The 72089-nt window shown below is 39.3% G+C and overlaps 2 protein-coding genes across 3 annotated transcripts in view; both read left to right on the plus strand.

The window, feature by feature from the left end:
• The first annotated feature begins 5110 nt into the window (after positions 1-5110).
• LOC120537346 (cytokine receptor common subunit gamma-like) lies at positions 5111-48297 on the plus strand. Its single transcript, XM_039766232.1, has 8 exons — positions 5111-5279; positions 13653-13743; positions 26062-26237; positions 27583-27728; positions 30778-30940; positions 36084-36207; positions 42044-42128; positions 47054-48297. The coding sequence occupies exons 1-8, from the start codon at positions 5198-5200 to the stop codon at positions 47321-47323; spliced, it is 1137 nt and encodes a 378-aa protein (XP_039622166.1). The 5' UTR covers positions 5111-5197; the 3' UTR covers positions 47324-48297.
• A 12497-nt stretch (positions 48298-60794) lies between these two features.
• Positions 60795-72089, plus strand: part of c10hxorf65 (chromosome 10 CXorf65 homolog) — a 19000-nt gene continuing 7705 nt past the window's right edge. The window contains exons 1-4 of one of the 2 annotated variants that reach the window (XM_039764571.1): positions 60795-60858; positions 61247-61333; positions 64649-64771; positions 66105-66188. In XM_039764571.1, the coding sequence (XP_039620505.1) occupies positions 60825-60858; positions 61247-61333; positions 64649-64771; positions 66105-66181 (321 nt within the window). In that variant the 5' untranslated portion in view covers positions 60795-60824 and the 3' untranslated portion in view covers positions 66182-66188. Of the gene's footprint in view, positions 60859-61246; positions 61334-64648; positions 64772-66104; positions 66189-72089 lie in introns of those variants that run through there. The other variant, XM_039764572.1, reaches the window with a different exon arrangement.

The raw sequence follows: 72089 nt of genomic DNA on the forward strand, positions 1-72089 counted from the left end.
GCATGTTTAAGAAAACAAAATACTCGTTTTGTCACATATTCCTTGTTCCATTTTTCTTGCAGTAAGGGTACGGTTGTCACGTAAATACAAAAGTAAATCAAAACAAAACCAAGCACGTGACACGTGACAAAAGTTTACTGTGAATTGGTCTGTCGGGAGGAAATCGGGGGGTGAAAGGTTGGTGTGCAGGAATACTATCACACACAGCTGGGGTCTCCTGTATAAACGGTGCATACATCTGTTTCCACGCTCACGCCAAAATGTATAAAAATGAAAGTTGGAGTAACATTTTCATTGCAGCCTCAGACTGTTGACCACGGACATTTCACATCAAAGCAGTACTACTGTTTCTATGTGGTTTCCCTTCTTTTTCACATTCGTGTCCATGACGTGAGCTTTATTAAATACGACGAAATTAATTGCATATCTTTTACAAATTTATTGAGTTTGATTGTAATCAATCTGTGACAATAAAATGATGCACGGAATCTGCCAACTATTCCAACTACCATGGCTGCTTTACTGTTGTTAGAAGACATCGGGTATTTAGTGATCATGCCAATTTCTTGCCATATGATGATGTCTGGCTCCAAACTCAATTTAGCTTTCCAAGTGCTATCCTCTTGCAGATGTGTGCTGAACTGGTGCCGGCTTTACAAAGGCAGACCTTGAGAATTGTGTTATACCTGCTCTTTTGCGAGTTTTGTCCACCTTCAGTTTTTAACCACAGGAGCTTTTCAGTGTGAACTGGCTGACCGATCAGGTATTTCTCAGTCATCACTGAGTCACGCCATGCCAACTGTATAGGATGGTATTATCCTCTTGTCATCCAGATATATAAGATTTCCTTACACTGTGGTTGAACGGGCAAACATCAAAGTGCAATTAGCAGACATGTCCAGTTTTCCAAATGTGATCGGTGTGGTCGACTGCACGAACATTGCTATGAAGGAGCTTTCAGAGAATAGATTTGCTTATGTAAATAGAAAGCATTTCCATGTTATGTGCACTCACGTGCAAATTATCTGTGATGCAAAAAAGCAACTCATTAATGTGGCAAGATGGCCTGGCTCATCTCATGATTCATTTATTTTAAGAAATAGTAGTGTTGAGAACAAACATGAAAATGGTGTTGTACAGTTTGATGGTTAGCGTCTCAGTAAGATAAGACATTTAATATTTTCCCTTGGGTCAAAATTGTAAGATGCCTGTATGATGTAACAATATAACATGATTACTTAGGTGACAGGGGTACTCACTGAAGATGCGGCTTCCCACCTCACTTGCCAACCCACTGACTGAACAAGAGTACCGTTATAATGATGATAGTAGAACGCACTATAGGGCAGCTTAAGGGCCGTTGGCACTGCCTGGTGTAGTGCTGCTCTATAGTCCACAGAAAGTGTGTCGCATTGTGCAAGCATGTACCATGCTGTATAATGTGGCACACAATCATGGCTTGCCCATACCTGAAGAGATGTGCTATGATGAACTTGACCCTGAACCACTAAATGATCAGTCAAATCGGACAGTGTTACAACTTCATCTACTCTCTCTGTATAAAATCCTAAGCATAAAAGTGCAACGATTTTGTGCAATGATTTAATGTGACATTTTTATCTCACATTTTTTGTCACACTTTAGATCAAGCTTATTTTAAAACCTACATATATGTTTGGTATCATTCTTTTCAGAGTTTATTGAACTTTAATGTGATGTTGTTAGATTTTCAGATTTTTATTCCATTTTTAAATTATAAACTAAAAAATATCAAGAACTCACATCCTGCGAGATGAGACTTAACCAAGCGTGCCAAGAGATTTAATCACGCCTGGGGCCAGAAATAAAAGACAAAGAATAGGACAGCTGCTGTACAGGTTTTTAAGCGATCGACGCGCCATGCAAGATGCAGATCACGCAGCACGGCAGCAGCAGCAATCCAGCAGCTGATCAAGTAAAGAGGAGATAAAGAAAACTGTATTTGTTTCCCATTGTATCACCATTTAAGAGGGGGTTTCGGAGGAGTGACCACGTCTCCTTGGGGTGCGTTCAGCCCCCCTCGTCACAACGCTAATGGCAGACTGGCCGCAACTAGGGGTTGGGCACCAAAGGCGCCGGGGGCTTGCCCCCTAGTCTATATATACTTAGCAGAATGTAAAAACAGGTAATCAGATGCAGCATTTATTTTTTAACCGAAACATTTATTTGTGGTCAATATCATATAGTACAGCATTTATATTCATTGGCCACATCTCTTATAGCATCCACTATTGCATTTTGTCCTCCTATGTCACCACTCTCATGTAACTGGCATGGCAACGTAAGCAACTGGATGCAGAGACATCTGTATAATATTGCTGACCATCCAAACAAAATACATAATGACATTGACAGAGTAGCAAATTTTATAACCAAACTGAAATATGCCTGCGGTGGACTGGCACCCTGCCCGGGGTTTGTTCCTGCCTTGCACCCTGTGTTGGCTGGGATTGGCTCCAGCAGACCCCCATAACCCTGTGTTAGGGTATAGCGGGTTGGACAATGACTGACTGACTAACTGAACAAAAATTAAAATGAATTGCACTATTCATCAGAGTTAGCAGAAATAGACAAGACTTCTCTTTTAAACCAATGTCACAATACACGACTTCTAGTTCTGGAGTATATCAGATTTGCCTAACGCAATCGCTGATTTCATCACTGTACAATTTAAATTTAAAACAACTGAAATCGCCAGCTATGTGACATTAGCGTGCCGACCATCCGTTTTTGTGACAGCCAATAGCATGCTGCCTGACAGAGCTGGCATTGTATGAAAGGTTAACAGCTATGGCAAGTTCTGCAGCTATCTCGATCTTTTATCTTTTTTTCCATTTTTGTCATGGCACATAGAACATCAGACAAGGTTTTTTTTTTGTTGGTTTTCATGTCTTCTTAGGGAGTCAAGGGTGTTGGGTTGTCAAGAAATTGAGTCTGTTAAAGCCCATTGAGGCATTCCTTGTGTGATTTTGGGCTCTGAAAGAAATAAATTATTTTTAGTTATTTACAGGGGCAAAAGAGACCAATAAATGCTGTCAGTTGTAAAAAACCGGGGTGTTTATTGTGGAAAAGTGCATTAAATGCATGAATACATAATCTCATTAAGGAAATCACACTCTTCCATATATAAATGAATAAGTGGTTAAAAACAATAGATCCAGGTCCACCAGTCAAGGAAAAACACTCTCTCTTTTGGACCCATTGTCAAAGCTGACATAAACAAATTTGGAAGAACTTAATGGCCGATGATCAATCACTCTTTTCCAGTAAATCACGGGTGAAGGCCATTGATAAGAGAGAGGGGACCAAGAACTTTATGCTCACTCTGGCTGAGCCACAGAAAACCTGTGTGAGGATTGAAGAACCCACACTGCAAACACTCCACCAATCTGGGCTTTATGGGAAGTTGCCAGACTGAAGTCTCTCTTCAGTGAAAGACACACAGACGTTTGCAAAAAGACACCTAAAAGAACTCTTAGACATTGAGAAACAAGACACTCTGGACTGATGAAACCAGGATTAGCATCATATCTGGAGGAAACCAGGCACCGCTCATCACCTGTGCAATACCACTCTGACGCTGAAACATGGCTGTGTCAGCATCAAGCTGTGGGGCTGTTTTACATGAACAGCAGGCTGGAAAGGGCTGAGGGAAAGCAAGCTAAATAGAGCAAAGTACATCCTTAGTGAAAACCTGCACTAGAGCACTCTGATCCTCAGACTGGAGAATAGTCCAGGAGCGGCTTAGGAACAACTCTAGTTGCCAAGACACAATTTGATCAGACATCCCTGGGGCCAACAGGCTGACAACCTGACAGAACTTGAGAGGTTCTGCAAAGGAGAATGGCAGAAAATCGTCAAATCCAGGTGTGCAAAGTTTGTCACGTTATGCCCAAAAAGACTCTAATTACTGCCAAAGGGGCTTCAACTAAGCACTGAGTAAAATTCTAAAATCCTGTGTTTACTTTGTCATTCCAGGGTATTGAAGGTTGCTTAGTGTGGTCAGAAATGAATTTAAATAATTTTAGCAAAATGCTGCAACAACAACAATGTGATAAAAGTGAAGGGGTCTTAATAGTTTCTAAATCCACTGCATGCCTGGGAGAAGCACGGGCAGTGACGGCCTCTGCTTTAACTAGATGTTCTGTGGCATAACGAATAATAACGAATTTTAAGCTTGATTTTCGTTTATTCTGATGTTGTCTTATAGCACGTTTAATGGCTTTCCTTACATCATACTCTCTTTTTTTTACTTACAGCTCCATATTGATAGATTTTAAAAATCTGGCTTGGTTTCTCAGAATGGAAAAGGCCTTACAGTTCCTACAGGGAAGGGAAACTTATTCTCATAAGTGCACAGACATCCCTTTTTTCCCCAGTAAAGCTTTTGATGACTGCTGTGTGCTCTTTCATCCATCACTGTGAATTTTACTTGATGATTAAAGTGGTAAGAGACGTTTTCCAAAATTAAATCAGTGATTAACTTCAGCACATCCACTCCTGAACTTCTGGACCAAGGGAGGGTGGAACGTATCCTGACAGCAGAGGGTGCAATTTGGGAAGTAACCCTGTATGGGATGCCAGTCCATATGGCACTCTCAAACTCACACAGGTCAGCGTAGAGTGTCTTTGGAATGTGTGAGGAAAACTTACATATCAATCAATCAATTAATCAATAAACTACACAGGCATGGGATAGACGTGCAAACTCCACACACACACAATAACCAGATCTAGAGCAGCGTGGCAGGGCACTAACCGCTGTGCCACTCTTTACATTTTTAGATATTTAAATTGATTATTCATTGACTGTACAACTTTGTTCAGAAGAAGCCGTGTCGTTGCATTTCATGTCAGAACTGTGTGTTCACCTTCTATTAAACAAGGACTCCTGTTTGTTATATCCATATAATAACACAAGATTAGAGAAGCAGGTGGCATGTGGGTCAATCTCAATTGCCTTCCTGAAGATAAAGTGTGCTTTATGGTTATCGTTTCTAACTTGTGGTTTCACTTTGACAAGAAAACCAACCAATAGGGCGGAAGATCTCAAGATCAGGAACTGCAACTGATGCGGGGGTTATGATTAAGACACCAACCGTCCAGAAGGCAGACTCTTGTGCTCCGTGCTGATAAAGATATTGATTCAACAGCGTAAATGGTGATGGCACTGGGTGTAATACTGGTCATTGTGGCAGAACTTTTACAAGTGGTACATACGGAAGGCCTTGCTAAACCCAGTAAGTATTTCTCTTTATCAGGAAACGATTTTCACCTGCACAATACATTTTCAAGGCTGATTTCAGGAAGCATCTGAGCTTTTGGCCGTAAGTCACTTGCCGTGGTTTGCTGAGGGCAAGCCAAGTGACAAGCCGGGGAGGATGTGTCTGACTGATAGGGTATGGTGCCTAGTCCGAAGTCGTGTGAACGCGCTTGCTGTGGAAGGAGCTCTTTGAAATGAAAAGCTATTTGATGGTTGATTCAAGAAAGAGACAGAATTAGCAGGTTACTCCAGACCAGAGAACTGTCAAATTTCTGTTCACAATTTATTAAACAGCTGAGCATGGTTGTTTTTTTTTGATAGTATAATTCAGTAAATTTCTTTAAAATTGTACAATAGTTCAAGATGAGTTATGCATATGTTTATTTGTCCCTCTTTATCACACTGTTGTACAAGTGTATGGTTAGCTCTAGTTACTGTTTCCATTGACATGGTTCAGCTTTATTCTTCAGAAAGTCTGGTTTCTTAAAAGAAAAAACAAATTATCATCAGAGCTGTCATCAACTGATAAGAGTGCGTCATGGAATAGCGGCAGACACAGTTTACCTTCTGCTTCATCAGTCAAGTTTTGAGATACCGGATGTAAGAGAGCAGAGAACAGAGAGCCTCATACCAAGGCCTTCCCCGCTACTTTTGTGTTCTCCAAGGTGCTTGGCGACAGCTGGAGTTACCCCTGGACATTAGACTGTTTGTAGTCTATGTCTGTGAAAATAATAATAATAAGCCACTGTATGGTATAATAGATTTATTTATTAATTTATAGTACAGTCTGCAGACACTTTAAACTGCAGACAGCTTAGTGGTTTGAAGATCTCTGACTGCAAAGTGCCAATGGTGGCACGGCAATCAAGGCCGCAGTCTCCTAGGTCTGGAGTTCGACCCTGTCTTTGTGGATATTGTGTGTTCTTCCCATGTCTTTCTCCATGTTGTGTACTCTTTCATTTTTTTTAACATATTACAAACAAATGCAGAGTAGTTTGATCGGCAAATCTAAATTGTCCACATGCGAGTGTGCTTGTTCTCTGCAATGGACTGGTGCCACATGCAGGATTAGCTCCTGTCTTCACCCAAATGATGTTGGGTTAGGCTCCAGCTTTCTGAATTGAATAAGTTGATATGTTGATATAGCCTGCTTCCACATAGGTGAACAAATACCAAATGAGTGGAAGCTCAAATAACAGAAGGGTTCATCCTAATACAGATGTTGAATATTGTTCATCTTATAAATGAGTGAACCCAAGGTGAATTTACTTTTCCTACCCCACATGCGACAGTTTGGAGGTCACTGCTACTTCCTACAAGCTGCAGCAGACAGGGTCAAGTCACTATCTGTATGCACTTTCGCTCTGTGTCAGGGTGTTTGTCTCACAACACTCTGAATGCCCTCTTAAATACCTAAGTGCTCCAAGTGGTCTAAAGGAACATCAATTATAAATACAAGATGGTAGACACTGTCCTACAGGAAGCCATTATTTGAAAAGGATTTAGGGGTTTGAGTTATATTTTCTTAATCTAAGCTATGTGAAGATGTGACTGAAAAAGCAAAAAAAAATGTTAAGACTATATTGTAAAAAATGTTTAATATAATTAAAGAGACTTTATGCTCAGACCATATAATGCACTAGTAAGTCCACAGCTGGGGTACTGTATGCAGTTCTGGTCACCACATTACAAAAAAGACACAGCAACAGTTAAAGCTGTACAGAGGGGAGCAACCAAGTATATCATGGAACTTAAGGACATGTCGTACTCTGGCAGACTCAGAGAACTAAATTTGTTTAGTCTCAAGCAGAGGAGACTGCATGGGACCATAATCCACGTCTTCAAAATCCTGAAAGGCACCAGCAAAGTAGATCCATCAGAATTCTTTCAACTAAATAGTGAATGACGTACTCGAGGACATCGGTGGAAATTAAGGGGAAAGATATTTAGGATTTAATATAAGAAGCACTTCTACATTCAAAGAGTTGTAGCTCTTTGGAATAAACTGCCAGGTCATGGAGTTGAAGCAGAAAACCTTGACAACTTTTAGGTAGGATCTGGATGAGCTATTATGACATCTTTACCTTTAACTAAACGAACAAACAGAATGGTCTCCTCTCATTTCTCAAATAAAATAAAATACGCAGTCATGGGACGGGATGTGCAAAATTTAATGGCCGGGTTTAGAGCTGTGTGGCACTGAGCCACTCATTAGAACTTGTGTAATTTTAAATGAGTTATTCATCGAATGCATAGCTTTATTCAGAAGAATCTTTGTCTTACAAGCTTCTCACTGCAGACTGAGGGCTGTCCAATTTCTTAGGTTAGGTTAGTTTGCAATTCTAAATTAGGCCCGTATGTCAGGGAGTGTTGGCGAGACCTGCAATGACATCCAGGATTGGTTCCTGAATGTGCCCAGTGCTGTCAGAATAGGCTCCTAAGACCACGGAGAGTAAACTATGAGATATGATTGAAAGAGATTAACCTTTTCAGTTTTAGCAAACGGAAAATAACAGGTGACACAATTGAGGCGTTTAAGGTTTTGAACTGTATTAGCACAGTAGCTCTCAAATGTTATTTTAAAATTAGTAATTCAACAGGAACACAGGAAGAACAACAGGACACAGATAGAAACTTATTAAAGGTAAAGAATAGGGCATTAGGGACCTTCAAATCTCAGCTCAATGTCATTCTAGTTTTATTGAGTCACTAATATTGGTGAGCTTATTGGGCTAAATGGCTTGTTCACATCATTATTATTCTAATGTTCTAAAAAGAAGATTCAGAGAATGAATACACACATGAATACCCAGCATGCATTGCATCACATCGGGCAAACATAGCTGCTTCTGAATTATCTGGGACCAGACAGTAATGTCACATACATACCACTAACACCAAAGCACATAAGCCTGGCTTATACTTGACACGTTCGTGCAGCAAAAATTACGTCAGATGCAGAGGTGTGCCCCCTCTCATGGCATGGGTACTGCACAGAATTTTTCCCAACTATCAAAAATTGCAAATATAAAGAAGAGGCGGGTGGCAGAAATGAGGCGATATTGACACTTGTATGATTCCTCTCTCTGAGACCACAAAGATACTCAGATGACAACAAATTCAAGGAAGGAAACTGCAGATACCACTAGACAAAACAAAGCATTATGTAAGAAAACATGGAAAACATGAACACGCCACCTTCTCCTTTTTTTCCCTCTTAATGCCAGTAATAGCAGGCACAACTCTTCTCCCATCCGCAGACTCTCATCGTGTGTAGCCATCTTTTGCTAAACAATTCACTTTCTCCGCTATGAAATTGTTAGGTACGCAGCATTGACCAAACACTGCCACTTGCTGACCTGGCGACTATTGACACGGCGATTGAACAGGCCGCCACAAGTATACATGTCTTTTGGTCGTTGACACTGCACATGCTGTAGGACATTGCTGTCCACGGCAGAGAGTGACCACTACAGTTAGGCCTTCCTTCTCCTTTGTGATTTGTTCAAACTGAATAGCTTGAAAGGAGAAGGGAGTTGAGATTAGGACACAAACATTCTATGGAGAACTGCTGTATTGCTTGGGAAACCAATTTAGATAATGGATGGATGTGGAGTTTCTAATTTTGTGTAGCTGTCCATCCATTTAGTTTGAGTGGGACCTTTTCATGTTAAAGCTCAAATGTGGATGGGAGGCCATTCCACCAAGGAGCCCATTCATACACATACCCATCCTGGTTCAGTTTAGAGTCAACTGTTAACTTTAATGTCCCTTTTTCACCTGTGGGAGGAAATTCAAACAGATATTGATAATTAACAGAATAAAATGGTATGTGATTTAAGTAATTTGTCAATGTATAATGTTGGTGGAGAGTGGTGACATATCATCAAGTAAGTATTTCACTGTGTTCAGTACATGTGCCAATAGTTACTCCTTTATAAATTGGACGAGCACGAAAACTCCACACAGATGGCGACCAGGCATGGACTTGAAGTCCTGTCCCTGTGCCACTCAGGGTCACAGTCCAAGTTTAACTAATCAGTTTATTAACTCGTGCCTTTAGTCTGGAAACAAAGACTTCTTTTGAAGAAAATCATCTCCAGTCTTTATATCTTCTCAGGGGCCTTGCAAAATACTACGTATGTTTCATTTTAAGATTAATGTACTTTCCACAAATTTTGTCTTTCTGCTAATTTTTTGCCAGAGTGAGATTTTTTTCTAATTTTAAGATTTGACTCATTTAGTTCCAAGTTATCGTAAAATGTCATGAGCTGGCATTTCTGTCCGTTCTTTCAACAAAGGACAGCTCAGAATCACTCAGCCTTTCTCAGAATTCATTTAAATGGAATCCAACCCACAGTGATTTTGCAAACTGCTGATTGACTGTGCAAGACAGCAAGAAAGCCAGGGAGGGCTAACATTCAAGCAGCTGCTAGAGCGAGGACCACTGGTACAAGCAAATAGTAACAGAAGTCCAGCAATGGTCAACCACCACCAAGAGTTCTCTTGCCCTTGTTTAAGACAACACCATACAGGCCCCTTCCTGCCGAGTTCAACTGACTTTCAGGACATTTTCACTGGTTGTTACCAGAGTGTAGCTCACCACTTTCAGAATCTCACGGGTAATTTCCTCTGTGCATAATGAAAAAATCCCCAAGTTAAATTGTTTCTGCAGAGAGGCGGAAGTTTCTGAAGTGACAGAAAGGCAAAGAGTCGCCAGAAATCTTTTATTTTATAGCACTGTTCACAGCGTGTCCCATCACATGGGAACTTAGAAGGGGCAATAAGAGGGCAATACAGTATCAAACGAAAGTCAAAACGAAAAGGAGCAAATATAAATGGATGACAGTATGAAGAGGTGGGCAGGGGAGTTCAATTTGTTTTCTGTTCTGAGCTTTTTCGGACATGAGCTTTTCCTAATCTACCAGTCTGAGTCACCTTTCTATTTTATTATGGAGAGATATTTTTGTGTATAGCACAGTATAGTTATTAAAAGGAAGTGTGCTAAATATAAGAGTACATTGAACAGAAATAAATTGAAACCAGACACTTGAAAATAAAGACACATGTGACACATCCTACCATAGCCTTTTCTAAGTCCCTTGAGCTGGTTCAGGAGGGGTGCTGGAGCCTATCCCAGCAAGCATTGGGCTTAAAGCTGGTTCAGTCCTTGAACAGGATGTCAGTCTATCATACACACACACACACGCACACACACATTTGGGCCAATTTTGCAATGCCAGTCCATGTACCCTGCATGTCTCATGACATATTAGATAGACTTGGCGACTCCTCTACCAGACACAGTGTTAGAATTAATAGCATTGTGTATTTACAAGAAGCCTTTATCCAAGGCAACTTACAGAGCAACAATTTTCCATACAGTATTGTGAAAAAGTAAGTACACCTCATGAAATGTTTTCATCTTTTTAATCATATGTGGACTATTAATTATAAATACATGATGGGAGATACTGTCCTACAGCAAGCAACCCCTGAAAAGGATTTAGGGGTGGATGTTGACACAATATTTTCATTGACTAAGCAATGTATAGAAGCATTTAAAAAGGCAAATAAAATGTTAGGTCATTTAAAAAAAATGTTGAATATAACTTAAAGGATGTTACACTCAAATTCAATAATGCACCAGTAAGCACTAGTTCTGTTCACCACAGTACAAGAAAGACATAGCAGCACTTGAAGCTGTGCAAAGGGGATCAACCAAGTGCATCCCACAAGTTAAGGTCCTACACTGACAGACTCCGAGAATTAAACCTGTTTTGTCTTCAGAAGAGGAGAATGTGTGAGGACCTCAGGCAGGTATTTAAAATCCTCAAAGGCACTGATAAAGTAGATCCAGCAACATTCTTTCAGCTTAAGGGTGAATCACATACTCGGGGACTTCAGTGGAAATTAAGGAGGAGTGCATTTAACTCTGAAGCCATGAAGTACTTCTTTATGCAAAGAGTTGTGGGACTCTGGACCAAACTACCAAATACATGTAGTCAAAGCAGAAACCTTGACAACATTCAAGAAGAATCTGGATGAGATATTGAGGCAGCTTAGCTATTAGCTAAAGAAATGGGCTTGGTGGACTGAATGGCCTCCTCTTGTTTGTCAAATTTCTTATGTTCTAGTTTTTATATTCAACACTATCTTTAGATACAGGTGATGCAACTGAAGAAAAAGCAATAAATATTTGACTTTGCAATAATTTTTTCAATAAAGTTTAATAGATGTCATTTCTGTTTCTGGAAAAAAAAATAAATCCACCCTTGGCTCTAACAGCTTGTATTGACCCCTCAAGTAGGCCTTTCCTGGATAATGTTTAGTAGTCTCTGACATCGGCTGGGAGAAAGTTTTTCCCACTGCAGAATTCTTTCAGCTCTGTGATGTTTGAGGGGTGTCTTGTGTGTGCAGCTCATTTCAAAGTCTCCCACATTATCTCGATGGGATTCAGATCCGGATTTTCACTTGGCCATTCCAGAATCCTCAATTTCTTTCTTTTCTGCAATTCCTTGGTAGATTTAATGACATGTTTAGGGACATTGTCATGTTTCCAGGTCAACTATCAGTTGAGGTACAATCATCTGTATCCTCAAGCACTCTCTGTTACAATGAAGAATTCATAGTGGATTTTGTGGTGGTGAGCTACCCAGGCTGTGATGCAGCAAAGCAGCCCCATACTACAACTTTTCCATCAACATGTTTTACAGTTGGTATCAGATTCTTCTGGACAAATGGTGTCTTTGTTTTTTACCAAACAAGACTTCTGGTAGTATGGCCAACTAACTCCATCTTTGCCTAATCTGTCCAGAGCACATTGTTTCAGAAATCCCGGTCTCTGTCTAGGTGTTCATGGACAAACTTTACTCTTGTCCTGATGTTCTTTCTGGACAGCAGAGATTTCTTCCCGGCACAACACCCATGTAGATCTAATTTGTGCAGCCTCTTTCTAATGGTAGACTTAGGCACTTTGACCTTAGCAGTGGCAAGAGCTACCTGTAGGTACTGTGATGAAGTCCTGGGGTTCTCTGAGACTTCTTGTGTTCTGCTCTTTGTGCGGTAACCAGGCCTGGATAAGTTGGCAGCTGTTTGAAATCTTCTCCACTTGTAGATGACATTCCAGATAGTGAAATATTTGACTGTTTTATTGTCTGAAGAAAATTTTAAATCTCCTCTAAGACTCATAGACATCTACAACCCTTCTGAAAGCTTCAAAGAGTTCTTTCGATGTAGACATGGTGATAACACGAACTTCAGCGACCCAGAGCAAACCAAACTTAATGTCTGAGGTTTCAATAAGGCTGGTTCAGACAAGATCTTCTCTAATGACGTTCTACTCATTGGCACCTGATCTGGTGCACCTGATTCTACGTTTAGTAATTTGAGGTAGCCATACATGAATGGTTGTGCTAAATTTTCCCATATGTAAAATTTGCATTAATGTTTCTTTAAATAATAGAGTTATTGGAAATGTGCCAGGATGTTTGTTATATTACATAGATGTGACTGTATAATGCCACACCGTGACTGTAAAGTTAGAAGTTTTATTTTGTTTTAAATTCTCTTCCTTTTGTAGTAGTTCTGGCCATATTCAGACCATATTGGTTGTGTATATATACACTGATTTATCTATCTATTTATGCATTTATTTATTTAAAGAGCTTCTGTTAAGGCCAAATTTCCCCTGGGGACAAATACAGGTCTGTCTAATCTAATCCTGTTTAAATGAAGATCAACTATTGAGATATCCACATACTGTATGTTAATAAGGAAAAACCATCTCATGGGGTGTACTTCCTTTTCCACATGACCGCACAATATAAATGATTAGAATTATGTTTTCTTGGCCAGAAGACATCACTGTCTGCATCTTTCTCTATTGACTTGTTTAAAAAATTAAATAAACTTGTTGCTCATTTTATAGTCAATACTAGACTAACATGGAAGCCTAAATCGATCCTGTGGGTGTGTGCCTGACTGGGCCTTGCGATGGACTGGTGCCTCGTCCAGAGTTGGTTTCTGCCTTGTGCCTGATGCTCCAGGACAGACGTCATCTCTCTGAGAGTGTGAATTGAATGAAGCAGGTTTGAATATGTTGTCTTATGGTTATGAAGACAGGCTCATTTCTGTTTAAGCCTCTCCTTATCATAGAGCTGCTTGGTTCCACCAATGAATTGGGCCTTTGAGGTCCAATGCCATACTGTGCTGTTAGGTGACCCTGAAAGTACAAGAGTTGTCAGGCCACAGTGGCAGTGCCTTTCTTGAATTGCTGTTGTTGATGGTTAATCTTTACTAGATCATTATGTTTTTATTTCTCATTTTTATTGTACATTTTATTCTACAGATATCAGCTGTATTATCTACAACCAGGAGTACACTAAGTGTATGTGGAGTGAAGATGAGGTGCCTCAAATCAACTACACGTTCTTCAGCAAGTAAGCAGATCACCCCATTTTCATTTTTTTTTTTAATTTGAATGTTTTATTTTATTTATTTATTTTTGCTTCTGGTCTTCCTTCCTCTGGCCACCTAAAGCCCTGATCTTGAATTAAGTAAATCTGATAGCACTTTTTGTTTTTTCTCTTGGTTGCTTGCTTGAGGTTCAGCTGAATCAGGTGGCTGCTCTTGGTGGTCAGACACTAGTGGTGCTTTTAAAAATAAAGTAACATTTCTTTGCTAATAATGTCAATGTGAGAAAACAATACAAAAATGAAAATGACCACAATAAGGAAGCCAGTCTCAATAGGGTCATCGCCATTGCCTTAAATGATTATAACACAGCATCTTCACTTGCAGCAGGAGCCATGGGTAGTGCCAGAGCTGTGAAATCGCTAGCACAAATTGTGACAAACAAAGCAGCTCTGGTCAGGTGTTCAAACTGTAATGTGTGGAGTTTAATGTGTTATGACCCATAAATGTGAGATGATCTTAGCCATTGACATGCACTGACACCCATCCCAATCATTTACTACTATTGAAGACGCAGACCAGCATTCCATCATTTCTCCTGGCGTTTTTTTATCCAACAATCATCAGTATGCATTTTCAAGAGCAACAATAAGGAATGTACTGTTGAGCCAGGAGGTGTCATTTTAGTCTCAAGTAGATGCAGTTGCTCCTTGTCATTCTCAGGTTTTGGGTTGTGTAATGAAGACACTGCCAGATTCCAAGGGTGCGGTGAGAGGCCAAGCGTATGGACCTAAAGCAGGACAATGGCGATTGAGATTCATGAATCCCCTTTGCCTGCTACAAGAAAAATTGTAAAATCTGTTAGATTTTGTAATGTGAGTTCCCTGTTCTCTTTTCATTTCTGGATACCCTGTGTGTGTATTTGGTGAAGGTCACTACAAGAGTACCATGATGCTGGTACACCAAAGAATGCAAAACCTGAGCAGTGTGGGAATCACGACATGCTTTGTCCATCTGAAATGTGCGGCTAGTGATCTTGTATTTTTAGTTCTAGACGTATTACCTGCTCTTCTATGCACTATTTTTGTGTCATCGATAATTACACCACAGTCCTCCTGTGTTAGATGGCAAGAGGCCGACTGCCCATTAACTACTGTAGTCAGGCATGCTGTGCTCAGCGGATTTCAGAATTGCTGCCTCGATATTGTTTAGTAGTTCATGAATATTCCCTCTGACAAGTTCATGGAACCTGTTCTGCAACTGGGAGCAGAGAGGGGGATTTTACTTTCAGATATTGGTTTATCCACACAAGCTGAGCATTCACACACACCCATGGTACCAAGGAGGGTTTCAATATAAGTGGGCTTGACTTTATAAATGGATGTTTCTTTCTCTGCGAGTTAAGTTTAATGACTACTGCCAAAGAAACAAGAAATTGATGCAATTGATTTGAGATTTTGTAGAGAATAAGTTTATCTTCTTGCTAATTCATAATAGACGGGTTGTAAATCTGTGAAATCTTTGTAGTTTAAAAGTTGTCAGCAAACGTGAGTCAAAGCTGACAAATGTGTTTTCCTGAAGGAGTTGGGTATGCTGAATTCATTTTTTTATATTTGTTAAGTTCAATATTGTGTTCCTGATGAGAAATGATTAATAATTCAACATCTGTGCCACGGGCAAACAAAATGCAACAATTCCAACAAAAAACAGCTCTTTAACACAATTCTTCTTTCTTTACATAACTTAAGCAGTATGTTTTATATCACATTGATTTTGATGAAGCTTAAGGTGTCTGAGGAGTGTTTTTATTCATAACACAATATTTTCTTATTTGCCCTACAATCACTTTTATCTTTCTACTTCGGACTTCTGCATGTCTCTCCAGTTGTCCTGCATTTTACACATGGCAGCTTCTTTTGCACTGTGTGCTACAACTGTGCGTGATCATGTCGACTTAGGCACTACAGGCAGAGAGCTCAGGATAAGAACAAGAGGGCCTCTCTCGATTTGCCAATCCCATAGTGTCTGGTGAAGGTAGTATAGGATGACGCTTGTGTGCCTGCAGCCATACTGATGCATGGCAGTGTGCCCTCTTGATGTGGAATGACAGGGCATCACGTCTTGGAGAGCTTGAGTGAAGAGGGTTGACCTGTATACTGTCATTTTCTTTTCTTTTCTTTTCCGAGGACATCATCCACATTATTTGTAACTGGACATGGGTAAGTAACTCTCAATCCTGCACTTTTTTCTCTGTAGATTCATTACAAATATTTACTTTTACCATACAAGTGAAATGGAGAACTGCTGGTTTGTCATTTACTTCTTATTGCTAATAAGAAGCCATTAAAAAACTGTTAATGCAGCTGTTTAAGGCTAAAATACGCAACTAAAGGTGGGGAATTTTAACAAGCAAGACAGCTAAGCTGAAGCATAAAAAAGTTGCTTGAGCAAAAAGTGCTTCAACAGCAAGAATTGAGTTTTCTTAAAGAGTTGGGTTGAAATAAAAACACTCAGCCACTTTGGCTCACCAGGACTGACTTTGGAGACCTGTGCTAGTGTCTTGAATTCCTAAGTTGTGGTCACGCTGATTATAAGCTCATAGAACTGAGGTCCTGGCAGTACCAGTTATGATTGGAAGGGAAGCCTTGATAAAAAAATACTCTTAAACTTGAAAAGCGTACTTAACTCTTTGAGGGCTGAATATTTTTTCCAAAAAACAGTTTTCTGAAAGGCAATGGCTTCACATAGAAATCAACAGAAAACATCTGTTGCTACATGCTGTGGCTGCCAGTTTGCCAAGAATGTGCAGCAGGTTTGATGCCAGGCTGTCTTTGTGTGGCTGGGGCAGCAGCAGCGGTCACTTTCGCAGTACATTGCATCTTATCAATGTTAGGTGGCAGTCCTCCCAGGTGAACAGTGCCATAGGCGTGTCAGCTACTTGAACCTGTTCAGTAGCACGAATAGCTGGGGACCAGTCAGCTGAAGCTGGAACCTCACATTCATCTTCGATTGCTTGTATCAAAATCGGAGTCCAACAAGTCATAGTCCAGTTCAGAGAGAATGGGCGAAACGTCATCCCTGGAGTATTCTGCTTTACACATCCGCTTTGATCTCTCGCCAGGTGTCGTTGCCATTTTTACTGTTGTTTGTGCCTCGCTACTCATGGGAGTGCAGGAAATCTCGGTCAAAACCAAAGGAGTTAACTTTCCTTCTAGCAGCGAGACTCCAACTAAACTGTTGGTTTTGTCGCAGTTTACAGTTGATTACAATCGTCAACTACTTCTTTTGACAAAAGTCGACATCAGCCCTGAAAGAAGTAAATAATGAGAGCAAATGTATTAATTAAAAAGCTGAGAATAATTAAGTAATAAACCACAGCAATGCCTTGTAAATATAATTCAAAAGCTCACAAAAAATCAGAAAAATAACCAAAAGCACTGAACAAGAACAAATAATCTCAATATACTAAACTCTTCCTTAATGTGATGAAAAGGCCTAATCTAAGAAATTGAACGAATGCCTGAAATCTTAGCAAACAAGCTTAAGGAGAGCAGCGAACACAGGCTGAATCCTGAAAGTTACATTTAATACTTCGGCAAAACTCCCCAGTACTAAGCAGGGAAGACTAAAGATGCTGAACATCGCCAAAGCCCTGGATGGAGGGAGCCTCAACTTTTAAAGGGAGCCTTTTCAACGTTTACCATTTTGACCTTCATGTTGAACAGTGGGTTTGTTTTGAACAGACTCTGGAGAAATAATCACCAACATTTAAACTTTAGATTTTTTTTCTTTGCCCCTGTGCCAAATCCAAACATTCTGTGAAGAGTGTCTTGTGAAGGCCTCTACTGTACTGCCTCATTTGACAAAACTGCAGCAGAGTGATTAGTGGGTAACAATTTTTCCGAGCTTTGGTTATAAGAACCATCTTGCCACTTTGGGGACTTCCACGGGAATGGTCTGGACTCAAATGACCAATGACTTTTTTGCAGATTCCTACATCAGTGCCTCACACCTCCATCACCCTTTAGTGAGTATCTGAAACACTCATCCATATAAAACATATATAGAAACTTTCATAAATATTAAAAGAATATCTTATTTTGTTATGTGTTTACCAAAGAAGCCTATGCAGCCCTGGGTGAAAGGTAAGAATCATCCTGGACCAGACGGCTGCCCATCAAAGCGCGTACTAAAACACATGCACTCACTCTACACCCATTTGGACAGTGGGAAACACCAACACACGAACTGGGAAACTCCGTACAGGTCAGCATTTGATCCCACGCCTCTGGAGCAGTTAGTTGCCATGCTATTCAGATCAGAACCAGTACTACACAAAGCTGTAAATAAATTTAAAGAAGAATACAGATGGTGACATGGAAACCTAAGAAACGTGTTCCAGAGAATGGATGTAGTTGAGCTTGCCAAAAGGTTTTATGACAAGGCTGTGGAATTGCAAGAAAACTGGCATTGGAAAAGCTCATTTGCTGTAGGGTGGCACAATGATTAGAGCTAAATCTCAGCTGCAGCACTTGGGTTCAAGTTCTGGTTGTGTTGCTGTCTGCGTCGATGTCCCCAACACATCAAAAACACAAGCAGATTGGTTAACTGACACCTGTAAATTGGTCAGGTGCGGCCAGGCAAGTCCAGCTCTTCTCAGGACATTTTAATTTGGAAACTGAATGTAATAAAGTTGCCCTGAATATACAGTAGCTTTGCAATGTTGGTGCCCCTTAATATATTTGCAAGATGAACGCACCTTGTCATCTTACTTGGAGTATCTTCTGATAGTAGCAGCCTCAGTCTACAGAGGCCTGGGATCAAATTCTGACCTGTGTGGAGTTCCCCAGTTCCTGTGTTGGTTTATCTCCCTGTCCAGAATGATATTTGAATTTTTTAACATTTTTAATACTTATAAAACATATTTAGAAACATTCATATGTATGAGTGTTTCAGTTACTCAGTAAAAGGTGATGAAGGAGTGAGCCACTAGTGCAGGGATCTGCAGAATCAGTCCTAGACAGTCCTGGGTTTTGTTCCAGTTTCATTTCTTAATTAGAAACCAGTCATTGCCCATAACAGATCTTGCTTAATTTTATAGCTTGTTAGTGTTTTCATTCTGTAGTATCTGGTCATTCTTAGTATATCTTAATTGTTTCATCTTTTTTTGTTCACTCTTTCAGGCTAACGTATTGCTTTCAGGCTAACTTATTGCTTTCTATTATCTCCTTTACATACTGTTCTTTTCCTTTACCCCATTTTATTGAATATTGCTGCCCCCAGTTACCCAAGTGTGTGATTGTTTAGGACATTCACCTTCGGTTGTATTATTTAAAAGCTTCCCCGGCCCCCGTCAGGTCGCTGAACAGCCAAGTTGGTTTTCCCATCTTGCTTTTGGCCCTCTTTCTTTCAATTGGATTTCCTTGTGCCTCTAGTAAGTATCGTTCTGCTATCAATACGTTCTATCAGATTTCTCTTCTCATAGTCTCTGAGTTACCTTTTCATTTGAACAGTTTCTTGCAATATCAGCTTGCCTCTCTAACCAAGTTTGTAAGGTTTTTCTTGACAAAAAAATATAACTTTCTGGGCCCACAGGCCCATCTCTTTTTAGTGAGCACATGGGATCCATCACATAAACTGCAGTGACGGCGTACACTTCAAATATCTGCAATACACACCAAAACACAGTTTCACAAACTCTGTCAATTGATATACTTCCTCAAAAAAACGCAAAACACAGTGTCATTTAAGACATGTATTGACAAATATCCTACTATGACAAAATCAAACCTATTCTTGGCTGCTTTTTATCATGTTCTTTTTTAGGCTGCTGTAGGCAACATAGACAACACAGAGCTTGACAACTTGGCTAAATAAATTCAGCATAGCCCAGCCGTACAAGAATATCCATTTGTCAACTTTAACTCTCAAATGCTTATGGGTGTCACAATCTGAGATTTTAGTACTAGTCTATAATGTCCACTGGCCAATTTGAAAGGCATTCCAGGATTTTTAAATTTCAACCATTGAAATGAAACCAGCTGGAATACAGATTGGATCATTATGGGTGGGAGAGGACTACTCTTTGCTATTTCTGCAAACCAGTTTACAACGGAGGCCCAGAAGCGCAATACACAAAAACACATTAAAATCAAGCAAAATCCAAATCAGAAAAAACAAATTTCATGTGCAAAAGCAAATCAGAATATGCAAATGAGAAAACACAAAAACAAATTGAAAATGCAAAAACTAATTGAAAACACAAAAACAATTCATTAACAACAAATGCAAATGGAGCAAACAAAAGCAAACAAACATGAAACTGGAAGCATGAAAACAAAAAGAGCAGCGCAAAACCAAAATCAAAGCAGAAAAAAACAGTGAAGGCTAAATGTATATCAAGATTCAATCCCAGCTTATCACTGAGTGGTGTGGTGGATGCGAGGACACTGAAAGGTATCTTATTTTTTCTAGGTATTTATACTATATATATATATATATATATATATATATACACACTCACCTAAAGAATTATTAGGAGCACCTGTTCAATTTCTCATTAATGCAATTATCTAATCAACCAATCACATGGCAGTTGCTTCAATGCATTTAGGGGTGTGGTCCTGGTCAAGACAATCTCCTGAACTCCAAACTGAATGTCAGAATGGGAAAGAAAGATGATTTAAGCAATTTTGAGCGTGGCATGGTTGTTGGTGCCAGACGGGCCGGTCTGAGTATTTCACAATCTGCTCAGTTACTGGGATTTTAACGCACAACCATTTCTAGGGTTTACAAAGAATGGTGTGAAAAGGGAAAAATATCCAGTATGCGGCAGTCCTGTGGGCGAAAATGCCTTGTTGATGCTAGAGGTCAGAGGGGAACGGGCCGACTGATTCAAGCTGATAGAAGAGCAACTTTGACTGAAATAACCACTCATTACAACCGAGGTATGCAGCAAAGCATTTGTGAAGCCACAACACGCAGAACCTTGAGGCAGATGGGCTACAACAGCAGAAGACCCCACCGGGTACCACTTATCTCCACTACAAATAGGAAAAAGAGGCTACAATTTGCACGAGCTCATCAAAATTGGATAGTTGAAGACTGGAAAAATGTTGCCTGGTCTGATGAGTCTCGATTTCTGTTGAGACATTCAAATGGTAGAGTCAGAATTTGGCGTAAACAGAATGAGAACATGGATCCATCATGCCTTGTTACCACTGTGCAGGCTGGTGGTGGTGGTGGTGTAATGGTGTGGGGGATGTTTTCTTGGCACACTTTAGGCCCCTTAGTGCCAATTGGGCATCGTTTAAATGCCACAGGCTACCTGAGCATTGTTTCTGACCATGTCCATCCCTCCATGACCACCATGTACCCATCCTCTGATGGCTACTTCCAGCAGTATAATGCACCATGTCACAAAGCTCGAATCATTTCAAATTGGTTTCTTGAACATGACAATGAGTTCACTGTACTAAAATGGCCCCCACAGTCACCAGATCTCAACCCAATAGAGCATCTTTGGGATGTGGTGGAACGGGAGCTTCGTGCCCTGTATGTGCATCCCACAAATCTCCATCAACTGCAAGATGCTATCCTATCAATATGGGCCAACATTTCTAAAGAATGCTTTCAGCACTTTGTTGAATCAATGCCATGTAGAATTAAGGCAGTTCTGAAGGCGAAAGGGGGTCAAACACCATATTAGTATGGTGTTCCTAATAATCCTTTAGGCGAGTGTATATATATACAACCGGATGGAGGTGGTACTCAGCCGGGACGCCCGAGAAGACAGGAGGAGGGCTGGTGCCTCCTTCAGACCTCGAGGGGGCGACCGCCCTGGAGGCCTCGGGTAAAGAGCTGGGAACCACCAGGGGGACCCCAATACCTGGAAGACCCTAGACCTCAGCACTTCCGCCACACCCGGAAGTGCTTAGGGGAAGAGAAAACGGGGACACCCGGAGTGCTTTTAAGGAGAGAGCCGGCACTTCCACCACACTGGGGCGTGTCGGTGGGAGATTGCCAGGAACACACCTGGAGCACATCCGGGTGCTTATTTAAAGGGGCCGCCTCCCTGCAGAAGGGACAAGAATCGGGTGGAAGAGTGACAAGGTCTGGAGAAGGCAGGAGGCGGTCTGAAGAAGAGAGAGAGAGAGACAGAGAGAGAGAGAGAGAGAGAGAGAGAGAGAGAAGGCATTGGATTGGCCTGGACTGAAGGGTATTGGGGCTGGTGAGCATGGACTTTGGTAAAGGAATAAAAAATAAACGTATCTTGGGTGACCTGAGCGTGTCTGCCTGTCTGTGTCCAGGGCAATGTTCACAATATATATATATACTAGCAAAATACCCGCATTTCGCAGCGGCGAAGTACTGCCTTAAAATTTTCATTAAGAAGAAAAGTAAACCTTTTTAAATGAGGGAAAATACATCAATAATTATTTGTTAAGGATCTCTTTGTATACCACATTGTCAGTTCGGCCCTCTGGTTGTAATATGAGCAAGCTGTGCGCTGAGCTTACTCTTGAGCATGCAACTTACAGTTGGCCATGTGAACAGTAATCTTGTCTGAAATCGCACAGCTTGGATTGCTGCTGTCATAATCGGTTTGAGTTTCATGGTTTGTTTCAATTACGACAGTATTTGCAGGACTTGTGTTGAAGTGACATTCGGCATCTCTCAAGCGTTATAAGCATACAACCGGTTTCATCAATAACTTCACATTCAGCTTTTGAGAGTTTAAACATTCATAAACATCAAAGTGTCCACTACTGAAATCGTCACCTGTGAATCTAAGATGTTTAAGAGGCATTGGCGGTTGTCGAAAGGTGTAAAATATTTGGCCATTTCGGTACACTTGAAAGCGACAACCGAACAATTCAGCAGCAGCCATCAACTCACATGCAGAACCATAGGTGAAGGGCTTAAGCATTTCACTCTTCTAGTAAGTAAGTAAGCTGTAAGGAATAAGCCTGCCAAATTTCAGCCTTCTACCTACGCAGGAAGTTGGAGTATTAGTGATGAGTATGTGAGTGAGTCAGTCAGGGCTTTGCCTTTTATTAATATATATATATATATATATATATATATATATACACAGTGGGTATAGAAAAGAATCATCCCCTTCAAAATATTCCCATTTTTTTTTTGTTTAACAGCCTTAAATGAAAACACACGCAAAAAATATTTCTTCCCAGCTTTACTTACTCAATGCAACCTCTAACATCCAAGTGAAAGGTATCACAGCTACAGTTCAAAAAAATTATAAAAAATCAAAAACAAGGCCTACTGAGATTAATAAAGGATCACACCCCAATGTCAATATCAATATTTTCTTGAACCACCTTTTGCTTTAATGACAGCCTTTAGTCTGTTGGGATACTTCTCTATCAGCTTGGCACATCTAGATTGAGTAATATTTGCCCACTCTTCTTTACAGAACTGTTCTAGTTCGGTCAAATTGGATGGTGAGCGTTGGTGGTTTGCTATTTTCAAATCTTTCCACAGATTTAGGTCTGGGCTCTGACTGGGCCACATGAGGACTTTCACTTTTTTCTCCTTCAGCCACTGTGTGGTCAATTTTGCTGTGTGTGCTCGGGTTGTTGTCGCGTTGAAAGGTGAACATTCTACCCACCTTAAACTTTCTGGCAGAGGGTAGCAGGTTTTCCTCAATAATTTGACAGTACTTTGCCCCATCCATTTTTCCTTCTACCCTAACGAGAGCCCCAGGCCCTGCAGCAGAGAAACACCTCCACAACAGGATGCTGCCACCTCCATGCTTTACTGTAGGTATGGTGTGTTGTGAATGGTGAGCTGCATTGGATTTCCACCAGGTGTACCATTTGATTTTTGTTTCATCTGACCATAAGACCTTTTTCCACTTGGCATCAGAATCTTTAAGGTGCATTCTGCCAAAGCTCAAATGAGCCTTAATGTGGCCTTTCTTGAGAAGTGGCTTTATCCTTGCGACCCAACCGAACAAGCCACAATTGTGGAGTGCTTGTGAAATTGTTGTCCCATGCACACAATGACCACTCTTTACCATAAAATCCTGTAACTCTTTCAAAGTGGCCACTGACCTCTTGGTAGCCTCTCTCACCAGTTTCCTCCTTGCTCTTCCATCCAGTTTGGAGGGACGGCCAGATTCAGGGAGGGTCCTAGTAGTACCAAACACTTGCCACTTCTTTATTATGGACTTTACTGTGCTCCTTGGGACTGATAAAGCCTTTGAGATTTTTTTTTTTGCATCCATCTCCTGCCTTATATCTGTCCACAACTCTATCCCTGAGATCTTTTGAAAGCGGCTTGCTCAGTTGTTTGCTGTCAGTTGCACCACCAAGCAAGGGAATGAATGGACCAGGAACAGCTGTTTTTATTTTTATAACTGATCACAGGTGGAAAGAAGCCAGTAACCATGGTCTGCAGTGGAAATGGTGGTTACTTACACCTGATTGAGTTTATAAATATTGTTTAGGAGGGGGGTGATCCTTTATTAATCTCAGAAGAGTGGGCAAATATTACTCAATCTAGATGTGCCAAGCTGATAGAGAAGTATCCCAAAAGACTCAAGGCTGTCATTAAAGCAAAAGGTGGTTCAAGAAAATATTGATATTGACATTGGGGGGTGATCCTTTATTAATCTCAGTATTTCTTGTTTTTGATTTTTTAAAATTCTTCTAAACTGTAGCTGTGATATCTTTCACTTGGATGTTATTGATTGCATTGAGTAAGTAAAGCTGGAAAAAATATTGGCTTGTGTGTTTTCATTTAAGGCTGTAAAGCAAAAGAAAAATGGGAATATATCTAAGGGGGTGATTCTTTTCTATGTCCACTATATAAATGAGTTTATATACGAGTTGATACTTCATGAGTTGGTGTCATCCTTTTTCAAGGATTTCTTGACACTGGAAAAACTGTGCTTTCTTCTCAAGAGCACTCACTTGTACTGAACAAACTTTGGAACTAGTTCAAAGATTTTTATGGTGGGAAAAAATGTTTTTGGACATAAAGATCTGAATCCTTGCATGTGAAATTTGTAGTAGAGCATAGATAGTCAAGAGAGGCCTTCAGGTCTTTTACAAACAATTCCATGTCCCTCTTCTTCCTTGGGAGGAGATCTTCATGAACTTCATAATGGATTTGCCCTCCTTGCAAGGTTATACCAATGTTTTAGTTGTAGTTCATAGATTTTTAAAGAATATTAACTCTGTTAAGAAAATTACTCACCACTGAGCAGTTGGTGTATATTTATAAAAATGTAATTTGTCTTCCAATTTCTTCAATATCTGCATATATGTTTTTGGGGCCACAAAACTCAATGTTGGCATTAGTTTTTAGATTAGACATTATTTTTCAGTGTATTTTCTTTGTATTTGTGGAGTGTGCCATTTTGTGCATTACATTTTGTGATGTTGCCATGCAAAGTAACTTTCTCATCCTGGTCACCCTCTATTATTTCTAGTTTGCCCTCCTTTCATTTGGTAAAACAAAATCTTCACGGTCACAAACATTGTTTCTGAAAATTCTTCAGTGCCTAGTGTAATGGAGTTTCTTGCTGGGTTGAGGAATATTTAAAGCTTTGTATTAAATAACCTGTTAATGGTGAGGTTTGGTAAACAGTTTGTAGACTGCACGAAAAAATCAGCACTAGAGCATTGGTTTCTATCCCGCCCTCATTCCATGTTTCTAGGCTCAAGCAGGCTCCCTCCAGTTCTTTTATGAGGCCTTCTGCTTCTCCTTCCCCATTGTGGTAAAAGTGAACTGAAGCCTGAGATTGAGGATATTCTGGACTCAAATTCTACTAATGTTAAAACAGCCAAATACCAAAAAACAGCATGAAGATACACATTTCTCCTCCCACTTTTTTCTCTCTCTGTTTTTCTATATAAATAACATATATTAGACACATATAAATGAAAGATCTGTTTGTGATGCACTGGGAGATGCTGCTACGTTGACTGGCCATGGATTCGGCACTGTGTGTGTGCGTGTGTGCGTGTGTGCACGTAGCTGTCTGGGTGTGCTTCCCCAGTTATGGACAGACAGGACCCTTCCCCTGCAAATCTATAGCAAAACAACAAGGTATAGAAAATGGTATAGAAAATGGATGGTACATAATCAGTCTAAGAGACTCCCTTAAAATTATACTGTTGCTTCACCTCCCTCATATACTGTAAAGTATTTAATTTTGTCATACTTTGTGAATTTTTCTTGTATGTTATTTTCCGCTGTCATGTATTAACTTTGTTTAACTAACTAACAGATTACTCAGTGTGAGCAGTATTCATTTGTCAAGGTAATATACTGAATTTTTGTAAAATGCACATTTTTTTTTATTTAATATTCAGATATATGAGACTTTTGCCGTATTCTGAGTGTTCACAATACATCCAGAAGGAGGGACACAACACCGGCTGTATACTGGAATATAACGAAAACCTGAAGTTCAACAAATTCCGAGTAAATCTGTCCTCTTCAGAAACCTTTGTCCAGTGGGAAGAAACATTGGAACTGAAACAAAAAGGTACTACTAACTCTGTTCACTCTTGTAATGAGCTTTGTGGATGAGAATGGAGGTAGCAACAATTTAGTCCAGAGTATATAAGAGTCTGCACTCAACAGATGACAAATAAGAAGCAGTTAAAATATCACCATTTGGGGGGATGATCCTAGGGCTAATCACTCCAGTCTCCCAACTCCAGTCCTGGAGCGCTACTGTGGCTGCAGATTTTCATTCTAACCCTTTTCTTAATTAGTGACCAGATTTTCCTGCTAATTAACTCTAGCAAACAAACAATATTAAGACACAAAATAAACCAGCACATACAAAACAACCTGCGTCCATCACACAATTACTGAAAATAAAGAAAGGTGAAGGCCTCAGTAATGTTGATCTGCTCAGGTCCACAAAACATTTTGACAGTGCTCTTAAAAAAGAAAATCAACAGTTGTGGAAATGTCTGCCATGGAATTAAATAACGGGTTTAGTTAGCAACGAGAATTGGCTTCAAATTAAGAAACTGAATGAGATGAAGTTGGTTGAAGTTTGAGGCCCCAAATTAGTTGGTCATCTGTTGGCTCACTTCACATGAAATTTATGTTTAGGTGCTGTTTAAGGAAAAAAAGAATTAATTCAGTGGTCAGAGACCCAAGAAAAGTCAATTAAAATAAAGGGAAATAGTTAATTAGCAGCAAAAACTGGTCACTAATTAAGAAAAGAATTAGAATGGAAACTTGCAACCACAGTAGCTCTCCAGGACTGGAGTTGGGGACCCCTGCACTAAACTGAACTACACGAGGTTGCATACAACTATAGTGAAATACTTTAGGATGTAGTTGTGGCTTAACATCACCAAATAGATTTGCAGATTCAATCCATCAATTTTTTAATACCCTTAAATGAACTCAAGTTCAATGAGTCAGAAACTTATCCTAGTAGTACTGGAGACAAGGTAGGAAGCGACCAAGGACAGGGTACAGATCCATTGCAGAGCACACATTTGTGCAGATACACACACTCGCTCATATCAAGCTAATTTAGGTTGAAAAGTCAGTGAACTTTTTAGACTGGAGAAAGACATTGAAATTCTTACAAGCTATAGACCTAAAAGGAAGTGTCTACTGTTTACCGAGCTTCTGATTTTCAAGTTGAAGTGAAAGTCACACTTTTGTGAAGTTCCTGAGATTTCAGACAGAGAACTGGGCCACACCAAGATCTTCAGCTAACAGCAGGGACAGACATCAAATTAATAAAGCTATGTAGCCTTTGTATCCCACCAGAACCAGAACTGGACTGCATTCACCCACAACTTGACCCACCACATTGTGCTTACACTGAGCTAACTGGCATGTGTCCTTCTGTTCACCAGTGCTAATGAATCCTCCTGTGAATATCAGCGTGACTACCGGCAGTGACAATGACATCAATCTTACCTGGAACATCCCTGTAACATTAAAAAAAGGATGTTTGCTATCACAAGTGAAATATAAAAACAACAAGGACGTGCAATGGCAGGTAAGAGATTGTTCAGTTACTTCACTATACTATTTGTAATTTATCAAACAGAAGGCACTACATGCCTAAACATGGAATGACCTAGAGCCAGGTGTCAATGTGCACTGTGGCTTAAAGTTCAGAGGCCTCATGCATAACACCATGAAAAGAATTCACACTATAACATGGCGTACAGACAAAAGCAGAAATGTGCATACGCAGAAAAAAATCCAGATGCATAAATCTGTGCATTCGCCAACTTCCATGTTCTTCCGCTCCATAAATCCCGGTCAGTGTGAAAAGTAACGCACATGCATGCGCCTGCTGCCACTCCCCAAACTCTTCCCAGAATTATGCCTCTCTGAATATGCAAATCAATATAAATAGCCCTACAGCTCAGCGTTCTGTGAAAAGGCAATGGCAAAAGCACGGGGGGAAATAGAAGAATTTCAGCGAATATCAAGTGAAGGCAAAGAAAAACGTACTATTTGGTTTAAACAGTGGTATAAACAACAAAAGGAAGTTCATTGAGTGACATTGTGTGTCGGAGAGACTTGAAAGCTCAAGTTCACAAAGTTGCACAGTGCCTGAAATAAAAAAGAAGTTGTCAGATATCAAAGTAGCTGTGAATAGGCGAGTTGTAGTCCACCGTCTGAGTGTCATATGAAAGCTCGTTAGGATACAGAGAAAAGAAAAAGAAAATATTAAGGACTCAGTGGGGAAAAAAGCTCGAAATATCAACTGTAATCTCGAAATTTCCATTTTAATCATGTCGTTTATTTTGTCATTAAAGTAGCCCATCATAAACTTCATCTTAAAATCATTTAATTTACTAGTTTCTCAAATCCCATCGGAACTAAAGTAGCATGTTAAATGCTTTGTTTTGTATGTGTTCTTCTATGTGCTCTGTGTATGTGAATCACTACATCCTTCTTAAACCGGCTTTCTCTTACTCCGACTAGACACAGAATCCATTACATTCATGATATTACAGCTCTCTGAATAATTTAAATACTGAGATGTATACTTGATATCATTTTTATTATGATAGGAATTAAAGCATGTTATTAAACACAGGAACACGGTGGTGCAGTGATTGTGCGTGACCTTCGATGAAATAATTTATTACTGTCTCTTTCAAACGTACTAACCTCCAATTCCTGTCCTTCCTTTTCTTTCTCCAAGTTCTCAATCGCCAGACAATCAGCTCTGTAATAGACATTAAGCCATCTGTAAGCTGAGAACGGCAATTCTTCAAAACTTTTAAGGAGCATTGAAATATCTTCATAGTACATGTTGTGAGACTTTCCCGGATACCACCAGTCGGAAACCACATATTTATAAAGTTAACACGTTTATTATTCATAAATAAACACAGTCCCAGAACACCACACAATGCACACAGCAATAATCACGCCAATTCAGTCCTTTCTCAGTCCTTAGCCGCCTTTACTCTCCTCCTGGGAGCTTTGTCTAACTCCCTCTCCCAACTCTGGCTTTTAGATTGCTGGAAGGTGGCGCCTTTTATTCCTGCGCGAATGTGCTCCAGGTGTCTAATGATGTCCATCCGGCAGCACCTCCTGGTGTGGCGGAAGTGCTACCCTTTGCCCCAGAAGCACTCCGGGCGTCCCTGGCAGGTTCCTCCGCCATCTTGCTAAGTGTGGCAGAAGTAACTATTTCCGAGTCCAACGAGGCTTGAGGGTGCCCCCTGGCGGTGGCCACGGGTCCCAACAGGCCAGAAGCTCTTTGTTCTTCTCCTGTGGTCCTCTCCTGCTCCAGGGCGGTAGCCCCCTCATGGCCCGGAAGCTATTCTTGCAACCTTCCGGTCCTTTTAGGTGTCCCTGCCGGGTCAGAACCCGAGTCATCTATGACAATGTTTAATTATTCTATCTATCTATCTATCTATCTATCTATCTATCTATCTATCTATCTATCTATCTATCTATCTATCTATCTATCTATCCAGTGTCGCGCCAGCACCAGCAAGAATACAGCATGAGGCAGGAACAACCCGTGCGGCTTCACATGTTCAATTTAATTATTAACAATATAGATTATTTAAATGAAGTTAAAGTTTTATCTGTATAATATAATAAACATATTTTGCTACATTTCATCTTAAAAATGATAACGTCATCATATGTAAATATATGTTTTATAAAGTGGTGCAGGTTGTGCAATATTATAACTGTATTTGAAGTTTACATTGAGGTAAAAGTACAAAGCGTTCTACAAGGAGTACTTGTTGGACTGATTGAGTGTATTTATAGTTCTTGGGATGAAACTATTTTTGAACGGCGAGGAAAGTCTCTGAAGCGTTTGCTGTATGAGAGCAGTTCAATAGACAGCATGGCTGAGGCAGCGTGTGCTTGATGCTGTATACCGATAATTCTCTTTCTGATCAGCTGCTGTACAGCTGTGATTCACACTCAGATATAGTGATATAAATACTCCGAGTAGTACAGTGAGAGTAATATGGAAAAAGATGATCGGCTGTGGGAACCCCTAACAGGAGCAGTTGAAAGAAGAAGAAGAAGGTGCAGTGAGAGTAATAACGCTAAAGCACCTATGGTATTTGGAATAGTTTGGCTATTCCGTGCTCCATTATATTTTTACAGGTTAATTACAATTAGATGCCTTAAACTAATAAACAATATGCGGTTAATTTCAGTGTATATGATGAAGCCGTGTCAGGGATGCGGATCTAAAAAAGAAAGGAAAACCACACTTGAACAAAAGCACTGCTTTGACGCTGGGTGCCCGCAGTTTGCAAAACCGAGTGGAGAACTTGCATACGCCAGGGTTTTAGCTACCGTGAAAATATGTGTGGCTTTACACCAAGTTTAGTTTTTATACATCGCGATTTGAGCATAGAGTACGCAATATTTTTGTGCTTATGCACCGTTTATACATGAGGCCCCAGGTCAGGATAACAAGGAATCCTTTAGAATGGACATGGATCTGATTTTTGGAAGGCTGCCTTGTCTAGCATTTTTTGCATAAACTAACCCTGCTCTGAGTTTCTTCTTAAATGTGGTGAACTCACATGTCACTAATTTTGTTACTACAGTTTTCTCCTGAAATAATGAAACAAACTCAGTTTAACTTGCCATTTGCTGATGAATCTCTCCTGTATGAGTTTTACGTGAAGATTACAGTGAATACCAATTGTGGAGGTTCTAACTACTGGAGTGACTGGAGTAAGCCAGTCTACTGGGGCAGCAACAAATCAGGTAAGTGTGTTTAATTACGCAGGTCATGATTTAGATGTATGACTTCAGTAAAGCAGATGACAGCCCACCTATGTGCACTTAGTGCCGCCAATCACCACACAATTGTAAGTTTATGGGTAAGACTGGTAAACCAGAAAGGAACTGTTGTTAACAGCCCTTTATGTGAAGAAATTCCTCAGTCATTATCTGAAATCAGCCTGCCTTCCCTTACCTTCTTACTCTGTGGTGTGTAAACCAGTTTCCAGAAAGAAAACCCAGAATGGCTTATCCTATTTTCATATAGACTGATGGCATAAAGAAATTAAACACTTATCCAACCGCTGTTTCCTGGCACTGATGTAAGCACTGTGTTTACTGGCAATTTCTACAGCAGTACAGGTAGCAGGTGTAAAAGCAGGAAAGAATATTAAGTCAAGTTAATTATTAAAAAGTATTGCCTTCAGCAATGGCAGTGATTAATTCAAATATTAGGTAAGGTTCCTGCTTTATTTTCCTTACCTTTCTGTGTTGAAGGGGGTTTCTGATCTTTAGTCTTATATCAAGGTAACTCAAGCACACATTTTTAGGAAAGAGAATAATGCAATTCATGGACCAACATAAGTATGATAGAAATATGAAAACTGTATATATGTCAACATAGAAGACAAGGGTGCATCACAAACAAGTAACATAGAAGACACTGTCTGTTTACTTGCTATTTAGAGTTCTACTTTACCTTGGCACAGATAAACAGTTTTACCAAAGCAACGCTTTATGGGTGATGCCTAATGTTGTGTGGTTGCTTTGTTGCTGCTCCAATTTCAAGTGGTGGATTCTTCATACATTGGAGTGGACTCTCTCTTTGCAGCGTGGCCCTTCATTTGTGGTGTGCTGTGCTCTTCTCAGGTAGGCTCTTTGCTCTGTCCTTCTTAACTTCAAAAGGAAAAGCATTTTCTCAGGAAAGCAGGTGGGGAACAATGTTCCCTCTAAGCTGAGCGCGTGAGCGATCGCTCACATGAATTCAGAGTGTCGCTCATACTTCCCGCACAATCGCTCATTCCGACGGCGTCGCTCGTACTTATTGGGAAAATTGGTGCTCATAAATTTTTGGCTTAAACAAAATGTCACTCATAAACAATGTTTTTTACTCACTATATGCTACTCCTTAGAGGGAACATTGGTGGGGAAGAAGCTGAATTTCTGAATCCCTGTTAGATCTGCCATCTTAGCAGGCCTTGTGTGCCACTAGAAGACATAGCAAAATGGGCAATGGCCACTTCGTCTTACACAAGTCTGAAATGATCTTTCGGATGATCCTGCTCTGGGGTCACATTTTGAAACATTTGCATGGATTTGAGCATCAAAGTAAGTGTACATGAAAAAATAATCCAATTTATAATAGTTGGTGTATGCACACAAACATTTTTCACATCATTTGCCATTAAAACAGTACTGGTTCCAGTTGTCTACTTTTATGTCATAAACTTCATTCTCTCCATTCTGAATAAGGTATAACATTTTCCTCAACCTCCACTACAAAGTACATGTACAACTAACATAAAAAAATGTCTAAGTTTTTGGTGGGTTATTTTTATGTGTATAACTTTGATTGAAATAACCATGCTAGTGCATTATATACTTTTATCAAACTTTTCATGACAATCTTTATCATGACATAGGTGGTTATGGCTGCTGTTGGAGATACTAAGGAGGACTACAATGTAACCGGTCCCGGTGGAGTGTCAGGTGCCATACCAAGCCTTCTCCAAGTGTCACCAGTGGCAGCAGTACTGCAGACGCAATGAGACACAATGACAGCCATCCACAAAGTGAGCCAGGAGCTCTGGGAAGTCAAGGGGGTACTAAAAGAAATGCCCGGGTCATTAAAATATCTTATTAGAAAATATACCTGTGCACTTGCTTGTTCATTACACAAATGAAGCATTATATCCTCACTCTGCCTCACAGTGGGAAAGGTAGCCACCTCAGTAGGTGGGCAGGGTGTAAAGTCACCTGGCTTCATATCAACAAGGTCTGGGGGTGGAAGATTATCATGCTGTGCAATGTTATGTAGTGCAGTGCACAATGCTTCAGACCTTCGTTGGCTAAAGAGCAGCTTTCCACCTGACAGATCCAGCCACTGCCACCTTCATTTGGAAAGTCCTATGGTATGCATCACAACTGAGCATGCAAGAGCATACATGGTATGTAGTGCCTCTACTCTGCACTTTGGGGGTTGGAGAAAGGCACAAGGAGCCATTATCACCTGGCACATGCAATGGCATGATAGATAGATAGATAGATAGATAGATAGATAGATAGATAGATAGATAGATAGATAGATAGATAGATAGATAGATAGATAGATAGATAGATAGATACTTTATTAATCCCAAGGGAAATTCACATAATCCAGCAGCAGTATACTGATAGAAAAAAAAAAAATAAAGAGTAATAAAAATGCATGTAAAAACAGACAATTGAAGAGTCGCATAGTGTGAGGGAAGAACGATCTCCTCAGTCTGTCAGTGGAGCAAGACAGTGACAAAAGTCTGTCACTGAAGCTACTCCTCTGCCTGGAAATGACACTGTTAAGTGGATGCAGTGGATTCTTCATGATTGACAGGAGTTGGCTTAGTGCCCGTCGCTCAGCTACAGATGTTAAACTGTCCAACTTTATTCCTACAATAAAGCCTGCCTTCCTAACAAGTTTGTCCAGGCATGAGACATCCTTCTTCTTTATGCTGCCTCCCCAGCACACCACCACGTAGAAGAGGGTGCTCGCCACAACCGTCTGGTAGAACATCTGCAGCATCTTATTGCAGATGTTGAAGGACGCCAACCTTCTAAGGAAGTATAGTCGACTCTTACCTTTCTTATACAGAGCATCAGTATTGGCAGTCCAGTCCAATTTATCATCCAGTTGCACTCCCAGGTATTTATAGGTCTGTACCCTATGCACACAGTCTTCTCTGATGATCATGGTGTCCATGAGGGGCCTGGACCTCCTAAAATCCAGCTCCAGTTCCTTGGTCTTGTTGGTGTGCAGGTGTAAGTGGTTTGAGTCGCACCATTTAACAAAGTCTTTGATTAGCTTCCTATACTCCTCCTCCTGCCCACTCCTGATGCAGCCCACGATAGATTGCTGCTACAATGAACAGTGTAGGCCAAGTGAAATGCTGACGGGTCAGCCGGTTTTCTTACCAACAAGCCAGGCATCATGTACATCAGCATCAGTAAGTCCTCTGCTAACACTACTTTGCCTCAAAGTAAATGAACCACAGGTTTAATCATAAACTGACCCAGGCAACCAAGCCACAACATGTGTCAGTCTCATATTGACATCGTAGATGACCTCTGTGTTAATGGAGATATCACTGCTTACTTGGTGCCCTTATTTCAATATGAGTACAGTCAATTCCCCAACTTTCACTAGGAAAACTGGAAACTGCTACAGATTCCTTTTATATGTTAGCCTGCACACCCACAACATATGGAAGTTGAGTATAGCGACTCATCATTCAGTTAATGGCTTCCAGCATTGCAGGCATGACAGAGCGGAAGCTTAGCTGAGATGTTCCTGACCTGTCGGGCAGCTCTCTCTGGTAGGTGCCTGTTGCCAGAAAGCCAAATCTTGTTGAAGCCTGAATATGAACAGAAAGAGTCCCATTTCAGACCGTCTGTCTTTCTAAATGTGAGCGCCTAATTTCAGAACGATGGCTCTTGGAAGGCTAAATCGGCTCAGTCATCATCATGGGCAAAAAAAAATCTTGCTGGTCCCAAAACGTTTGTTCCCTTCAAATATGACAAATTGCAATAGTTTTCAACTAGTGCCAGAGAAGCCAGTTGTGTCAAACCATTAGGCGATGGATAGGCTGTCAGGCATTAGAGTTAGAGCTTTCTGGACACAGGGAGTGAATCACACTGGAGATGGTACTTCATTCAGTTATTGACAACTAATGATAACACTGAAAAGTGACAACAGGAAAGTCAATATAAATTGACAAAAACCCAAATACGTTCTTCAGTGCCCTCCTTAAAGGCAACAAAGAAAGAGTCTACACATCATATTCATCACTTTTGAGTCTTACTATTTTTGTTATATGAAGAAGGCATGTTTTAATAATGGCTTGAAGATATGAAATATGCCCGTGAGTCGTCTTCTATTATTATTATTTCTAATTTTTTTCTGAAATCTTCTCATACAGCAGGGTCAGAGTCGCTGTAAACATACACAAGTTTTCTCTTTATAAATAACAACTTTTATGTGTCATATTTGTATATTTTGGGACTCTTTTTGTGTCTCGGTGTCCTTGTTGTGGTCATTTGATGCAAATCAAATTTTCTATGGTCATTTGTCCTGTCAATTTGCTGCACTCAGGACGCAGTAGAGTGGTTTTACCCATAGTATCTGGCAATGCTGACACAAAACATTCACGCCTGCAGCATGTCTTGCTGTGACCTTTGTCTTGTAATTAAGACCTCTTCAAAGTGTGCCTCAGAAACTCTGTGGGTCAAAGTTCACCTATTGAGCTGCTGCGTGTTTGGAAAGCAATTCCTTCAGCACACAAATTGCACTGCATTTTCAGTGCACTAAAAACAAACTGATAACTTGCTGTTAAAGTACACAACCTATAACAATAATTTGGTCATTAAGATCTTGTAGATGTGTCAGGGATTCAAGAGTTTAGCTTCATGATATATTTGAAAATAAACATCCTGAAGAAAGCATTATTCTCAATTTTTTCTGAAAAACTGATGTTGCAGTGCATTAACTTTGGTAAACACAAATGGATTGTAGACCAGTAACAATAGGACATTTTTTCAAAATGCTTCAAACATTTGTACAGCTTTCTTATATGAATATTTGTTTTGAAATAGAATCTGTTAGGATCTCCTCTGTAAAAATAATAGTGCCCATTAATTAACTGTATTTAAAAGTGCCTTATGTGGCCACAATCAAAGAAAATAACTATTTAAAAGTTGGAAACATATAAATGATCAGTTCCTCACAACCGCTAGCTGTCGTCTGCTTTACTGGAGTTCCGTGTTTTTATTATTAACGGACCAGCGATATGCTTCTGTATTGGGCCAGTGAATGTATAAATTAGCTGTTTATGTTTGACGCAGTATAACGCTACCTCTTCTTCTTCATTTCCCACAGAATCACTCCATCCCACAGAGGTTACTTCATTTTTCCATGGATATGTTTTCAGAGCCATAATTTGTCCAGTCATGGGCTCTGCAATCCTTTTGTTCCTTGTGTGTATGCTTGCACAGAATGAACGGTATGTCTCTCTCTAGCTTCACTAGCCGACGAGAAAAAGAGTGTGGCAACAGAGTGAACATATCTGCATAGGTCAATAATTGCACAGAGTCTAGGGTAATTCAACAGAAACCATTAATGGATAAGTGTGTGTTATTTCTTCACAATCATGGCGTTCAGTACTTTAATTTGCCACATAAAATTGTGTTCTGAAGGGAAGCATTTCTACAAATTTTAAAACTACCTTGTCTGTTCTCAAAGTTTACAGTGAGGCTGAAGGGTACAAACCTGAAAAAAGCTTTGACTTTTTAAATATGTCCATTTTTCAAGGAATGAATGTTATTGGTTATTAATCTGTTTGTTGAAATTGCACAAATATTATAAAACAGTATGCTCACATCACTTTAGGAAGGAATAAAGCAGAGAAACAATTTGTGAGATTCAGCCATTTTAAAAGAAAACTGCATCTCATGTCACCAATTGTCACTCCCTTCACGGCATTGTGTGAAAGGCAAGCAATGGGTGGCAGCCCAGCATTGGACCAACTTGCAGACACGCACCAATGCACAATTCCATTCTTGCTAACCTGGAATCATAATTTCAGATTATCTTTGTGGCTTTATATATTATGTTAGAAGGAACATAACATTAAGCATGGGAGAACATGCAAACTGCCCACAGATAACAAATCCTTAATGATGGATCTGTGAAGCAGCACCAGTAGATTGTTCTGCCGTGCTGTCCTCCATAAGTGCTACTCATCTATGCATTATTCACTTTGCTAGTAAACAACATTGCCATTAATAACTACTATACTGTGGCTCTACATTCCAGCCTTCTTCACTTGCATCTGCAGTGGAAAGACTCACCTTAAACATGTTTGGAAATGCTGTTGGCTTCAATTATGGGTGATGTGGCTGCAAATACTTGTTCATGGAAAAATGAGCGCTAAAAACTCACAGGTTCGTTCTCAGTTGGTCTTCCATTCAAGTTTTCATATACTACTGAAGTATCACAAGCCACAACATTAAGGTATAGTAGGTACCATAAGGTGCTCAATGAAAACTGTAAACACTCTGTTTTGTAAGTTTTTGTTTGCATCTGGAATTCTGTACATTTTCACTCCTTTTTCTGAAAAGACTAAATTTCCCTAAACAGCTTCAGATTTGTGTTTATTTGTGTGATTTGAGCCGATCAGTTTCCTTATTTAAGTCTGCACTCCACACGTGATGGCAGCTGTAAGCAGACAACTGAACAGCAAATTCTCACCTCAAGGAACATATTTCCAAAAGTCTGTGATAAAATAATTATTTCCTTTTGGAAGTCAGGTTTCCTTAAATCAAATCCTCTACAGCTTCAAGGTGGACATATTTGGTAAGTTGTAAGGCTTTTTCATTCACCTACAGACCAAGGTACCCTTCAGCCCCATTGTAAACTGCAGGAACAGATAAGGTATTTTTAAAAGTGATAAAACTTCTTCTCTTTAGAACATAATTACATGTAGCAAATTAATATATATCATGATTGTGAAGAAATAGTAAAATTTACTCTTTAGTTAGTGGACCCTCAAACTTCACTCAAAAGTCATCCCATCTGGGATCTGAATCTTTGATGATGTGGCCATTGTTTCTTCTCTGGCTCAAATTTCTTTTCTTTTTATTTATTTATTTTATTGTCTTAGATGTACTCTTCTGTAATTTATGTTATTGAACGTGTTTATATTTACTTTATATTTGTATTTTGTTATTGAGTATTGTTTTGTTTATGTATTATTTTGAGTGTTAATTGACCTTGCTTATTGTATAATGAGCCCAAACCTCCAGTTGTGTTTAAGAGCCTAGCAAGCCATAAGCTTGTTAATGTTAGTTTGTCTCATCTCTGTATCCCACTTTTTAATATGTTTTTACTTTGATATTCTTGTTGTTGACTTTCTTTAAGATTTTCCTTCATGGTTTATGGACTTGGCCTTGTTGTTTAAAGGATGCCTTTTTATCATACTGTTTTGCTTCTCGTTTGCCCTTGTTCTGTTAAAGGAATTTCTTGCTTTGATTAACTCTTTAATTACTAGGTCTATTTGCTTCGCTCACCAACCGCATGGCCAGCCACTTCGCGTCTCAGCTGCTCGCGTTGTGAAGAGGGGGGCTGAACGCACCCCAAGGAGACGCGGTCGCTCCTCCGAAACTCCCTCTTAAATGGTGATACAATGGGAAACAAATACAGTTTTTTTACCTCCTCTTTGCTCGATCAGCTGCTGGCTTGCTGATCTGCATCTCGCTTGGCACACTTCTGTCATATCACCTATGTCCATATATTCAATCTCTTTTTGCTTTTACCTTTTCATCAATATCGCATTGGATTTTGATTCTGTGTTTGGAATTACATCGTGACAACACAACATATAACTGCCCGTGAGTGAATATCATTTCTTTCTCTCTTCAAGAAATGTGTCTGACAATAGCATTCACACAAATGAGAAATGATTTCTCTTGCGGGATTTCACTTTCACCAAACAACAAATCTTTTAATTCTCGCAGATACGCCTCTACATTGGGAAGAAACAATACTTTTTTTTCCCTAGTGGCAACACAAATTAGACGATTTACAAGTGTCCGACTTAAAGTTTAGATCTGAACAATAAATTTGATCTCTTTTCACTTTTCGTTATTTCTCCGAGTAATAATTTCTGTTTGTTTCCGGTAATGCAATCTTTACTATCATTTTTTGAGACTTTTGAATTTTAGTACTTTCGTTATCCCTAACCTGCTCTGCATGTGTACCACGCCAACGTTTTTGAATTCTTTACGATGTTCTACTTTGTCATCTACTGTTTGTTTTATTTCCGGCCCCAGGCGTGGTGAAAACCTTTGGCAAAAGACTCAACTTGCGGGACGAGAAAAATCACGTCTTGTCTTCTAGATAGATAGATAGATACTTTATTAATCCCAAGGGGAAATTCACACCTTCCCACCTTCCAAGATTTTTTTTATAATAGAGAGATAAGTAACTCTGTTTCATTATTCTGAGTCAGGGTTTTTTATGGTTCTCCTCTCCCTTTGACATTTCAGCTTTGCTCCAGTTTGGCCAGTGCAGACTTTCAAGGTCGAGCCAGGCTGATTTGTTTGGTAAACCTTGAAGGAGCACTAGTTTTTGAATTGAAGCCTCTTCTTCCAGTTTTGAGGGATGGTAAATTTTAAGAGAATCTGAGTCAATGCAGCAGGGAGTAAAAATAGTAATATATGTATGCCAGTCAAATAGTACTAAAAAGAGCGAGTAGTTTTTAGTCGGACAAACATAATAGAACAAGAACTGAAATATGCCAAGCCATAAGCCCAAACAGCCTGAAGAAGTTCTGAGGGACTGCCTGCAGGACACAGACAGGGATTTTGTTACAACTGTCTTGATTTTTTGTCAGTTTAATTTTATGTAAATCTTGCCACTTTCCTCCTCTCTTTGTTCTTTGTCCATATATTTATTTGTCATTTTACCTTGGCCCTTTTCCCTTTAATTATGTGTTTAGGACTCAAGCATAACCTAAAAGTTCTAAATATTCCACCTGATAGCCTCAGCTCTCTTCTGAAGCACTAGCTAACATTGCCTTGCTGTTGTTGTTTAGCTTCCCTTTAGTGCTTCCCTATGTTTGTGAGCGCATATCGTTTTGTAGTAAAGATCATGTCTGAGTCCAGTGCCATGCCTCTAGGAGGAAACAAATTTCAAAATCCATTACCCTGGGCATGTGGCTCATGATGAGTCTCCAGGCAGATTCTTGGCTTGGTGCTACCGCAGACCCCAAGTGTGTAGTGTGAGGTGGAGTCGGAGTCATGTGAATGTGCTAGCAGGGAAATAAGATAAGGAAGTGCAAGGAAGGAGCTGCGGTAGGTCAGGCAACAGCAGAAGCAATGAGGCAGACATTTTCAGCAGGAGAATAACTCTAAAGAAGCTATCCTCCTTGCTTCCTACCCTAAAAAAAACTTTAAAACTCACAAAAAATGCATTTTAGTGAGTATTACATTTTGCAATTGTGAAATCATATGGAAAATAAATTGTATGATCACTTTTGTGGAATTGTATATGTTTTGTTGGGTTTTGCAATGCACTTTCACCCTGGTCAATAGCCCATTACCTTCAATCAGTGGTTTCTTCAGGCTTCACCCAGGCATGGCCGTCATTGTAGCCCAATCAAAGATGTCTCCATTCCACCTCTGACTGACCTAACTGTGAAAGGAACACAGTTCCCAGTCTATGGCAGTAGTCTAAAGCCATCTTTGTGTTTATTGGCTTTGCTTCTGGTTTGTTGACTTGATTTTCACGATTTTTGGATTCCTGTGTTTTTCCTTTTTGCTATTTTCCATAATACAGAAATGTTGTTTTTTCTTTGTTTATTTGGTATTTAATTTTTATTTGCTGCTTTGCTATTTCGGAATTTGGTTTTAAATTGTTTGCCTTTCTTTTGAACTTTGAGTTTTGTTGGAATGAATTAATTTAATTTAATCAATTCAATTGAATATATATAGTAAGTCTTGTTATTCGGACTAGGGGTTTGATGGTTCCCATGTCGTTTTTGTGCATTTTGTAAGCCTCAGGTGTTTTTGAATGTGTAGCCCCCTGACATTTTGCATTGTACTCAGACCTTTCTTTTGAGTTTTTGAGGTCTAATTTGGCAGCAGTACTTCCTGACTCCCTGACTTCCTCTTTTGCTTGTATGATGAAGCGCAACGTGTGATCACCACATGTCTGCATCAATGCAGTGCTATTTAAATTGCCATTTTGCTAATCCCGGTATCCAAGATTTCAATTCAAACAAAACAAACAAACAACAAAAACATGTGCCTGTTATTAGTGGTTTTATTGTCTTCATGGCATATAACATTGCATGTTAAAGATGAAGGGTTTTGGATACCATTTAGGCTTCTGAATTCCTTGGCATGTGTCAGAATGTAGTAAAAGATGAAGAGATTTTGTAAATGTTTTGGGTTTTGGTATTTTGTCAGCCTCCTGGTTTTGACCTTTGTCCATTTTTAACTATGGCCTTTTTGTCTTTTTTGCTCAGGTCATGTGTTAATTTAAATTCTTTTCTCAATTTTTCCTAGTATGAGAGAATACTTGGTTTTGATAGTTGGTATTCATACCCCAGCCCCCATGTTGATTAACTACAATGGTCGCATTATGTTTACAGTCCATTATGTGAATGTATGAGACAAAGTACTCTAAAGTTAGCAATATTGCATTTTATGAATAATATTTTCAAAGAAAATACCGTGCTATCAGAATTTTAACAAAAGTTGTTGGGCCCATAATTCTTATTATGAAATGTAACACTTAAAATAAATGTTATTCTTCATATATCAAACTACAAGTAGGATAAGGAAATATATGCAATGACGTATCCTCACAACAAGAGACATTTGCATTAGTGAAACTAGCGTCTTGCGACTCTTAGCCCATCACCAGGTGTACTATAAGTTGAAAAAGCCTCTTAAAATATCTGGATATTTTCTTCTGAGCGCTCGGATCCCTCATCAGTTTTTCACTCTGTGGAGTCTCCACGTTGGTTGAGTGGGTCTTCTCCTGGGGTTCCATTATTTTGCTGCATGCCTGATGTGTTGAGTGCATGAGTGGGGATTGTGATGGACTGGTGTAGAAATTTACAACATCATACTGCTCGAGAAAATGGATGTGTGGATATGTCACTACCATGTTTGTATTTCTTTATTTAATAGTGTCTCCTCCAGCATACGTTTTTGTCAGATGAAGCTGGTGCTGTCACACTCTGTTTCTGTTTCATCACTGGGAAAAATCATACTTGTATACAATAGAACGTACATTGATTTGCTACATATGTCACCCTCTATATCTTCCAGATTAAGAATCATTCTGGTACCAGTCATTCCGAATCCAGGAAAGAACTTTGAGGACCTGTTTGGTCCATACAATGGCAATTTTCAGGTAAGTCAAGTGGGTTATTAAGTTCTTTAGCTTCATTTCTCTACTTTAAGTTCAGTGTTTATTTCACCATGTGCATGTAACAAGGATATGTTAATTATTTTTTGCCATCTCTTTCTATCTGTAAAAGTTATAGACATACTATTCACCCAAAATAGCATATAATACAAGCACACAAGACCATCCCCAATAAACGGCATACTGTGCAAAGTAATGACATGTAGAAGCATGGATGGCAAAAAGCATCTGCATTGGTGGGTTTCAGGGTGAGGAGCAGGGGTACACACCAGTGGCGTAGCTCAAGTTCGTGCCGCTCGGAGCGGTGCTTCAATTTGCCACCCTTCAACATAGCTGAATATGTTAACCTATTTACATAGAAAATTAAAATGATGTATAGAGAAAAATTAAGATAATTTTTTCATACATTTATTCATATATAGAGAAACAGCAATAATTATTGACATATAATTATTTATAAGCATCAATTAGACAAGAATATAGTATAGACACACTGATAAGCCGTGTTCTAATTATTAGTTTAATATAATTACACTGCAAAAGCCAAACCAGTGTAGTGTACAAGTGATAAGTGGGATGTTTTCTGCTCTGAGCAAGAACGCATTCAGATTGATAACGAAATTGAATTATAAATTGTAAATTAGTTGTTTATCTTCTTAGAAACTATTATCGGTGTAATGTTTATGTTTATTTTTGTTATTGCCTCATAAATTTCAACTGCTGTGTCTGAAGCCGTCACAGAAGGGCAGTCTGAAAATTATTTTTGAAGTATTTGTGGATAAAAATCAGAGAATTTTACTTTTTTCATTTATGAGTAATATGCTGCTTACACACAAATTGAACTGAGCTTTTTGGCCAATAATGCTGCCCCCAAAAATGTGCCACCCAGGGTGGACTGCCCCCTCTGCCCACCTCTAGCTTCACCACTGGTACACACACATGCACACCTTACTACCGGAAAGAGTAGACAGTAATGTCATAAACATAATTAGAATTCATTTTAGATTAGAAAATGATGAACTAGAAAATTAGAAAACCAAGGAAGTACAAGGCATCATTTTTGATTTTAATATTGATATGAATCACAATTAGCTAAGGCATGAAAGCAGAACTGCCGTATCATATTGTGGACTTGAATAAATACCAACAAGAAACAGCAAAAGTCACTAATTACTTTTACTCACATACAGTCAGTGTACCTTCTTCAGTTGTTCTCTTTCTTCCTGCCATACTTTCAACAAAACAGACTCAGCAGGCACTACAAAAATTGCCAACTGGTTTGTGGTGCTTCAGCAGCTTAGCTATATCTTATGAAATGCATTTTTTCCCGTGTCATTCGTATATTTCTTACTACGTGTGCAGAATATAAAGCTAAATGTTGATTGCTATCCCAGACTTAATAACCACATGCAGATGGCCAATGGTACTGGTTTGTTAAAAAAAAATCTAAAGTTTTGAGTTCACAAAAATATGCACTGCAGTCCAGTCAGTAAAGTTCAGATTCAGTTTCATGTGAACACAGTCAAGTGAAATTCATTTTTTGCATTCCAGCATGCAATACGTGCCACTTTCCAGTAGCACCAAAGCATTACTCCAAACTAGCAAACAACTAAGGCTAAAATGTTTACCCTTAAAAAGTTTAGTCTTAAAAAAAAAGCTTATGATGTGATGTGTGCTAAGAAAGCAAAAATAAAATGTGGCTAACAGCAACCCCATTGAAGTTATCAGGGTTTGTTTCATTCTTAAGGGAAACTGCATAGGCAAAGGGATCGAGGAGGTAACATGGCAAAGCAGCTGAGTGTGAAGCAAACTGCAAACGTTAATCATGTCTCCCTGCCCGATTCCACAGTCCACATTTAGCAGTCATTGAATTGATAAATATTATTCACACAGTCACAATGCTTTTCGAGAATTATGACACAGGCTGCTTTAGGCTATTTTGAACCTGTTTTCTGTATTTTGAATTTGCAAAACTTGTTCAGTATCACTGAAATGTGTACCAGTATATATATGCGTCAATAAAGTCCTATGTTATGGCACTAGTATTTGAAGTAGTTGATTCTGAGTATGATTTTAAGGTTTATTTGTGCCTGCATTTCCATGGAGTTTCTAGAAGTATTGATTGCATTTCTGCACCGTAATAGCACCACTTCAATCATGTTCTGTCAAGAGATGTTTCTGCTTACTCCTCTCAGGACTTCTCAGCGGCCTAAAAAAGTGAAGGCACTGTTGTGCACTGTTCAGTGTGCCGTAAGTGTGTTGACGCTAAGCCTTTGGTGCGCTGTATCTCAAAAGAACTAAAAAAACTGACAATGTCCAGTGTAGATCCACCGACTCTGGCCAACTCTCATTGTGTCTCCTGAAGTCCACAACAGATGCTCCTGTGGTGGTAATATTTAGGGTCAAGGCGTTATGGGATATCACAACTTTCCTATATGGAATTGTCCTGCTGTTGTCAATCAGTGTAGACCTATAAGCAAATTGGATTTGTGACTCTTGTTTTATTGGTAGTAGAGAAAAACTGCAAAGAAAACTGTTCAAAATGAGTGTGGTTATGGCTTATTTACCTCATTTTTACAGCTTTGGTGTTCTTGATCAATCAATCAATCAATCAACATTTATTTATATAGCACATATTCATACAAAAAAATGTAGCTCAAAGTGCTTTACAAAATGAATAGAAAAATAGAAGACACAATAAAAAATAAACATAAGTCAACATTAATTAACATAGAATAAGTAAGGTCCGATGGCCAGGGTGGACAGAAAAAACAAAAAAAACTCCAAAAGCTGGAGAAAAAAAATAAAATCTGTCCCCTCTGGGCAATCTACCTAACAAAAATCAAACAGTCCTCTTTGTATTTAGGGTTCTCATGGAAGGATTTGATGATGATGGTCACGTAGACTTCTGGCTTTCAGTCCATCAATGTTGGTGCATCATGATGCTTTGAGTAGGTGGTGGTGGCGCAGGCCGCCACCACAAAGAAACCGGAAAAAGAAACAGAAGAGAGAGTTGGGGTCAGTATGGATTTTAGAGCCACTATGAATAGTTATTATGATGAATTGAACATACAGAGTATCAGTATTAAGTTAAAGTGAAGTTATGAGAAGGCCATGTTAAAGTAATGTGTTTTCAGCAGTGTTTTAAAGTGCTCTCTCTCTCTCTCTATATATATATATATATATATATATATATATATATATATATATTGATATCTAGATTAAAATAAAATGGGGGTGTCAGAACCAGAAAACAGGAAGCAAATTGCATTAAAGACAGCTGTGTAGTCAATAAATAAAATCTCAACATACTGTAACTAGCCTGTCAAGGTGTGCAAGTTCAATGTCAAGGGCAGGAAAAACGGCATCATCTACAGGCCTGTTAACTGATTGATACATGCTGGAAATTTATTATGGCTGAAATTTTTTTTTTCTAGTATTCATAAAAATATGGAATTGTTTTTTTTTTCAAATTTGTTTATCTAGGTTAACATCTATACTGGGGTAGTGTAAATGGAATTTTGCTTGTTAGATGTCCCTTAGTGTTAAGGTCAATATAAAGCCACGATTGCCCTAAGAAATAGTAAAGACCAGGAGATGAGAGTACAGTGAAGGATACGGCAATATCTAATTTGAGGGTTAGGCAAAAGAGTCAAAACACCAGAAGAAAAATTGAGAATAAGTGACCAAACCAAAACATAAAACGATAATCAATGAGCAAAGCAAGCAAAGAAACTCATGTTAAAGTCTACAGTCCAAAGTAAGGATGCCTGGATGAAGAAAAGTGCTAAGTGCTACACATGGGCTAAAGGAAAGTAAGTTATAAATAAAAGATGGCAGACTTTCTCCTACCAGAAGCAACTTCTAAAAATGATTTAGAGGTTTATGTTGATAAAACATTTTATTATCTAAGCAATGTGCAGAAGCTATTAAAAGACAAAATGTTAGGTTATATTGTTGAATATAAATTGAGGAGTGCTATGCTCATACTATATAAAGCATGTGAGACCATATCTGGAATCTGGTGTGCAGTTTTGGTCACCATGCTACAAAAATGACATAGCAGCACCTGAAGCTGTGCAGAGGAGAGCAACCAAGTGCACCCCACAAGTTAAGGACATTTAATACTTTGAAATCTGTTTAGACTTGAGTAGAGGAGACTGCAGGAGGACCTAATCCAGGTCTTCAATATTCTCAAAGGCATTGATAAAGTAGAATTCTTTCAACTAATAATGTTAAAAATGAATGTTTTAAAAGTTTGATGAAGACCAAAATAAACCTTTGTTAAACCACGAGGACTGCTTGAGGTCATGTATGTTAGGTAGAATGCCTAGTGGAGGCTGGGTGGTCTCATGGCCTTGGAACCCCTGCAGATTTTATTTTTTCTCCAGCCCTCTGGAGTTGTTTTTTTTTGTTTTCTTCCTGCCCTCCCTGGCCATCGGACCTTACTTTATTCTTTGTTAATTAGTATTGCCTAATTTTTATATATTTTTTTTTCATTTTTTCCTTCTTCATCTTGTAAATTTTGAGCTATATCATTTGTATGAAAACGTGCTATATAAATAAATGTTGTTGTTGTCTTGCTACATAAGAGTAAATGAGTAACAGACATATTATTGTAGTGCCTAAACTAAAGTGTTGCTAGAGAATGAGTTTATTCTTTTGTATTTTTAATAATTAATTTGACATATGCTCTATTAATCGATCATTCTATATTGTTTTATTGGCTTTGTCTGTTTGCCTTCTGGACAACCACATTCATTCATTTTCTAAACTTACATGTTTCACCTCAACGGTGAAGGTGAAGGAAAAGAACATTACCTAAATAAAATACTATTAAAAAGGTCACAGATTGCCAAACAGATCAAAGCATGTTATATGTCATTGTCTACTTTTTGCCATCTTCCCAGGAGTGGATGCACATTTCCAAGGACGTTGTGGAGGGTTTTAAACCCAACTATACAGAGCCAGTATGGCCAGTGATGGAAAGGATGGAGAGTTCTCATGAAATGTCTCCTGAGAATAGAAGAACATGCAATGAGTCCCAAGGGTCTGACTGCGTACTCCTGATAGACAATGATGAAGATGATAGTATGTCGACTTCAAGCAGTTCAACAAGCTCCACTCTGCCTGCTCCTCCTTATGATGATCCTCTTTTTGGGGATAAAGAGTCAATGTAACTAGACACCTACCTTAATGCTCAATGTCAGCCTACAGCCTAGTAGCTAGTCATATAAATGTAAGTAGTACTGTGATAAGTGTGAAAAAAATCTGTTAAAATCCATATAAAGTGCTTTATTAGTGCAAAAACAAAATGAACGTTTAAGGCAAGTTTCCGAGATAAAGAGTGTAATAAGCTTTTCTGCTCTGTGATTAGCTAAGAATTGTGAAGGTAATTTGCCTTTGTCATTTAAATGTTAAAAAATGTGTCATTTTTAAAACATTATTTTGTAAGAGAATTTATGTACTAATATAACCAATGCTAAATGTAATGTGAAAAACAGCAAGTGGTGAGACTTCTGTGGTTATTTGTTTATTCATCTATTACTAACTTACTTAAGAAAATTACATTTTTCAGCATCGACAATTGAAATGCAGACTCCAAAGTGTTTCATGCGAGAGTCCACATAAGTGTTCACTCATTTAGTCTCACACTGGGTCAGCGTCAAGTCTTTGTGTGACTAATGGCACGTCTTTGGACTATGGGAGGAAATCTACATGAATACAAAGACAATATGTCAATGAAAGCTGTGTAATGCTAACAATCTGACTATCCAACCATCCAAGTATCCATTCTTTTTTTCCACTACAGCGTTAACAAGGAGACAGAGTTTAGGCTGGTAGCATCAGCAGAGACCAGCTCTGGACAGGACATTTGGTAGGCATACTCGCTCACTCATAATTTTGGGATATAGGGAAGAAACCAAAGTAACTGGAGAAAAAGTGTTTAAACTTGGGGAGAACATTTAAAATTTACACAGACAGTGAAAAAGCTAGGAAGTGGACCCAGGTCCTTTGAACTCAGAGGTGGCAACATTAAATATTCTGCCACTGTGCCACCCGATCTACTTATAATAAAGTATGGTGCTCATTCCTGTACACCCGAATAACAAAAAAAAAACATCTTTGAAGATGTATGGATAGAGGATACATGTATGGATTTATTCTGATGAGTATAATGTTAAAATAATCATTATAAGATAAATACATAGACAACATATTATAAATCTGGGTTCTTCCTTGGTGTACCTCAGTTCTTCATGCGGATCTCATGACTTGCCTCATCCAGGACGGTACCTCCTTAGATATCTGGCAAGAAAGACTAAGGAAGACTAGAAATGCAGTAACGAACAACCAAGCAGCATACTCTTTTTCAAAGGTTGCACACAAAGAGAAGGTCTAAAAAAGCCTAGCTGTGTTTAAATATACAGTCTTAGGTCTATATCTTGGACAGTTCTTATCAAAATAAACAAAATTCCTTCAAAATTGTCAGGTTTTGCTATGGCATACAAGACCATCAATGTGAAAGCCAGGCACGACTCACTGTTTCTGTCCATAGTGGTGCAGATATCCCAGTTTATTTCTGGTAAGCTTTTTGAATTTATACTAAAGTGCTGCCCTCACATTGACCATATTACGTAATAGATGTGATTCAGAAAAGGAAGAAGAGGATTGTGAATACATCGTTACACATCTCTTTATTAAATATAAACCTGTAATGATTTTATGTGTTTGTGCCATAGACTACAGCAGTGATCTGGAACCTGTAAGACTGCAGCATGAAATTGCATTGCTGATTTATTGTATGACCAAAAGTAATTTGGTGAACCTATCTGCAATCTGACACATCTTTGTGAGCAGTGCGGGGCTGTTCTCGTAAAGTCTGTTCATAAAAAGTATAATATGAAGAGCTAGGAATCATACATCATGCAGGCCCACATAATTCTTAATTTTTTTTCCATAATAATGATGAATTTGTACCTTATGTATATTTTTAATCTTTATGTTAAAGTTGTTTAATGTAATATTTTTGAATGAATTAATAAAATATATTCAAAATTTCTAAATTTATGCTTATTATCATGAATTCTCATGCTGTTGGATAACTGTTATTAGGGTCTGGAAGAGTCAGGTAATTTATCAAAGGTTGGTATAAAAGTGATCTGTGGTATCTGAGGTGACTTTGCCCAGGCTGGTGGTAACACGGTCCGCCTCACATTGCAAGCAATCTTTGCTTCCATTTGGTAAATGGGTGTGGAAAACAGGACTTGCCATCTACAGTATATCTGGAAAGAGAAGGGTGACTGCCTAGAATGTGGCAACTACAGGGGGATAACACTGCTCTCGGTGCCGGGTAAGGTCCTTGCAAGGGTCATCCTCCATAGGATCCATGATTACTTGCTCACCTACCATCTACCGAAGCAGCCTGGTTTTATGACTAAGACATTTACCATTGAACACATTCTGGCACTGAGAGTTCGCATGGAGCGCAAACGTCAATATCAAGTTTCTTTGCAGCCTTTGTTGATTTTCATAAAGCATTCAACTCAGTTGATTGAGCTGCCCTGTGGGACACCCTGACACTTCACAGGATCCCTCCAAAGTTGCTGGATATCATGGCCGGCCTGTACACTGGTACTGTGAGTGCTATGCAGAGTGGAGGCAGAACCCCACCATAGGTGAGGGTAAAAACGTAGACTGACTGTTAGATTAAGAGCTTTGCCCTCTGGCTTAGCTCCTTCTTCACCACTACAGATCAGTATAGTGACTGCACAATTGCACTCACAGCCCTGATCCATCTCTCAGTCTCACCATCCCTTTTTTCCTCAGTGGTGAACAAAACCTGAAGATACTTAAACTTCTCCACTTGAGGCACTAAACTCCATTCCACTCAGAGAGGACATTCCACCTTTTTTCCTAATGAGGACAATGGCTTCAGATTTGGAGTGGTTTATCCTCATCCCTGTCGCTTCACATTTGGTTGCAAACTTCGCCAATACATGCTGGAAATCCTAATTTAAGCAGCAAAGTAGAATAAAGCAAAGAGGAAAATTGAGGAATAAAAAAACAAAGTGTCCACAGTTAAATCTGATAGACCTATTTAATCAGCTAATATCAGAGGGTCTTCTCTGAGATAGAAGTAACCCACATTCATTATTCCAGCTACTGCCAACAGGATACAGACTCAAGTTTCCAAGAATATAAAGTAACCGGTTCAAACAGTCTTTCAGCCCAGCTGCTGTTAATCTTCTAATAGACCTGCTCCTCCAACACTATTTTTAAAAAGTACAATATTTTATTTTTAACAAAACCTCAAGGCTTCTTTCAGATCAGGCTGGAAGACCTTTCTAAATATACAACTTTGAGCTCTTATGAAAACTCATAGCAAACAACTCTATTTAATGTTACTTTGGCATCAACCGTGCAGCTTTCATTGACTTCTGACAGCTTCTCAGCTCTAACCCTGACTCAGCAATCTGTAGTTATGGGTAAGCCTACAAAGAATGTGTTTAATATGCAGATGGCAGTTTACAGACAGGTAGTCTGGCATACTGCCCCTCTGATGTGTAGCGTAGGCACCCAGCACTCGGAAAACTGTTTTTGTACTTATTAGAATCTTCTTCACTATCTAATCTAGATCTGACCCAAGCTACAAAAGCACAACCCATCTATTAATTTATCATTATTGGTAATTACTACAGAAAGTGAGTCCTGTTCAAATGTTTTAACAAGTAGGAAACAAATGGTCTGATGTCTCCTCACTGAATTTCTTCATTGCTAGAGTAAAGTAATAATGTCTCTCAATACTCTAGTCCAAAGAACCAATTCTGGTAACCTTCCTCTTCTTCTGCTCCTTTATCAGACATTTGGGTTCAAGTTAGAGTTCCTTGTGGAATATCAGTATGAAGTGTTGGGAGAATGAGACAGATACGGCTTCCTATGGTTTTGCTCTCTCACACTCTTGAAGGCAAATGTTGCTCTGTTAGAAATGTTAAGGATGAACTTCCATTTGAAGTTTATTCTGACTTGGACTTTTCAATATTTCATTTCATAATTGTTATATAATCGATAGGTCACGTTCTCCATGTGGGCTACAATCGGGGGCACTGTTTTAATACCACTTGATGATTTTCCATATGCTGTCTTTTTAAGTAAGCTGTATCTTTTGGCACTTGGCTGCAGTGACTTATAATAGCATATATAAGCAAGATGAATTTAACAAGGTGATGGTAGGACTAAAGATCTTTTCAAGACCTTTGAGCTTGCTTAATCCTTTGTACCATGTTTTATTCTTAATCGTTAGTCAAATTTACGAATGTAGCATTGTTCTATTTTTTACTTTGTTGTTTGTATTGAGCAGCCTCTGAACACTTGGACTGCATTGTGCAGGATCTCACTTGCATGAAATCAGCACTGTTCCAGAGGTTACAGCTTACACTATTACATACTTATATTTGAACAAGTTTATGAACGTGGATGTTAGCTGCCCACCTGTTGTAGAGTAAGTAACATTAGTACCTTAGTTAACAAATCCTCTGAGATGGAATCTCCTTTATAATGTAACACATGTTGTGCCACATGTACAAGTATCTGTCCGCTAGAGTGCTGTGGTAGTCATTGTTCATCCTCCTTACACTGAATATTCTTTGTCATTAATATCATGCATACTGAAGAACATGAAGAAATTATTATATGTGAGTGCAGATTAGAAAGATAATAGAAACTGGACCAAAGGAATGCCAAGTTGTAAAATCATTGGAGTTAACACCTGTCTATGAAAACAGCCAGTGCAGAGCATGGAAGATGGGGCACAGATAGAGAGCAACATACCTGCAAGCAGGACACACATCTATATCTACGGTATGGCCACCAGTGTATCTGTTTAAGTATCCTGTTTTGGACTGACTCGTGGAGTTGAGGAAACATGGTGTTGCCTCTGACCCTAAATGAGGAACAAGATGCAGCCAGAGGAGTGAATGTGCAGGAAGTGAAAGAGGCAGATGAAAACACATGGAGCTGCATGGAATGAGCTACAGAAGATTAAGGTGGTGGGGCAGTGGCAGAGATATCAGACAGCAGTTTTGACAGCAGAATTAACAATTAACAATTTTTTTTAACACTGCATTGATTAAAGGGAAGCTGTCTTTCCGCATGAACTCTGGGGAATGGTGTCAGAGTGCAGGGCCTGCCCTTGTACGGTACCCCTGGATCAATTTCCAGGTAACTGTTTAGCTCCTTCTTCTTAGAAGATCCTCTTAAGCTCTGTTAGCAGCTCATAGACACTTCTCATCCAATCTATCTTCTGGTGTTTCAGTCTCTCCACAGATGTTCTATGGGGTTTAAGTCCATGCTTTGGTTGGGCCACTCAAGGACCATCAGAGAATTAGCATCGTCTTGAGTGTATACTTTGAGTTATTGCCACACTGAAAGGCGCACTCTGTTGCAGATTTTCTTCACGGACCTCACCTTATTTGGCTGCATTCATCCTTCCCTCAATTCTGACCAGACACCCTGGCACTGCCACTGAGAAAGAACACCCATAGCAGGATGGTGCCACCACCATGCTTCACTGTAGTGATGGTACGAGGAAGGCAAACAGAAGTGCCTGGTTTTTGCCAGATATGTCAGATGAAATGAGATTTTAATTTTGGATTTTTAATACATTTCCAAAACTTTCTGAAGACGTTTCCTTTATCATTATCAGTTATTGAGTGTAGACAGATGGGCAAAAATGGCAAATGTATCCATTTCAAATGAATCTACAACACAATGACGTGTGCAGAAAGTGAAGGGGTCTGAATACATTTTAAATCCACTGTTCTGTCATGCAAAAAAGTTGCTCAGTTCCTCCAGAACTAAAAAGAGGAAACAGGACATAAATGAACAAATGCATTTGATTGAATGACTGCCTCATACCAAGCTTTGTTCATATAATCACAGCTTATAAAATTGTTACAAAATACTTGATGACTTGGTCACTTGTTTCATTTAACTGCCTGGTACCTTTCCCAAAATGTTCTCCAACAGTACTCCAGCTGTCTTCTGACAAACCCCACTCTATTATCCATTCCTTTCTGTGGCAGTAAACTGTGTAAATGTTCTGACAGATGAAAGTTCTGTTTATACAATTTTAAGTATCGTCTTCTAAAATATTGATAATGTTTGCATAAAATATTTTTTTCCGGAAGTTCCTTTCTTTTTTTTTGGAGGTTTTGAATGTCAGAGATTGATTATGTACTGTATTGGTATTTTTGCCATTATTAGTTTCTGAAATTATGTATATATTATTTTTGTTTTGTGTTCAGTTTCCCACAATGCCATTTCGTGGTCTTATGTCACAATGCATCACTCAGTTACTGGGGATGTGGTTCCAGAGGTCCTGCGGTATTAAGCATGATAGGAGGAATCACAAGATCATTTGTAAATTAAATATAACCAGTTATAGATTTTTCTTTTTTTATAGTTAGTTATATGAGATGCACATATCTGAATGGTAGGTGAAGAGACGCAGGGAGGTTCAATGCTGGTCAGGATGCCTGTTGCCTATTTGGACCCATGAGCACTGGCATGCCAACATCCCAACTTTACTCTGTGTCATGCTGGGGGAGGAGGTTTGAAGAAGTATGCATGTGTTGTGCCAGGATAACTGGCTGGTAAGATGAGGCATGGAAGTTGGACATGCAGAGGAGAAGTTAAGAGAGTTAAAGTCCTGGAGTGGATGTGAAAGTAAGTTCAGGGAGCACATGAGTATTGATGCTGGAAAACTTACCCACACCTTGACAAAGGTTGTGTGAGCTGAGGGTTCCTAAAGTCTCTGCTTCCATTCATTCCAAAATGGTCCACTCGTGTACGTTACAGATGCCTGGAGTTTAGAAATGTGTAAAGGTGTCATTGTGCAGGGCATCACATGAAGTTACCAGTGTAATTCTTTATAAAGCAGCACTATGGATTTAACAGCATCTAAGACTGTGGATAATTAAAGCAAAACGTTTTGTGTATTTTTGGTTTGTTACAGATTATGAAATGTAGCAATTCTCATTTCAAATACAAGTCTGGATTAACATTTTGCTTTTATAGCAACAGTTGAATCCCTAGATTTTAATTTTGCTCAGCTCACTATCACTGTCACAACACTGCCTCATGCTTGTCTTTGAGACCTTTAACTCAGAATCTGAACAAATGCCATTCCAAATGCAAAAAAAATTAAAAATATACTTTCCATTGCCCTTTGATTGAAAATGAAAAGTTTGTGTAAGTATACAGTAGGCCACAATTCGTTGAGATGTCTGAGTTTTTAGAGGCACCGGATTACTTAGTACCCACAAACCTGAATCTGTTGATTGCTTGTATCAAAGTGAAGTGAAGTGTGGCACAATCTCTGCTCCCTGAATTGAGAATAATTTCTTGAGGTGAAAAATGAGTTTATATTTTTGAAAACACAATGTTGGATTATTCATAGAAGATAACTCAGTGTTGATTGGGGCATACAATCATAGTGTGACAGAGAAAAGCTTAACTTGGTGCCATCATTTAGCAAGGCATAACCTGGCCTATGACTTTTGACCAGACTTACTTAAGATAAGATACCACAATGCAAGATGGGCTGTACTCTTGCAACAATTTTCCCCAAAGTTGCCTGCTAAAACAGCATTCAAAAATAAGTTTGTGGAGGGGGCACAGAGTAAACAAGTGAGTTTCTGTTTTGTAAGAGGAAACTGTTACTAAATGTATCTTAAGAAAATGATAGAGATATGTTGTTTAAAGTATTAATTTTAAGCACATTCATTTTTTCAAGGTATACATTTAGATATTTTACTGTGCAAAACCAGACACACCTTCACAGTCTGCCTCTAAAACTTGTCCCCAGCTAAGCTCTCTTTTGAATAAGACTGCCATATTTATCAACTCAAACTTAGTTCCAATTCTTTGAGAAGAGTTTCCATTGGTATTGTCACTTAGATGTCATTTGAGCTGTGTGCTACAGTTTAGGATCAAGTGAGCATTGTCAAGTATTTTTTTAAAGCAGATTTAAAAAGGAAAATGGGAAAAGAACACAAACTCAGCCTCCAAATAAATAATGCTGTTTAAATGCAATGCATTATAAGACACACTGCCCATGGTTTCTGTCAAACAAAACTAGGAGGCACATTAGTAGAGCTAGCTATTAGTATGTGAAAGGCAAACCATCCTCCAGTTAAACAAGGCATACAAGCTGCTAAGTGAGTACATACCATATACAAACCCTTAATGCATATTTTTAGGAAGTCACTGCACACTGGGAAAAATCCTAAGGACTGCATCCCGTTGTACAAAAAGAATGACTGGGCAGATCCAAGCAACGATAGGCCAGTAAGCTTATCGTGCATCACAGGCAAATTAATGGAAGGCATTATTAAGGAAATGATTGAGCAGCACATGGCAAGAACAGGAGTTTTACTGAACAGTCAGCATGGGTTCAGAAGAGGGTGGTCATGGTTTACTAACATGCTGAAAAGCGATGAGGTAGCAACAAAAGGATACAATCAAAGTGGAGCATATGACATTATTTATCTTGGCCTACAAAAAGCTTTGGTTAAGTTTCCACATGAGAGTCGGGCATCAAACTAAAAGAAGTCGGAGTTCAGGGTGTTGTGTGTAGATGGGTGCAGAATTTGCAAAAACACAGAAGGCAGGGGGTTATGGTGCAAAAAAACCCTATTAGAATCGGGTGATATTAAGAGCAGTGTCCCTCAGGTCAGTGCTAGGGCTAAGTAACAAGCTGGTTCAGTTTGCAGATGATACCAAGCTAGGTGGACTGGCAGATAATCTGGAATCTGTTAAATCATTACAGAGGGACTTTGACAGTTTAAAGGCTGTGGCAGATGAAATATAATGAAAGTAAATGTAAAGTATTATACTGTATGTAGGAAGTAAAAAATGTTAGATTTTAATACACAAAGGGAGGTCTGAAAGTTGAAAGTACACCTTATTAGGGGGATATGGAAGTTGTAGTGGACTCGACCCAATCAACTTCCAGGCACTGTTCAGAAGCCATCAAGAAGGCTAACAGAATGTTAGATTATGTAGCACAATTTGTAGAGTACAAATTATAAAAAAAACAATCCTTAAAACCAGAGGTTAAAATGTTTCTTTGGAAGCAGTCTTTTAAAATCAACAACAACAAACCCGGTGCTTCTCCCAGTTAGGCTTTGCAGCAGGCGAGACTCTTCCTGTAGCTTCCCTTTTCCCATTACACATTCAAACGAGACTGGAGACCTCCCGATCCCTGGCTTTGGTCTGGCACTCATCCCAGTCCCCGAGACTTGATTTCCACCAACGGCCAGGTCGCTCACGTTGGGGACTCCACCACCAAGCCTCCCGACTTCCACTGCCTTTCCGGCCTTCTGCGGCTCGTCACCATCCCCTGGTCACTCCCGCTACATGATCGCTCAGCGGGAGCAACTTCTACTTCAACTCCTGGGTGTAGGCCTAACACCCAGGTTTCCATGCAGCTGCCCACGAGCGCTCGTTCGCTTGCTCACCCACACGCTACGTGTGTCTGTCTCTCTCTCTCTCTCTTTCTCTCTCTCTCTCACACCATCCTGCTTCCTCGTTCACTCCCAGTAACCTCTGTCTTCTTTCCTTCTCTTTTCTTTTGTTCTTTTTCTTCCCTCTAATTAACTCGCGCTTCTTTTTCATAATGCGAGGGGCCATAGCAGCCGTAACAAATTAGCCACGGGAATAATCACGGATGTGGGCAGTTCCTCACCTGTGCACTCGGTGAGAAACGCCCACACCTCAGATCGCCCCGCGGCTTGCTACAACCACTACGCCCCCTCACGAAACCGCGAGCGTGGTGATCATTTATTTAAATGGCCTTTGCTCAGCGAGCTGTGGACCCGCTACACCACACATCCCTGCTACTCTAGATCCACTATAGTTTGCATACTGGTATAAAAAGATCGGTGGGTGACACCAGCTCCCTTGTCCTGCACACTGCTCTGGGACATCTGGAAAGGACAAACACCTATGTCAGGATGCTGTTCATCGATTATAGCTCTTCCTTTAACATCATCGTGACCTCCAGCCTGGTGTTAAAGCTCAGAGGCCTTGGGCTGAGCCGTTCCATCTGTGGCTAGATGTTTGAATTCCTGACAAAAAGGCTCCAGTCATTGAGGACTGTCAAAAATAACTTCATCCACACTGTTGGCCAATATCGGCATACCACAAGGCTGCTGCTTCAGCCCACTACTAAACAAATGATCTCCTATGACTGTGTAGGAAAGCGTGACAATAACATCAAGTTTGTGGACAACAACTCTGTAATTGGCATCATCAGTGACAATGCTGAGACTGACTGCAGGAGGGAAGTAAAAGACTTGACTGTAATGTGCCAAAACAACCTCTCCCTGAATGGCAACAAAACAAAGGAAGTCATTGTTGACTTCAAAAAGAGCAGTGACAGTCACAATCTACTCCATATCAACAGCTCCCCTGTCCAGACAGTTAACAGCTTCAGATTTCTGAGTGTTTATGTCATCTACTCCCTTTTGTGGCCTATCAGCTCCACCTGCATATTCAAAAGGCTCAGCAAAGGCTTTTAGTCACGAAGAGGCTACAGAACTTTGGGATGGGAACAAAAACAATTGTGAACTTCTACCACTGCACTATTGAAAGTATCACAGTAGACTTACCAACATTGCAAACTCCTCCAGATGAATGTGTGTACAAATTCTAAAATCACTGGAGCTAATCTTCCACAGCTTCATACCATCTACACAACCAGATGTCTGACTGGAGCTGAATCCATCATCCCTGACGACAGACCACCCAGCTCACGCCCTGTTTTTACTTCTGCCTACTGTAAAGAGATACTGGAGCCTAACCACTCACTCTACCTGCTTCAGGGACAAATTCTACCCCCAGGCCATAAGGTTACTGAGCTCCCAGTAACCTGATCCTACCGGCTCTGCACTGGGTGATGTACCCACCTGTTGGTTTATGTGTAATTATACTGTATGTTACATTTTTAAAAGTTATTTACACTTATTTACTGTATGAATTTATTTATTTAACATCTGCTGCTCTTATTTATTTACTGTGCAGTATTTATACATCATCATCACCAAATCTGAGGCACGAGAATTTAATTAGGTGCAATATATGTGACAATAAAGATCTGTAATCTGTTCTCTAAAATTGGAATTTATCAGAACACAACTCTGGACCATACATCATTCTATCATCGGGCACACTCAGTCACACAAAGCCATCCTGGGCCAACCTAACTAAACAACAAGTTTCTGAAAAATCATATAGATATTTGGACATTAATTACTGTGCCACAGAGAATCACAATGACAACTTAGATAAGTAACTCATTAACTTGTTGACAGCAATAAATAAACCCAAAAGATTACTTTATACATGTCTATCCTCTTATAACTCTTAATAAACCAATGTAAAATGCTCTAATTCAAGATTATGTGAGTCATTCTTTAGTTTAAAGGTAGACATATGCCCCCATGAGTTTTGTTTGTCTAGCAGCCTTTCTTTACAAGTATCAGAATTTTTCTCTTTTAAAGGTTTTACTTATGACTTTGGAATTTAAAAAGAGTATTGAGCTGTTCTAGTCTCCTCTTTCTGCAAAGGTCACTTTAACATCATTAATCTTTTTCTCAGAATTCACTGTAATGAAAGCAAACCACAGCCACACGCCATCGTGCTGACTGAGTGCACATCAGGCCACTCAAGCCATGGAGGCCTAGCTTTGAATCCATTGGTAGAAGGAGGACAGGCAGTATAAGTGAGGGAGGTGCCAAGCGGTTTACCTCACCCCACCCCACAGCTTCTCTTGTTTAAGACAAATATCTTATGATGTAGGCCACTTCCTACTGAAGCTGTTGGCAAGTGCAACTGACATTTTTTATGACATTTTTTGGTTCTTGGTAGCAGAGAGTAGTTAATCATTTTCAGAATCTTACTGGTGATTTCCTCTGCGTGTAAAGGAAAAAAAAATCATCAAGATAAAGTAGAAGTTCTTTGGCGTGACCTGTAATACTGTGGGAGTATACAAACACACCCACCTATATAAATTTAACATACCATGTAGGGACTGTCAGTCTGCACATGCAAAAAGACTCATGACCCACATCAAATACAGAAAACTTTGGTTTAAGCTCAGAATTGATAAACTCTGTTAAAATATTTGTTTTTAATGTTCATGAAAAAAATGACAACTGAGGACCTGAAGGATGTCTACTTCACTAAGAGTGATCGGGTATAATCTGCAGCAGCATTCTCCTTTTACATTTGGTTTTACACTAAATATAAATGCAAAATAGAAAAGTATAGTATTTTCTTTTACTTATGTGGGTATTTTATCCATAGAGTAATAAAAGCTTACATAATACATTATGGACAATGCTGCACATCCTTTCTCTGACACACCAGCATTGAGCACTTTCAGCCAATGAATTGTTCAACAGAAGTGTGCCAGGAAACACTCCAGGGGCTCCTTCATAACTACGGCAGTGCACCTTTATAATGCCTCACTGTGGCTGCTCTCTTGTCTTTAGTCAAGTCAAAATTTTTCATTTTTTTGTCATTTTTGTCTGTATTTGTGTATCATGCTCAGCCACGATGCTGAACTGCTCAGCCACATGTAGCCACAAACCAGAATCAGGCAGCAGAACTACACAGCCACAAACCAGCCAGGAAGCACACTGATAAAATTAATTATTTTATGTCTTTTGTTCATATTACTGTGAAGGAAAGCAGTCATTTTTTAAAAATGCTATACTGCATATTTTTGACGAGGACACAATAAAATGCACCATCATGTACATTGCTGTTTTTTCCCCATATGAAAATCTCACTGAACAGGAAGCTGTCCCCATTACAGAACATAGCAACTGTCTTATCCTAGTTGAGGATATGGACACTTCTGGTGACTTTTCTCTTTCACTACAGATTGTTATTCAAATATAAAATGATAAACAGATGCATACTGAATTAATACATGAAAACACTTCCAGATAGGAACTAAATGCTTTTCTTCTCATGTGAAAGGCACCCATTTCACTGGGTGTGAAACACAATGCATTTTGCAAATCTTTTGCAAAACAAAAAAAAAACACTGAGTTTTACTGCAAATTCAGTTTGCCCAAACTTAAATTTTTTATTTTTAAACTGTATAACCCCTAACACTGAGTATTGCTTTACCATTTTGTAGTAATCAGGCCAGAAAGCTGAAGTGAAAGTCCCACAAGGCAATTCATTTTTTTCCCTAAATAATGTATACTGCATTGTGGTATACAGCATGTGAACATAACTGACTGAATATTTAAATTATTTTTATAATAATTTGGTCAAGCCAAAGTGTATCATCACTTCAGAATAAAACTTTTTAACTTTGCAATATGTTCACTGTTTGAGTTTGTATATCAATGCAATATGAAAACACTATATTAAATTTAAAAAAAAAACAACAGAATTGAATGTAGAAAGATTTTTTCATTCACAGGCTGAAATAAATTTGGAATGAAAAGAGTTAATGATTGTGGATTGCCACACTGTACAGGGCCCAGGAGGGATTATGTAAAGTCTTAAGAAGGGATAAGCTTGCAGTCAAGTGTTGAACCTGAGAGGATTCACATCACTGTGCCAGCACTGACGACTCATTCACTCCAACAGGAATTAATGGAGTCCACGTGCATCACCATCAGGCATGGAGGTACGTTTATGACTCGCTTTGCTTCTGTTCTTCCTGGAATCTTATGAAACTGATGTGAAAAGTACAGTTAGAAGAGAGGGAGTTAAACATGGAATGATCCATTATGGAGAGAGTGGTACTACAAAATTTGATCAGTCTGTTACACAAAAAAAGAAATTTGTTTTTAGTTTTTAAAAATCATTACCGGAACTCTCTGTCTCCATTCCATTCCTAAATAATTTAATTCAGCTGTAATCATAGACATAGTTGAGGATGTTTCTGGGACAGCACTGCTGCCCCTTCTCTTGACGCAGCAGTAACCCTGTCTCAAATATCCTACAAAAAACTAGTTATGTGGAATTGTATGTCTACAATCTTTATGCATTTTTGACATGTTTCATTTCTGTAGAAAACAAACAGTTCTACGCTAACACAGACTGCCGTCTCATTGTGTTTCTGAACTTCTTGAAAGACAAGCTTGAACTCCCCAGAAAAGGTAACGTTCCTTTAATGTCACCTAGACAGTGTAACAGTTGTCTGTTGCTTACCTTTGAGCTCATTATTAGTTTGTGACTTCAGGCCATACTCACATTGGTCTCAGCTGTGATACCGTAGATTGTCACTTCTGCCAGGAGGCCAAGATTGGGACTATTTACTGGCATCTCTCCTAACCGTCAGAGACGTGATATTTGGCACCAGCAATACTACAACATGAAGCAAGTGCTTGCCATTTTCCCCAGTAGGAGAAGACTGACACCTTTATAAGACTAAAACATGAGGTGTCACATTAGTACCTACAGTACACCAGAATGATGTACTACCAACACTGGCAACTGTCACACGAAGAAGAGATAAAATACCATAACACGGCTTCGATACAGTTAAGGTACATTGAGGAGCATTGATTATTGCATCCCAATGATGGAATGTGAAGCCTGTCATAGTCAGCTGCTGCCTTACAAAGCAGTCAAGTAGTGCAATGCAATGCCATGATACCTCTAAGGCAGGGGTCCCCAACCTCGGTCCTGGAGGGCCCCAGTGGCTGCAGGTTTTCATTCTAACCCTTTACTTAATTAATACACTGTTTTTGCTGCTAATTAACTTCTTTTGGAGAAAATGTTAATAGACTTGTAATTTTAAGATTTGTTCCCCTAAATTTCTTCATCCTCTGCTTTATTTCATTCTTTAAATGGCACCCAAACAGAAATGAAATGTGAAGTGAGTGAGCCAACAGAAGACCAACCAAGTCAGTGCCTCAAACTCCAAACAATTTCACTCCAACCAGTTGCTTAATTAGTCGCCAATTCTCTTTTTTAATTAAACCCACTCTTTAATTTCATGGCTCTCATTGTGCAATAGCAGACATTTCTGAAATTTTAAGATTTGTTCCCCTAAATTTCTTCATCCTCTGCTTTATTTCATTCTTTAAATGGCACCCAAACAGAAATGAAATGTGAAGTGAGTGAGCCAACAGAAGACCAACCAAGTCAGTGCCTCAAACTCCAAACAATTTCACTCCAACCAGTTGCTTAATTAGTCGCCAATTCTCTTTTTTAATTAAACCCACTCTTTAATTTCATGGCTCTCATTGTGCAATAGCAGACATTTCTGAAATTTTAAGATTTGTTCCCCTAAATTTCTTCATCCTCTGCTTTATTTCATTCTTTAAATGGCACCCAAACAGAAATGAAATGTGAAGTGAGTGAGCCAACAGAAGACCAACCAAGTCAGTGCCTCAAACTCCAAACAATTTCACTCCAACCAGTTGCTTAATTAGTCGCCAATTCTCTTTTTTAATTAAACCCACTCTTTAATTTCATGGCTCTCATTGTGCAATAGCAGACATTTCTGAAATTGTTGATTTTCTCTTTTCTGAGAGCTGTTAAAACGTTTTGTGGACCTGAGCAGATCAGCATTCCCAAGACCTTCACCTTTCTTTATTTTCCATGATTATATGATGGACTCGGTTTGCTGGTCATGTTTTGGTTCATTTTGTATCTCTTTATTCTTTGGCTGCTAATTAAGGAAAAGGAAACAATTAAGGGGGCTGAGTCTTATCAAAATAAGTCAAATAAAATTAATTCAAAAGAAGTTAATTAGGAGCAAAAACAGTGTACTAATTAAGAAAAGAGTTAAAATGAAAACCTGCAGTCACTGGGGCCCTCCAGGACCGGAGTTGGGGACCCCTGATCAAAGGGTAAGACTTCAATAATGAGTTGGAATAATTGTCATCTTTGCTGTCAGACTAAGATTTTAGGTAATGTACTGAAAACTGCTCATATCACTGTAATGTCCATGACTGTCATCTGTCTCACCAGAATGACATCTTTCAGTAAGATTCAAGTTTGATGTGACACACTGGTACCTGAAAATTACAATGCGATGTATTTAACCTGTGGAGGACTGCCGGCTTCGTGCTCCGGCCCTCACCCCCAGGCTGCCAGGAGGAGCTCTCCCGACAGCAGGATCGAGCCCCGAGTTCCAGCAGGGCCTTTTGGACTATGTAGTGTTTTTACACAGCCCTGCTGGATACCTTGGGGGCCACCAGGAGTCGCTGTGGGGGCTTATGGGCTCTTTTGTGCCCTATGACCCGGGAGTACGTCACGGTCATGTGACGGGAAGGAACAACGTGCTCCCGGGGTGAAGAACAGGACTGAGTGCCCTGACCCGGAAGGAATAAGGAACTGTGGACTGTTGGGACAGAAACACCTCCGGGTCAGGGGCTATAAAAGGGCGGTGCCTCACTCCAGAAAACGAGCTGAGCTGGGAGGTAGAGAAGCAAGTGTCTGGGCGAGGAGGAGAGAATATTTGGTTTATTGTAGTTTGTAGTGATTGAATGAGTAGTGTGGAGGGTGCTTTGTGCAGCACATTGTTAGAAAACAATAAAGAGTCTTGGACTTTTACCTGGTGTCTGGAGTTATACCTGAGGGTTCAAGGGAGCACTAGCGCCCCCTACTGCCACAAACCATTTTCATGTAAGGTAAATATTATCTGAAATGTTCAGTGTTCACTGCAAAGATGTAAAGCTAGTTACTGGCTTATTTATGCACTGGCATATACTGTATCTAACGCTATTTATAAAAGTAATATCTACAAGTAATATACAGTGACTTGAACATTGACATCTTGAAATGCAAAGATAGGATAAATCCCAATGATTTCAATACAGTAAGGGAAATGTCTTTTTATGGTGAATAGGTGCCTACAATATGTGCTAATAGTGTGATGTAAAGTCAGTGATTGGCAGAGGTGTGCAATGCCATGGTTTAACAGCTGTCAGGTTAAGGTTTGCTATGACATTCGTTTCTTCAGTTAGTAAAGATGTGATGAAGCTTATCAGCATCTGTAACACAATCTGCAAAATAAGTCACCTTATGGTTCCTACAGTATACACGTATTGGAGTGGACGTTCATTTTTGTAGTCTAGGTCTGTTTGTATAGTGTTTGATATCTGTGCATGTGGTATTAATTCCAAAAATGCAGGAAATCAGAAGTGAATACAGTAGAGGCCACACAGTGCTTCGCCATTGTATGACCGATAATTCCACTAATTACAAGCTGCCTAGCATTGTCCTAAAACATAAAAATGGTTTACTTATCAGTAGCCATAGCATGTATTTAAAATGATGAAAAGTAATGCAATCGCAAGTAGAACAGTCTTCAGTTCCTCACCTATATAACATGTCTTGGTGTGCCAGATTTAGAGTATGTACAAACAGAACATACTATATACATTTGGTCAGTGGTTTATGAAATGTCGAGGGGCAGCTCTTTTGCTGTGATACTAATTTTGCTAACTTATCCCCTACAGAGCTGATTGACTTGTGTGATGAGTCCGGAAATCTCATGTTGCTCTTCCTGTGCAAGAACCAGATGGAGAACACAAAACATCTAGTGCCAGGACGATGCACCTTCATCGTCTGCCGAATTGCAAGTAAGAATGGAACACATGGTGGTTAAGCAGAAGAACCAGCCATAAGTTGTTGCTTGATCTCCATGTTTAGAAAAACAAAAGGCCATTAAAGGTAGACAGAGTAGATGAAGAATGAGAATCTCAAAGTGTGTGGAAGCAGGTGCATGAGGACAGTCTAACTTTTTAAGGCAGGAAGGTAGAAGAGGAGTATGTGGCTGAAGCAACAGCCAAAGAAGTAGAAGTCTCAAAAAACACTAAGAGATTCAACTATCCTTTCATACTCTGAGCCTTTATATCCTGAATGTATGTTATCAGGACACACGCAAGGTATCCTCCCTGAATCACATTCAAAGGCAGTTACCAACCATGTCACCAGTCATCCTAAACTATTCATCTTTCTTATTTGGGAGAAATCCCAAGATGACCACAGATACACATGTAGAGTGGGAATGGCATGCAAACTCCATACCAATAGTGACAGGTGTTAGTTATTGAAACCATAAGGAAGAAGCATTAACTAGTGAGCCGGTATGATAGCCATGACATAACTACTAAACCTAAAAATGTATTTATCTTTTAAATCATACATAAGAGATAGCAGGGTGTGATGTCCATGTTGACTTTGCATGTTCTTCCTATGTCTGACTATGATTTTCGCATAATTCTGCTTTTCTCTCAAATTCCAAATATGTCCATGGTACATTATTTGGCACCTGTAAATTTAATCAGGTGGAATAAAATACTTGTGTTATTTTGTCCCTGCAATGGAATGGCACCCTATGCAGCGATGGTCCCAGCCCTGTGCCTCATGCTGCCAGGCAGGATCCAGAGTCTGCAACCCAAAAACAGACAATGTGGGAGCAGATAATGGAATGGATGGGCGGATGGATGGATGGTAATGCATCAAGAATGGATGCCAGACCAGAGTCTAGAACCTAGTTTTGACTGCCACCTAGGATGTTTGGTGTGGAGTTTGCATGTCTTTCTTACGGACACTCATTTTGGTCACCTCCCTTATTCTAAAGACATGCTGTTAGCTCACTTGCTCACTTTAAATTGGCCCAGTTTAATCAAATGTGCTTTTTAATTAACTGACTACCCTTCTGCCTAGGGATGGTGATGTCCAATGGCCATTTCTATCAGGATAGGCTCATGCAACTACTTGCTGGATATGCTGGTTTTAAAAAATGGGTGAATATTTATTACTGCAAAATTATTGGACAGCACCAGTAAGGATTTCTTGTTACAGACTTGTGTCATCTAGTTATCCTGGCCTCTTCTCAGGGTAATGTTAAGGGGGGTTCAGGGATCTCTCTGTCACTAATCAATCAATCTCATTTCACCTTCTCTGCAGTCTGCAGCATAAGCCTTTCTGATGAAGTCCTTGACACGCAGTATTCAGCTCCAGTATCTACATGGACCACAGATTAGCTGTTCTCGGTCACTGGCATCATGGTAACTCCTAAAGAGCAAAAAAATAAATAAATAGATGATGTACTAAAGTAAAGATGATGAATTTCTGTTGCTAGGGGAGTTTTGTTTCATTTAAAAGTTAATGTGAGGTCAATGTCTGCTACTACTTTAATGATGCTGTACTGGAAAAGAGCACTCAGAGACTGGATGAAGGAGGGCTGAACGGGCAAATAAGCAGACAGATGAATGGATGGATATATTCAAAGTTGGATGGATGTAAACAGGGATGAATGGATAGGTGCTTACATGGCTACTACTGCAATCTTCATATAATTATATCGCACAACGTTTTGTTGTTTTGGCCCCCTGTGATCGTGACATGTGTGTGTGTAGAAACGGTAACATTATGGCTTTTACTACAGAGAACTGAACTCTGACTCCTGGAGTTGCTTTGCTGAAATGATGTGCAAATAGGAGGATGACTCAAATGAAATGACAGCATGTAATGCCCTGAATAAGTGTACTGTATTCTGACACAGCTTGCTTGTTTTTAAAGAGGAACTTATAAAACAAAAATGTAGAAAAATACATTTAAACGAGAAATGGACTTCCTGCATACTGAGTGAAATTTGTAGGTAACAAGCCCAACAGTAACATTCACTGAGTTAAAGATGGGAGATAGTCCCCTAATGAGCCAATGAGAAGACTGACTGCAACAAAAGCCTGCCTCAGCCTTGACACTCTAAGCTATCATTAGAAGGCCCTCTTTTCTCTGTCAGCCCTATTTAGTTAAATATAGCTGTCTTCACAGGTAAGAATACCAAGGATTAAATTACACAATCACACAACACCATACTCTAGTCTAAAATAAATTATTCAAAGCCTGCTATTAGTGACAGTCTGTGATGCTTGGATATATTGTCAGTCTGACACGTTTCACTCTTTTTCCACAGAAGAGGAGAACGAGAGTTTGTACAACATAATCGTTCCAGTCATTGACAATCCTGGACCAGATCTTCTAGGTACAATCGCTGCCTCCTTCTCTTGAGAACTGAGATTCCTTTACTTTCTGCACAATCCATTTAAATAAATAGATAAGACAAGTAAGGATGGAAAGTGCAATACAGAGGCCCAATGAAGAGGGTAGACCCTCCACTTCCTTTTCCCTCCAGTGTGTTTGTGCTTCCATAAATAGTTTTGACTAATTTCTAATAATTGTATCCCAACAAAAATAAACAAGATACAGAAATTCAATACATTTGTCTTAGCACAGCACTTCTGTTTTCAGGCACGATGGTCAGTTACCCGCTGGAGGTGTCTTCTGGTCACAGTTTATATGTTTTCCCGGTGTTAGGGTGAATTCTCTGGTTTTCTCCTACAATCCAAAAACTTGCAACTTGGCTTACTGGAGACTGTCAAACTGGCTGGCACGTATGAGTGTATTCTTTACATTTTGTCTGTTACTGCCAGAACACATCCTGGTCCAAGTAAGAGGAAAAGGTGGAATTTTGATTTTTACACCCGTATGGTTGCATGTGCCAGAGTTTACCTCAGTATATTTTAAAACAAGATAGAAACACTCGGGTGGGATGAATGGGATAATTTTCTTTAATGGAATAGATACGTTTTCTAATTAGTGACGGTCTATTTCAAATTCATAGGTGATTGATAAATAAGTGTTAACCTCAGACGTTAAAGATGGCATTTTACTATTGTATGCACTTTTTTTTTTGTTATTCTTTTACAGCAATAGAGTTAAGTCTTGACTTGTAAAATATACTGTTGAAATATTTAACTTACCTCAAATAATCTACATGTTTTGTGGCATGGTGGAACAATACGCCCCAGGGGCCTGGATTTGATGTCCAGCCTGGTCATTATCTGTGTGGAGTTTGCATACTCGGTCTCCGAGCTTCTATGACTCTTTCTGCTGGATCCCAAATACATGCAGGTTAGACTGATCATTGACTTGGTCCAGTTGGAGTGCATTTGCGCTGTGATGGTTCCTGCCTTGTTGCAAATAATAGTAAGACAGAACTCTAGTGAATCTTTAGTTTCAGAAATTAATAAAATTGCCTAAGTGGTAAAAACTGCTTCACGTCCCCAGCGACATGAATAGATTTGCAGTTTGAATGTGGTTGCTTGCCTTGAACCTCAAGATGCCAGGCCAATCTTCAGCTCAATGCAAAATACAATGCAAAAAGTGAAAAGAACACAAAAAAAGATAAAACAACATGGATAAATGGACAGAAGCCCTGTTAAATTCACTAGGCTGTATAAAAAACATACGTTTATTCTCCGATTTCAAACAACCATCAGAACATGCAAAAATATCACCGCAATACACCTAGTCAGTCCGAGAGTCTGCAAATTCATATTTAGTCAAATAGACTGTTTCACTGTAAATGTGAATTTCCCCTTGGGATTAATAATCTATCTATCTATCTATCTATCTATCTATCTATCTATCTATCTATCTATCTATCTAAATATACAGAATGCCTATAATTTGTCAGCAGCGTGATTCTTCCGTATTTTTTTGAATGACTAAAAATTCCTTTGTGTTGAAGCCTACTGCGACCACCAATGCTGTCTGTAGCACTGACATATTATCACGCAGGCACTCCCGAGATGAGACTTTTTACTAGATACTGCCTTCTACAGGATTCACAAGTAAAACGAAGAATTCTGGTTTCATTTTTGAGGAGCCGCAGTGGCCTAATGAACTCTATTTTGGCAGGTCTATACTGCCACCTGCTGGGCAATTATAAGCATACAGTACACAATTACAAGCAAAACGGCACTTTACTGCAAGATCTAACATTATCACTGCTTTTACAAAGCAATTAAAGTGAATATCAGAAACGTGTATAAAATAAAACAAAACATTAAACAGATATACATTTATTTATTTTCTTAATACATGTGTAACTACTCAATATCATGGAGCAACCAGGACTTACTAAAGCATCATTGGGTCACATATGCATTTATATTGCATCAATTTAGAGTGGCCAATTAACATCTCAGACAAAAAGTAAGTGAAACAATAAATAGAACAGAACATTAAATCTAAAATAATGGAGATTTCACTGACATGGGTTAAGAGCACATATTTTAAAATAAAACGTAGTTGTATTAAGAAAAGTTTGCTTGGCCAATGCCCCATTATCATGTGTAGACGTGTGAGTTAGTAACATTTTGTAACAACTAATATTAATATTTTCTTTTATTTATGCTTGAACATTTCTCTTAATAAGCACCACTGGTAACTGCCTGAAATTGGATGGACATAATGTGTAGTCACCCATCAGGAAAAGAATAGTAATTATATAACCAGCAGAATCTCATACAATAACTGAGGCATCTGAGATAGATCATGGCTGGGCAGATCCAGCAGTCCAGGAGTCTAAGGAACGGCACTTGTTGCTGACTTCATAAAGACAAATGCTAATTCACCAATTAATCTAAATTACTGCTCATGTCAAGGTCTGATTCTAATTATGTTGTTAATAATAATAATACTAATTATAAAATTACACTCTCACAGTTACTTGATTAATTTGAAAATCACAGAGGCTAGAGCCTGTCCCTGCAGAATCATGGACAACACAGAAACCAGTGCACCGGTACACTAGAAGGCCAGTCGCTCTTTCATAAACCCACACTCACGGATGGTCAATTTGGAAATCTCAGTTAAGCTAACTTTTGAAAGTGTGGGAAGAAAACTGAGAACAAAACATAAAACTCATGTAGACATTGAAAGAGTGTCCAAACTCCACTTGAAAAATAAACAAGTGCAGAATTCAAATCCCACACAGTGGGCCTATGATGCAGCAATGCTAAATAATACTGTTATAATACTTATTATTATTATTAATAGTAGTCGTAAGAAGTCAAGCAAAATCATACCTTTAGTTGACTAGCTGAACAGGTTACAATATGCAAACTTTCCAGGCACTGAGGCCCCTTCTTCAGGCAGGTTGTAATATATAACTACCATATTAATAGAAGTAATCTATACAGTATATATAATTCACTTAGGGCACGCAAGACACTGAGCGTAAGCAAGACATTGAGGGCATGCAAGACAGAGCCCCGCCCGCCAACTCTAACTCTCCTACCACGTCATGGGATATGCATGACAGAGCAACGCACGCCAACTGTAACCATCCTCTCGAGTCCAGCGTCGCACTCAAGGCACGCAACAACTCACCAAACACAGCCTCAGTTGCTTTCGTCTGTGCAAAAGTCCACATGCACCTCTGAGTCACGTTGACTTTACACCACACGCAAGACAGACAGCCAGGATCGCCAACTCACAGAGCCCCCCCCGCCAACTCTAACTAAGGGCAAGTAAGACAGAGAGCCCTGCCCACCAACTCTAAGACCATGGGATACGCACGCATTTAGTGTATAAGTGGATAAGTAATTGCATGTAAACGATTCACCAAAATCTATTGTATGTAAACGATACTGTTTAAAACATTATTGTTTTTTCATCAGCAAGCCCGGTTTCCACGTCTACCTGTATTAGTTTAAATGGCACTTTTACCACTGACTTATCATGTTGACTGGGCAACACAGTGAATGCGGCGTCTATCTATATATGTCTGTGTTTTCCGTAGCCTGCTACAGGAAGGTACTCTCTTGACCATTGGCACTGGTTTCGCTTCTTGCTATTTTCATTATACTGTGACGGTGGTTTCCTAAGCCTTTGTTATACTGAATTCCTTTCTCACCGTTTTCCGGTCCTATTCTTACACCGCCATATGCTACGGCGGGCTTCAGCTAGTCAACAATAAACAAATACAAGTACTGTGGTATTATGGCTAGTTTCAAAAAAACAAATGAAGAGATTAATATTCTAATATAATCCTCACATTAAAATTGACTTTAATTATTGTCAATGGCAATTTATTTATAGAGCACATTTAAAACAACATGAGTAATGCTGTAGCTAAAGTGCTTTACATTTAAACATACAATACACAAAAAATAAATAGAATAAAACAGAATAAAACAGAATACAACCAGCAGCAAATTAAAAACAAACAAATAACTAAGAGGAGGGAAACATCAGCATTACTGAATGAAGGTCACGGAGAGCAAGAGAATAGAAATGGTCAATTGAAGGTGACTCCTTAATGTAATTAGGTAAAGAACGCCACAGGCGAGGTGCAGCAGCTGCAAAAGCCCTGTCCCCTCTTAGTTTTACGCTTAGTGAGAGGGACCACAAGAGACAACTGACCGGCAGATCTAACTCTCTGGATGGCTGGTGTATAATGCACAATTCAGATAAATAGGTGGAAAACATACATATGTAGTGATATTGGTTGTTAGTCTTGTGTCAATGAGAAATTGGACAACAAACTTAAATAGGGTGGGACCATCCATAAAGCTACTTTGTGTTTAATGAACAGAATACTTTTGGGGACAAGTTTTGCCCTGCTCCTGGTGTCACTCTTGTGTCTCAGGTTTGAGGACTGGAGCACAATGCATTGCTGGTTCTTTGCTTTACTAACAGAGGCAAGACTGGAAGAGGAGGGAAGTTTTTCAGCTTTAATCCAATTTCAGTTTTACTTTATTTGAAAATTATTTGACTAAACAAGTTTGAGTATGAGTCTTGCTTGAATGTATTTTCTATGTATAATATATACATAGTAGAAATGTTCCACCAATTTACGTCAAGACATTTGGACTGAAAAATGGAGTGCTGCTGTATAATGACGACCACCTGCTCTTTCTTGAATTATAGAACAGGCAGTATTTATAGAGAATCCTTACATGATCAGCAAAATTCAATCAATCAATCAACATTTATTTATATAGCACATTTTCATACAAAAAATGTAGCTCAAAGTGCTTTACAAAATGAAGAATAGAAAAATAGAAGACACAATAAAAGATAAACATAAGTCAACAT

This window comes from Polypterus senegalus, chromosome 10 (genome assembly GCF_016835505.1).
Source record: "Polypterus senegalus isolate Bchr_013 chromosome 10, ASM1683550v1, whole genome shotgun sequence".
NCBI classification, from domain to species: domain Eukaryota; kingdom Metazoa; phylum Chordata; class Cladistia; order Polypteriformes; family Polypteridae; genus Polypterus; species Polypterus senegalus.

Excerpts from the sequence above, each read along its gene's own strand:
- LOC120537346 (XM_039766232.1), top strand. The coding sequence starts at position 5,198 with ATGGTGATGGCACTGGGTGTAATACTGGTCATTGTGGCAGAACTTTTA. Across the intron at positions 5,280-13,652 it reads GGAAGGCCTTGCTAAACCCA|ATATCAGCTGTATTATCTAC; the intron begins GTAAGTATTTCT and ends TTTATTCTACAG. Across the intron at positions 36,208-42,043 it reads ATGCTTGCACAGAATGAACG|ATTAAGAATCATTCTGGTAC; the intron begins GTATGTCTCTCT and ends TATATCTTCCAG.